This window comes from Dendropsophus ebraccatus, chromosome 3 (genome assembly GCF_027789765.1).
Source record: "Dendropsophus ebraccatus isolate aDenEbr1 chromosome 3, aDenEbr1.pat, whole genome shotgun sequence".
Classification (NCBI taxonomy): domain Eukaryota; kingdom Metazoa; phylum Chordata; class Amphibia; order Anura; family Hylidae; genus Dendropsophus; species Dendropsophus ebraccatus.
Genome location: NC_091456.1, coordinates 92,786,460 through 92,858,548, shown reverse-complemented (window position 1 = coordinate 92,858,548; position 72,089 = coordinate 92,786,460). Strand labels below are relative to the sequence as shown.

Here is a 72,089-nt window from a genome sequence, read left to right as displayed (position 1 = left end):
AACTACTGTGGGCCTAACTGGAATTTGTTATTCTTGATGTTCTCTGGAGTGGTTAAGGATTGTCTCCGCTGGGATAACAGTGCTTTGTAATAACTCCATAGAGCATTGGTTGTTTTTTTTTTGTTTTTTTTCCTGCAATGTAAAATGAATGATAAAATCAACTGCTTATCATCTGGTTATTTACTTATCTATGATACCACCTCAACATTCAAACATGTGCTCCACCTTTTCCTCCTGTATATGTAAGTTTAAAGTAAACTGGCCCAGTGATTACATCTTTCTCTGTGGATTCCTCCAATTGCAAAAAGACATGCTGCTATAGAGAAGTATGCGCCACAAGTCTATCTGATGTTCACATACAGAAAAGGCAAGATCTACCATTATGCTTTTCATTCCTTTGGGATCCTCTCCTCACTTTGGCTGAAAAAACTTATAGAAGCTTTTACAGAACTGCCTTAGGAAGTAGTCTCAAAAAGCCCTGTATTTTGCTCCCAATGTTGGCGTTCTGCTTACATGCAGTATTCGATCACAGTATACCATTTTACATTGTTCACTCTTTGTAGTATTCAAACCACCTTCTAGGTGTTATTTGCATTTTCCCTTTATTGCATTCAATAATCAAACACACAAGGAGAAAAAAAATGAATTATAAAACTGAAGTCCTCAGCAGTTTTGACCTATGATACCACAGTTACTTTTCCGTAGAGCCTAGACTGAAAGTTGTTTTACGTTTTAAAGTGTGAAAAACCTTTATATATCTGTAAAATTATGGCTAGATAAGACACCACTATAAAATCACAATATTCTTTCCTCTGTTTTCAGATAACAGGTAAAAACTTTCACCTCTCCAGAGTATTGTAGAACATGTTCAATAAGAAAAAAAGTCCACTAAAATCAAATATCTATGGGTTGAATGAAAGGACTATGGCACTTCAGCAAGAGCTGCAGCATCATTGTTGTTCATCTAGGTGCTTGTTGAAGCCCCTTCATTAAGCTGATCAGTGGAGGTGCCAGGATTTGGTCCCCGTTTAAATGGCTATGAACTATCCTAAAGTTTTTATCCGGCTTTATAAAGATGATGGCTAGTCCTCGAAATACGTCAATAATAGTTTGGACAGGGTCCGACCCCTAGCACTCCCACTGATTGAAGCAGGTGGGGTGCTCATGTTAGAGCCACAGAGTTTTCAGTGTTTACTAGCACTGATACCTGCTAAGTATTGCAGCATTGTCTGATTCAAGGAAATCAGTTAATGCACCAATATTGATGGTATGATGAATTGTAAACACTATAGAGACTCGGACTCTTTAAACAAGTCCCACAGCCCCTTCAAATAGCCAGGAGTTGGACGCCTAGTCCATCAGACTGTGGCCAGTACCTGATATATGTGCTGAACAACATTATGATACAGTAAGTTTTGATACAGTTGGATGTAAGTCATGTAAGAGTACACATGGCCTCTTCTGGTCACTCTGACTGCTCCCAGTCCAGCATGACTGCACACATAAATGCTGGCTTTTGGACTTGCTTTCGGGTTGTTAATCAAGCCTAGAGAGAGAAGGATGCTGACACTGTATCCAGAAGCTGTGGCCTCTATACTTACATCACTAGTTATCAGGTATTAGCATAAGGCGCGAGTGCTGATATGTTTATCATGCTGTTTTATTTTTTAGTACATGCAACATTGCATGAAATGCATCAGAATGCTTTTCAGCTTCTCTATCAGATACCAGCTTGTGGGGCAGTAGGGACATTGTTAATTTCCTTTAAAAGCTCATAGCTGTTAGGTTATATAGCTGTTTGGTCAAGGAAGCACATGGTATCTTTCATATATAGGTAGGTAACATAGAAAAATGCTTCTATTATTTAGTACAAAGAGGCTTTCCCAAGTTCCTAAAGTGCAGCAAAACCTTTACAAAGTGCTGGTAACACCTCCCATACCTGACCCTGCTTAGGACTGCTTGCAGGTAAAAATGAAGTAAGCAGGGGGGAGAGAGGAGATATTCCAGCTTGTAGCAGATCAGGAGCTTGGGGAAAAAGTTTGCACCAGAGAATAAAAGCCTTTTTTTATGTTCTGGAAGTACAGACAGATACTGTATATAAAAGGTACCAGGTGTCTCCTTGACGTAACAACTATACTGGTGTCAGCAGTTTGGAATATGAATTACAGCTGACAGGTTTCCTTTAAGGAACGGTTATATTAAATATATGAAACATTTTACGTTAGTCGCCACTTCATTTTGGTATAGTTCTAATAGCAATGGTTGGAGTGCTATATAGACATATTTGTATAGAGACATTTAGGGGAAGATTTATCAAACTGGTGTAAGGTAGAATTGTCTCAGTTGCCCCTAGCAACCAATCAGATTCCACTTTTCATTCCTCACAGACTCTTTGAAAAATGAAAGGTGGAATCTGATTGGTTGCTAGGGGCAACTGAGACAATTCTACCTTACACCAGTTTGATAAATCTCCCTCATAGTGTATCCATACTGTGTGTGTTTTTATATAATATATAGTATATCCCAGCCAGACCACTGTGCTGGTCAGTAACCTAGAAAACATGCTATCAACAATGGGAGAAAAAGTGCAGCATATCAGCAGAAGGAGACAAGTCTGCTAACATTAACTATGGTAGTGGAGATGGGAATACCCCTTTAAGTATTCAATAGTATTATAAAAAAAAAATATATATATATATTCAAAGCATGTTGACTTTTTTTTGTCCTATAGAATGCAGCAAAGGGTTTGTCTAAAAAATATTTTAAAATCTAAACATGCTGAGGGTGGCAGGGAAAATAAAGAGACACGTGCCATCAATTCCTGACTAGTGCCAATCCCTCTACCCAAAGCTTCCTTGTCTCCATCCCATTCCATAGGAATTGCCTGCACAGCCACTGAGGCCACTATGGGCAGTGATTGTCTGAAAATATTTCACTTATGTTTTGTATTGGAGAACTAAAAGATCTGGGCAGGGGAAAGGCTTAGATTCCTTCCCTTGTCGTATGGCTCAGCTATGAAATCTCAGGGCCTTATTAGATAGCCTGATCATGTCTGTAAATAAAAACGTATCTCTGATAAGATTACACAAGGCACAGCCACATGAAGGATTGCTAGATCGATTCCATTGCCCTTTCCCGCTATAAGCCGTCAGCCGCACATTCCCTATTACACAGGGAGATGTGCAGCCAACGGCTAGCTATTTTGTAGGAGGTCAGACTGACCCGATCAGTCAAAGAATGTACAATCACCTGTCTGGCTAATAATCGCCCTGTGTTATAGCAAGTTTTTCCCATGATGCATCTGACTTTGCAGAGAAAAAAAAGACTTGTTTTATCACTGCAGAAAGTGAAAGAACTTCTGCCCCCTAACTCATTCTGTCCCCTTCGTTGCGTTGATACCTAATAATACGTTTATTCGGGTGCTCTCAGTTTCACTTGACAATCTCTGTCAGTGCCATAGCAAGGCAATATGGAGTGGTGGCCATGTAAGCACACCACCACTCCATTCTCAAGGGGTACTCGGGGAGATCACTAGGGGTTCTGACATTGGATACTTGATAAACTATTTAAAGTGGAACTATCATTTTAAAAGAAATTCGGACGTGTCATAGCGACATGTCAGAAGTGTGTATCAGTGGGGTCCAGGTGCTGAGACCCCCGCCAATCGCTAGAATGAAGGGGCAGACACACGAATCAGCTTGCACTCTGTCCCTTTATTTTTGTTCTAACCAGTAATACGAGCGCTCTGCGTTATAATGGGAGGCTACGGAACTTCCAGTATACGGAACTGTGCACGTTCCATAGGGCTCCCATTACAAATTACACTCGTATAAACTGGCCATAGAAACCAATCACAGCTCCTCTAGCATGTTACCAGAGCTGAAAGCTGAGCTGTGATTGGTTGCTGTCGGCAGATTACATCAGTGTATATATTACAGCCTTTGATAAATCTCCCCCTAAATATATGGGTAGCTAACCTATCTATGATGTGTATTTTGAAAGAAGGCTCTACAGTTACAACAGTAAAAGAAAATCTGTATATTAGAAAATTAATGGGACATCAATAATAACTAACAACTTATAGCTGGTAACCATCAGTTTCTAATAAGAGAACTCAAAACTCCACAAATACACCTGCTCTTGCTGTTATGTTTACATAAAATCTGCTGTAGCAAAGCAGACAAATTCCAGTCTCTCTGTAAGTTAATTGAAGATTATAAAACTGTAGCTATTGCTCTGACTTCTCATTCACTAGTCTGTGGTCAGTTTACATTTTAGAGTATTTGTAGGTATGTTTTATAGCTTTACTAATAGTAAAGTATAGTTTAGTATAGCACCTTTTCTGTTTACTTCAAGTAAATATTAACGGGAATGTAACATCAGGTACATTCGCTTTAAGTCATGGGGAAGTGATGGGGAATCCTTTTTTTGAACCGCAGCACAGTTCCCACACACGTCGCCGGTCTATTACCGGCCACTAGCGGGGTTTTCCTCCCACTGGGGGCAGGCCGGCCCGCCTGCAGTGCTTCAGCCTGGGCCGGTGTCTGGTAACAGAGCAGCGTTGTGTGTGGGAACCCGTCCGCGGCTTCCTCCCGTCGGCGTTCTATTGATACGCTACAATTAAAGCGAATGTACCTGATTGTACATTAGCTTTAAATATCCATAAATGAGCTCAGAAATTTTGGTATTGTATGATATAAGTGTACTAAAGGGCAGAAAAAGCCATTATAACATTTGGGCTATAACCATAAGCTACTTTTTTTGCAGCTTACCTATATTTAAAATGTATTTATAGCACTTCCACAGCTGGTATTGTGTAACGGACTTGACAACTGCCTTACTTTATAGGGGTATTCCACTCAAACATAACTTTTCATATGTTTGCCGCTCATTGTAAGACTAACAATTCCATAATTGTTATTATCTCTTCATTCTCCGTTCCTAGTTCTGAGCTGCCGCTTTCTGCTGAAGACACAAAAAACTGTGTGAGAGCTGTTCTCTCCTTCTCCTCCCCCTCCCTTCCAACATAGCTGATGTAAGCAAGTCCCTGACAGGCTTTATCTGCAACTTTGTATCTTCGTAGTAATGCTAGGAGGGTTAATTTGATATGAACTTGCTGATTAATTCAATGGGGGACATTAAAGGGGTTGTCCGGCGATAAAAAATTATTCACAGAATAACACACATTACAAAGTTATACAACTTTGTAATGTATGTTATGTCTGTGAATGGCCCCCTTCCCCGTGTCCCACCACCCCCACCCGTGTACCCGGAAGTGTGGTGCGCTATACTCACTTGTCACGTGCCGACCACGGTCTCCTATCCTCAGCAGTGACGTCTTCTTCGGGCGGGCGGCGGATCTTCCCGAGTGCCGGCCGCCCTCTGCAGCGTCATCCGAAGCTCAGCCGCGATTGGCTGAGCATAACTGTGCTCAGCCAATCGCGGCTGAGCGGCTGATGACGCGGCCACGTCATTAGCTGCTCAGCTGTGATTGGCTGAGCACAGTTATGCTCAGCCAATCGCGGCTGAGCTTCGGATGACGCTGCAGAGGGCGGCCGGCACTCGGGAAGATCCGCCGCCCGCCCGAAGAAGACGTCACTGCTGAGGATCAGAGACCGTGGTCGGCACGTGACAAGTGAGTATAGCGCACCACACTTCCAGGTACACGGGTGGGGGTGGTGGGACACGGGGAAGGGGGCCATTCACAGACATAACATACATTACAAAGTTGTATAACTTTGTAATGTGTGTTATTCTGTGAATAATTTTTTATCGCCGGACAACCCCTTTAAGGGTCCATTTAAACAGAAAGCATGCCTTCTCAATTCCCCTCCCATCCCTATCCCTGCTTGCTTAATTGACAGCTATAAGCGAAGCTATGCCTCCAATTCTTCCACCTGCACACAGTTTGTATGCACAGTGCAGGAACGAAATTTAGAAGCAGGTCTTGGCTGTGGAAGCTTACAGACAATTAAGCAGGGATAGGGAGGGGGAGCAAGGAGGTGTAGCACCCGACACTTCAGGATCTTAGGGACACTTTGCACCACAGGATAAAAGCCGTTTTCTACATTCTGGAAGAGCAAGTAAATATATGAAGGGTACCGTGTGTCTCCTTGACCTAACAGTGTCAGCAGTTTGGACTCTGAGCTAGCATCTGCTGAGAACTAAGACACTATGGCAGGATTGCTGTTTTAGTGTGGGTTCAGACTGAGGAATTCTCGTGGAAAATGTCAGCGGAATTCCGTCGGCTGTCCGCCCGCACATCTGGGCGCCTTTCTGCCGGCCCCATAGACACCATTCCGGCGTCATGTCATGTCACTTCTTTCAGCGGATCGTGGAATACGCCGGCCCATAGAATGGTATCTATGGAGCCAGCGGAAAAGCGCGTGCCCGTGCTGGCGAACAGCTGACGGAATTCCGCTGACATTTTCTGCGAGAATTCCTCAGTCTGAACCCACCCTTAAAGTGTGTTAACATACAAAGAAGCTAATGTTCTGTTAAATAAAAGACCACGTTTCACATTAATACAGAAAAGTTTTATTTCTTGTATTCCCACATGATAAGGTTGGCACTGCACTATTGATGATAGTGTTTTTGGAAGCTGAACTGTACACATGAATATAGATAGAAGTTTTAGAACAAGGTAATGGTCGACATATTTCCAGTGTTATGATCTGTGAAAGTAAAAAGAATATAATATTATATACCAAAATTGTTTGTAGACTTTTCATGTGAATAGTTTAACAGTAAAAGCCCCAACTTTCCAGACTGCTTTTGAATATGGTATTGATAATTTTATTTTTGATATGCTTTGCATGTAAGGTCTCATGCACACCACATTTTGCCATTATGTTTAAGAAACACATTTGGATATTGTAGGAAGGTATATTGCAGCTTACTTGCAGTATGGTCCATTGATTTTAAAGGGGTTATCCAGTGCTACAAAAAAATGGCCACTTTCCCCCTACTGTTGTCTCCAGTTTGGGTGGGTTTTGAAACTCAGTTCCATTGAAGTAAATGGAGCTTAATTGCAAACTGCACCTGAACTGGAGACAACAGCAGGGGGAAAAGTGGCCATGTTTTTGTAGAGCTGGATAACCCCTTTAACAGACTGAAATATTATACTGGTATATAGTTTCCAAAACGATGTAGACCATTGCTTTTGTGTCCTGTACAAAAAGTATACATTTTGGAAATAGAATAAACACAGTTACTTGTACTTTCTGTGCATTAAATTCAGTGGGTCCACAGCAAGTATGCCATGCTATGCTTCAGCATACCTTTTAGCAAATATTTCAACATTATACCTTGGACATATTGGCAAAACATGACATGGATAAGGCCTAAAGGATGCTCACTTGGGACAATATTGACATCTCAGAGTAGTTTTATGCAATAACCTGCATATATTTTACAGCTGTCTAATAAAGGGAATCTGTTTCTATGTTTACATGCATACAACTTTTACACTCTGCTCTATGTAACAACTGATTGTAAATTGTCTTAGTTTTTTATGTATTGGTCTGTGAATATACTGTATAAAGGACTTCTTTAGCAAAAGCAAATGCTACAGATTGTGGTTTATGTTTTGTTTTATACTAATGAGGTAAAAAGTATTTGTTTTAACCCCTTAATGACATCGGGCGTACGTATACGCCCCCGCAGGGTGGGCTTTAACGCAAATGGGCGTATACGTACGCCCGATGTTTCCCCGATCGCTGTGTGTTCACACACAGCGGTCGGGGAAGATGGCCTGCTATAATGTATAGCAGGCCATCTCTGCTCGTCGGCACGGGGGGTGATTAACCCCTCCCGTGCCGACGATCGCTGCTATATGCTGATCAATACAGATCAGCATATAGCAGCTGAAAACAGCTTTCCGGGTCATCGGTGACCCGGTGGCCCGGAAAGCAATGGCGATTGGTGCTGTCCGAGATAGCACCAATCGCCATTAGTGTCCCCAACAAAGATGGCGCCGATGCCACCCCCACGATCGCCGTGATAGGCCGGCCAGTACCGGCCGGCCCATCACGGCGATCATACTTTAAAAAACAGTGTTGCCGAGTTCTGCACCCCTCAGCTAGGTAGTTGAGAGGTGCAGAACAGGTGTGTGTGGTGCAGGTGTACCATACTCACCTGATCTGGCCGTCCGGAGCGAAGATCTTCAGTCCGCGCCGTCCTCGCGTCTTCTTCGCGTCGCTTCCGGGTTTGTTCGTCCAGCGTCGGAAACCTTCGGAAACACTCGGGTCTTCGTGTTCGGCGAGCCTCAGTAATCTCCGGCAATCTTCTCTCTACTGCCCCCTAGCGGCTGATCAGTGAATATCATTCACTGATCAGTTGCTTTGGGTTAAAAAGATTTTTTTTTTTTACTTTTTTTGCGCCCTAACGCCGCTGAGTACTGATCAGCATCGCACGTAAGTGCGCCACTGATCAGCAACTCCTCCTTTTTGGCGTAGGAGCGTTTTTCCCCCCTATATCCTACCGCCACTGTCTGCTGATAAGTGCCGCACATAAGTGTGGCATTTATCAGCAGCTCCTTTCTTGGCGTAGGGATATTATTTTCTTACTGTCAAAAAAACTTAAAAAACACTACATTACACTACACTACATGAAATAAAGTTTTACAATAAACATTTACATACCCCATATACTAGTCCCCGTATAAAGATGGCCCCCAGGGTGTTTTCGGCGTCGGACGCATATGCTATTATTGCCTCCAACACCGAAACAACCAGAGAGAATGAATGGGGGGATCCTTCTTTCCTCCATTCATCCTCATCATCATCATCATCCAGTGACGTGTCTGGGGGTAGCGTAGCGTACGCTGCCCCGCAGACACGTCTTTTCCGCCAGTACCGTCCCATTAAGAGATCACGGTATGGCGTGAAATTCTACAAACTCTGTGACAGTACCTCAGGGTGCACTTACAGATTTAGGGTAGGTGCATACTGCGGAATGGCGAAGGATAACCCTTTGTGCATTCCGCAGCTGGCACCCGCCGGCGGACTGATGCAGGCGTGCGTCTCCGCCCGTGTCATAGACTCCATCCTGTGCACGGGCGGATTCCGTTGTCCGTCCAAAGAATGAACACGTTCATTCTTTGGACAGAGGGCAGAATCCGCCTGTGCATAGAATGGAGTGTGACACGAGCGGAGACGCACGCCTGCATCAGTCCGCCGGCGGGTGCCAGCTGCGGAATGCACAAAGGGTTATCCTTCGCCATTCCGCAGTGTACATGTACCATGAACCCACTCCCGTCCTCAGAGTTAGTGGGGAGATCGTCCGGGAACTAATCTTCCCACTCCTGAATAAAGGTTACCACCTGTACGGGGATAACTTTTATACCAGCACCCCCTCCTCTGGTCTCTCGCTGCCCGAGCTACTGTAGCTTGCGGCACAATCCGAAAATATCAGAAGTAGTAATAAAGCCATAATATTTAGCAGCCATGGAGCGGACCCAGCGCTTCTGGATATGAAAGACCCCGTACCGCACCAGGACAACATTTTCCAGGGACAACATTTTCCAGGTGACGTCCCCCACACTGGAAAACAGGAGACCCCAGAAAAAGTGCAGACTGTGGCGTAACAGGGGGATCAGGAAGGACACCATTTTCCTGTGTGACACCTGTCCTGATCCCCCCGGCCTCTGCATACTGGATCGCTCCAAGGCGTACCACATGTCATCGGAGTTCTACATATCTAAATTGTCCCTTATTCCTATTTCAGGGGTCACGTTGATTCAGGGATTATTCTGATCGCCATTATGGAGTCAGGAAGGAATTTTTCCCCTATGATGAGGCTACTGTCGTCTGCCTTACGAGGGTTTTTTGCCTTCCTCTGGATCAACACAGGTTGAGTTTGATGGACACCTGTCATTTCCAACCTTATAAACTAATAATTGGCCTAATACCCCCAAATAAATTAGAATTGTCCCTTTTCCCCAGCTAAGTAGGTATGGCCGCCATTCCCATTAGAGGATGCCATGATGCAATTACAGAGCCTCTGTGCTGCCGGGACAGAAGAAAACCCCCACAAGTGACCCCATTCTGGAAACTACACCCCATAAGGAATCTAACAAGGGGGGCAGCGGGGATATGGCCCCCTGGTGACGGCCACATTTGGGACGTGAAAATAAAAAAAAATTATTTTTTATTTTCACGGCACATATTCTACATATGTGTATATCACCAGTGGGGTCCATATGCTCACTGCACCCCTCGTTAGATTCCTTATGGGGTGTAGTTTCCATAATGGGGTCACTTGTGGGGGGTTTCTACTGTCCTGGCAGCACAGGAGCTTTGTAAATGCGACATGGCCTCCATCCTCCATTCCAGCCTCTAAATGGCGCTCTGTCCCTTTGGTGGCTTGCCCTGTGCCAATATGGCACATTATGTCCACATGTGGGGTATTTTCGTACTCAGGGGAAGCTACCCTACACGTTTTGTGTTCACTTTCTTTTTTAACCCCTTGTGGAAAAGGAAAAAATCAAGGCTAGACCAACATTTAGTGTAAAAAATGTTAAATTTTTACACTAAATCATTGATCTTGTCTTGATTTTTTTCATTTTCACAAGGGGTTAAAAGAGAAAAAAACACACAAAATGTGTAGAGCAATTCCCCCTGAGTCCGTAAATACCCCACATGTGGACATAAAGCGCCATGTGGGTGCAGGGCAAGCCTCCGAAGGGAAGGAGCGCCATTTGGATTTTGGAGGCTGGATTTGGCCAGAATGGATGATGAACGCCATGTCGCATTTACAGAGCCCTCGTGCTGCCAAAACACTGGAAACCCCCCACAAGTGACCCCATTCTGGAAACTACACCCCTCAAGGAATCAATCAAGGGGTGCAGTGAGGATATGGACCCATTGATGACGGCCACATTTGTGCCGAGAAAGTGAAAAAATAAATATTTTCCCTTTCACGTCACATTGTTCCACATTTGTGCCCGTCACCAGTGGGGTCCATATGCTCATTGCACCCCTTGTTAGATTCCTTGAGGGGTGTAGTTTCTAAAATGGGGTCACTTGTGGGGGGTTTCCAGTGTCTTGGCAGCACAAGGGGTCTGTAAATGCGACATGACCCTTGAAATCCATTCCAGTAAAATCCAGCTTGCAAAGGCCAATTGGCGCTCCTTCCCTTTGGAGGCTCGTCCTGCGCCCGCTTGGCACTTTATGTCCACATGTGGGGTATTTCTGTACTCGGGAGAAACTGCGCTACACGTTTGGTGTTTTTTTTTTTTTCTTTTATCCCCTTGTAAAAATGAAAAATGAAGGCTAGAACAACATTTTAGTGTAAAAAATAGAATTTTTCCTTTTTTACACCACATTGTTCTGAAAATCTGTGAAGCACCTGTGGGGTCCAAATGCTCACCGCACCCCTTGTTACATTCCTTGAGGGGCCTAGTTTTCTAAATGGTGTCCCTTTAGGGGTGTTTTTAATGTTTTGGCACCCCAGAGCCTCTGCCAACCTGAAGTGGTACGGTCAAAAATAACCAAATATAACGGAGGCGTTGAAATTCACTGGGCGCTCCTTTATATCTGAGGCTTGTGGTTGCGTCAAATAGCGCAATAGGGCCACATATGGGGTATTTCTATAAACTGCAGAAACGGGGCAATCAATATTGGGGTGCATTTCTCTGGTAATAAGTTTATAATTATGAAAGATATTGGATTACAATAAAATCTCTGCACAGAAAATAAAATATTTCTAATTTCTTACATACTTAGCTTTTATTTCTGTGACTCCCCTAAAGGGTTAAAACACTTTCTGGATGTGCTTTTGCAGAGATTGGGGGGTGCAGTTTCTGAAATGGGGTGCTTTGTGGGGCTTTCTAACATACAGGCCCCTCAAATACACTTTAAACCTGAACAGGTCCCTGAAAATATCTGATTTTGAAATTTTACAGAAAATTTGGAAAATTGCTGCTAATGTTTTAAGCTTTCTATTGTCTAAAAAAAATGAAATATAGTTTAATAAATGCTGCCACCATAAAGTAGACATGTTGCTAATGCTATTTAATATATAATTTATGTGGCATAACCATTTTCTGTATAAGCAGGAAGGTTTCAAAGTTGGAAAAATGCATTTTTTCAAAATTTTTCACATTATTTTGGTGTTTTTCATAAAGATTCGTTATGAGTATCGACGCCATTTTACTAGAAATGTGAAGTACAATATGTCACGAGAAAACAATCTCAGAATCAGCCAGATAAATAAAAGCATCCCGAAGTTATTAATGACTAAAGTGACACAGGTCATATTCATAAAATTTGTCTCTGTCCTTAAGGCCATTTCAGGCTCTGTCCTTAAGGGGTTAAAACCTGTTTTGTTTTCATCTAGTCTGTCCGATTAGAAAAACATGGCTGAGGTTTTGCAGCTCAATTCCATTTAAAGGGGTTATCCAGCGCTACAAAAACATGGCCACTTTCCCCCTACTGTTGTCTCCAGTTTGGGTGGGGTTTTGAAACTCAGTTCCATTGAAGTAAATGGAGCTTAATTGCAAACCGCACCTGAACTGAAGACAACAGTAGGGGGAAAAACGGCCATGTTTTTGTAGCGCTGGATAACCCCTTTAAGTGAATGAAGCTAAATTACAATATCACACACAACCTGCGGACATGGGTGGGGTTGTTCTTGCAAGAAAGTAGCTATGTTTATTCTAATGCTGGATAACCCCTTTAGGGTATAAACCCACACACCGTATACGCAGCAGATATGCAACAAATACGCAGCAGATTTGTTGGTACAGATTTGATGCTGTGTTCAGTTATTTAGATCTAATCTGCTGCGAGTTTGCTGCGTATCGCAGCAGTAAATACGCTGCATATACGGTGTGTGGGTTTATACCCTTAACCCCTTAGCGACCCATGACGTATCTGATACGTCATGGTGCCGCAGGGGGTGTTCAGAGCGGGGTCCCGCCCGGACCCCGCTCTGAACGGCACCGATCCCGGCTGCAATCTGCAGCCGGGCAGTGCCTCTATTAGCCGGCGCGGGTCCCGTAGCCGCGCCGGCTAATTAAGCCCTTCAATGCAGCTGTCAAACCTGACAGCTGCATTGAAGTGCTTTCCTCCGTGCATCCCTGGTGTCTAGTGGCACGGATCTCCCCCCCGCGATGCGATCGCGGGGGGGAGATCCGTTCTTCTGCCCGTGCCGGGCCTCAGCGTCGGAATGACGCTGATCCCGGCTCGGCAATAGATTGCTGTGGCCTGCAGCAGGCCATAGCAATCTATGACCGATCTCATGGATCTTTGCTGTGTATATACACAGCATTGATCTCTATGAGAGATCAGTGCTATGTATATACAAGCCCCCCAGGGGGGCTTCTAGTGTATGTAAAAAAAAAAAGTAGAAAAGTGTTTTTATTAATAAAAAATCCCCTCCCCTAATAAAAGTCCAAATCACCCCCCTTTTCCCATTTTATAAATATAAATTAATAAATAAATAAATTAATAAACATATTTAGTATCACCGCACACGTAATCGCCCGAACTATTAATTAATCACATTCCTGATCTCGCACGGTAAACGGCGTAAGCGCTAAAAAATCCCAAAGTGCAAAATTGCGCATTTTTGGTCGCATCAAATCCAGAAAAAATGTAATAAAAAGCGATCAAAAAGTCGTATATGCGCAATCAAGGTACCGGTAGAAAGAACGCATCATGGCGCAAAAACTGACACCTCACACAGCCCCATAGACCAAAGGATAAAAGCGCTATAAGCCTGGGAATGGAGCGATTTTAAGTGACATATATTTGTTAACAATGGTTTGAATTTTTTACAGGCCATCCGATACAATATAAGTTATACATGTTATATATCATAGTAATCGTAACGACTTGAGGAACATGCATAACAAGTCAGTTTTACCATAGGGCGAACGGCGTAAATGCAAAACTCCCCGAAATCAAAACAAATTCGTTTTTTTTTGACAGCGCAAATGATTTTTTTCCGGTTTCACAACATATTTTATGGAAAAATTATGCCTGTAATTGCAAAGTACAATTGGTTTCGCAAAAAATAAGCACTCATATAAGTCTCTAGGTGAAAAAATGCAAGCGCTATGGACTTTTAAACATAAAATGGAAAAATCACATACAACAAGAAAAAGATCCCATTACGGATCAAAGAAATGCAGGGACAAACATAGATCAATATATCAAACAGAATTTTTTATTTAGGCAATTCATATGAATAAAATACAATATATCACATTATCATGAAAAGAAAAAACACACAAAGGAATAAAACACGACCAAACAGATGGAAAAACATACAGGTGGTGAGGGGAGATATACACATACTTTATAGGATCATATATTGCACATGCTATTCAGGATATATGTAATTGAGGGAATGCAGGCAGCCTCCACTAGATGGCGCACTGAATGTAATTATATACAACACTAGATAATGTATAACCTGGCAGAAGCCCTGGAAAGTACGGGAGATACACAAATAAGTGTCTCCCACACAGAAAATAAACTAATGTCTAAAATTTATAAGTAATGGAGGATGGCTGCATTCAATATAGTCCCATATAGTGAGTGGGACTATATTGAATGCAGCCATCCTCCATTACTTATAAATTTTAGACATTAGTTTATTTTCTGTGTGGGAGACACTTATTTGTGTATCTCCCGTACTTTCCAGGGCTTCTGCCAGGTTATACATTATCTAGTGTTGTATATAATTACATTCAGTGCGCCATCTAGTGGAGGCTGCCTGCATTCCCTCAATTACATATATCCTGAATAGCATGTGCAATATATGATCCTATAAAGTATGTGTATATCTCCCCTCACCACCTGTATGTTTTTCCATCTGTTTGGTCGTGTTTTATTCCTTTTGTGTGTTTTTTCTTTTCATGATAATGTGATATATTGTATTTTATTCATATGAATTGCCTAAATAAAAAATTCTGTTTGATATATTGATCTATGTTTGTCCCTGCATTTCTTTGATCCGTAATGGGATCTTTTTCTTGTTGTATGTGATGCTTTTGGTGCATTTTGGGACTAGTTATTATATTTTTTGGGCGTTTTCTTTTATTTTGGATTAATAAAATGGAAAAAGCAAAAGCGCAAAAACGAAAATTGGCTTTGACCTTAAGGGGTTAAAGCGACTCTGTGCCCACAATCTGAAACCGCTTGTACCTTTGGATAGCTGCTTTTAATCCAAGATCTGTCCTGGGGTCCATTCGGCAGGTGATGGAGTTATTGTCCTAAAAAACAACTTTTAAACTTGCAGCTGTGGCAAACGGGAGTATCTATGCCCTAACTTTGCACCACCCCTCCATCCCTCCTCCCCACCCTCTTCATCATTAGGAATGCCACTGGAACTTTTTTTTCCATGCTGAACATTGCACAGGTGCTTAACGATCCAGCCCATGTTCAGTATTTACACAGCTGACGAATAGGAGACAATCTGCCTGGATCATTCCTAATGATGAAGAGGGTGGGGAGGAGGGACAGAGGGGTGGTGCAAAGTTAGGGCACAGATACTCCCGTTTGGCACGGGCTGCAAGTTTAAAAGTTCTTTTTTGGACAATAACTGCATCACCTGCAGAACGGACCACAGGACAGATCTTGGATTAAAAGCAGCTATCTAGTATCTCTGATGTGTCCTTGCATGTATGGGATTTGGCCCTAACTATATATCTTGGATAAAACTTCTGTACTCAGAGCCATCGGCTCGTATTTGGGTCAATGGTTTGCTTTCTGAGTCATTCCCCTTGAAACGAGGCACGAGACAGGGGTGTCCCCATAACCCTTCCTTTTCGCTCTGTCGATTGAGCCATTGGACTGTCTGGTCAGAGCCTCAGATGACATAATCAGATTTAGACACAGTGATATGGAGGACCGCATTGCGTTATACGCCAATGATATGTTTTTATTCCTTGGTGATGTTCACCGATCTATGTCCCCTGCCATCAATCTAATAGTCACGTTCAGGAAATTCTCGGGTTTATTGATCAAGTGGGACAAATCGGCGATTCTGCCCTTGGATCTCATGCCGCAACAACTTTTAGTAAATGGTGTCTCCGTCCCCATTGTGACCCAATTCCACTACCCTGGTATTCAGATAGTTCCTGATCTTACCAAATATCTCTCTTAATTTGCTACCATTGTTGACAAAATCTGTGCAGAAGGTTAAAGCCTGGCGCAAACTTCCCCTTTCGGTGGCAGGGAGGGCCAATTTAATTAAGGTGATTTTAATGCCACAGCTCCTATATATTCTGCATAATGCTCCTCTATGGATACCAACGGTACACTTTAGGCGTATACAATCGTTATTTAGGGAACTTATCTGGGACGGGAAGGTGTCTAAAATTAGATTAGACACACTGCAGCGGGGAAAAAGACTAGAGGTCTCGCTGTTCCAAACACGTATCTTTACTACCTTGCCGCCCAATTCAAACAGCTTAGGGGATGGGGTGGATCGGATTATATGGCCCCCACAGGACTGATGTTTAAACATGTTTCTGAAGGGAGAGTCCCAGTATACCTGCTGAAAATTGCATCCCAGACCAGGCCTCAAGATGCACCGATTCTTTTGCCCATATTACGTAAGGTGTGGACGCAGATCAAAATATTTTTAGAGTGTGGCCCATACACGAAATATACCCCACTGTGGCACAACAATAGTTTCCCTCACCTGCAGGGGCTGGAAGGAGTCCAATTTTGGGAGCAGAGGGGACTGTGTACTCTTTTGCAGCTCTTTTAGGGGGGTGTCTTCAAATCATTCGTTCAGTTACAAACAGACTTCGACATACCACACTCTGCTTTCTTTAGATATTTACAACTGCGACATGCTATGGAAACGCAGTTTGGACGATCTATCCCTGACATTACATCTCACCCCCTCCTGGATACAGTACTGACCGCACAGGACTCTAAGGGTCTTATCTCTCTTATTTATAAAGACCTGTTGGTTTCTTATATGACAGACAGGCCTCTGACGATCAAGGAACATTGGGAGACAGACATAGACCCCATAACGGACGATAAGAGGTGCACTACCAAAATTCGCCATATCTGAGACGCACAGGCTCTCCCAGCTGTTTCTTGTTCATAGAGTCTATAGGACGCCTCTCTTACTTTTTTTTTTTTTTTTTTTTTTTTTTATTTCAAATAAAAAGATACACAGTGGTATTCGGGCACATTCACATCTTGTGCCCAAACTACCGTTCCAAACATAGTCAGATATGTAGTACAATTTCCCAAACAAGTTCAACGGAAGAAAACCCCCCTAACCCTCCCCCACCCCTTCCACAGATGCAGCTAGTGAAACTAATCGCTGGTATGTAATACAATGTATATGTTACACCTGGTTGCCTGTAATCCTTAGCCGACCCAACGTTCCAGCCAATTCGGCTGTAAGGTACCATTTTGTGCCGGTGAACGGCTGCATTAACTCCCTGATCTCTTGGTTAGAGAGAAATTTCACAATAAAAGTCTTCCACTTCTTAAAAAAGCGTTTGGCGTTTGTTTCTTTTACCCTCTCGCATTCTATTCTCTCCAGGAATAGGAAGTGTTTCATCTGGGCCACCACTTCCGATACAGTAGGGAGAGAGGGTTGCAGCCATTGTTGTAATATACATCTCTTGGCAGCCAAAATGAAAGCGTGCAGAGCCAAGGACACCTTCACTGACTCTGGAGCAGAGTGGAACAAGAGCAGTTGTGCCGATAAAGGCAGCCTCACCTGCCATCTCGTCTGAAGGAGCGCCAGAACCCGTGCCCAAAATCGTTGGGTGTATTGGCACGTCCAAATGCCATGCAGAAAATCAGTGGAGGGCAGTTGGCATTTTGGACATGCCAATATGCGATCTGGTGCCAGGGGATGAGGGGGTATATTAAAGCCGTAGATCGCCCTGTGCATGAGCTTGAACTGTGTTTCACGCCATCGCTCGCTGGGGACCGCCTTGCGTACTATCGCCCAGCCGTCTAGTATTTTTTTGGGCAGATCTTCGTCTCCAATTGTGATGGCCCATTTAGAGAACAGTGAGGAGTTAATGGAGTCGTTCGATCGAGATCCCAGTTTATAATACAAGTAGGATAAAGAGGGATTAGTGGGGGGATCGTTAATCATTGCGTCCATCTCCGTGAGTTTAGTTAAAGACGATAAATCCCGCAGTCGTGAGGTTAGGAACCCCATTACCTGGGAGTATGCCAAAAAGTGGGATGGAGGCAATGAGTAACGTGTACACAGTTCGGGGAATGTGAGAAATCTGTTAACCTGATGATGAAACATCTGGCTTAACGACACAATACCCGCTTTCCTCCAGAGCTCAAACATTGGGTTCATCCTTCCTTGGGTAAACTCGGGGTGCCTCCATAGCGTGAGATACCTAGATAACAGTTGCGGCAGACCATATAGTTTGCGCACAATCTTCCAAGTTGCTATAGTATCCCTCAATAGTAGAGAGTGTTTGACATCTGGTGGAAGAGCCGGGTATTTAGTGTGCAGCAGCGCCGCCAGAGACCAGGGGGCAGCCAACTCCGCTTCCAAGGGTACATTGGAGTAAAAATTAGAACCTTGCAACCAATCTATACAGTGTCGCAACAGACAGGCAAGGTTATATTTCCGTAGATCTGGGAAATTTATACCCCCTCTCGCTCTTGGAAGCTGTAACTTAGCTAAAGCAATCCGGGGGCGCTTACCTGACCATATGTATCTCGAGAAAGCAGACTGAATCCTCACGACGTCCTGGTGACGTAGCAGTAAGGGTATCGTTTGGAGGTGGTATAGAAGTTTGGAGAAACTGAGCATTCTGATTAAATGGCATTTTCCCAGAAAGGAGAGCGGGAGCCTCTCCCACGCCCTAAGTTCATTAATGAGTTTCGTGAACAGTGGGGGATAATTTAAGAGGTAGAGCGACTCCGGGGTGCGCCCAATGAAAATCCCTAGATATTTTATTGGTTTAGAGGTGACTTTTATCGGCGTGTCGTGAGGCAGCTGGGTACGCAGGGATTGGGGGCCAGACAGATCCATCAGTTCACTCTTAGCCAGGTTAATTTTAAACCCAGAGATAGAGCCAAACGTCTCCAACATCTGGTAAATGACCGGCAGGTCCTGTTGTGGGGAGGACAAGAACAGCATAATGTCGTCGGCAAACGCCGTTACCTTCAGTTCCCCCTGACCCACTTTTATTCCCCGTATTGCACTACCCAGCAACCATCTCAGGAAGGGCTCCAGCGCAATGTTAAACAACAGGGGTGACAAGGGGCACCCTTGTCTGGTGCCTCTCCGGAGATGGAAGGGAGCCGATAGAAACCCCGCGGTATGAATCCGCGCTCGTGGCTCAGCATAAAGCCCCGCCAAGAACGTCCTGAAGGCTCCCTCGAATTTCATGTGGTCTAGCACCGCTCCCAACCATCCCCAGCCCACGCTGTCAAAAGCTTTCTCTGCGTCAAGTGAGAGGAGGGCTGGGGATGGGTGGGAACCCGGGCGCCGCCTCACAGCGTCCAGCACCGCCACCACCCGCCTAATGTTGGCCACCGCCGATCTCCCCTGAACAAAGCCAACCTGGAGGGGAGTTATGAGCTTGGGCAGGAAGGAAGATAGCCTGTCCGCCATTAGCTTAGATACCAGTTTTAGATCGACGTTGATCAGGGAGATCGGACGGTATGCCGCTGGTGAAGCTGGGTCCTTCCCCTGCTTTGGAAGTACTTTGATATGGGCTGTGTTGACCTCAGTTGGGATTGCCCCCTCCCCCGTTAGATATCCATTAAACAATATTGTTAGGTGAGGAGTGATTTGCTCTCTGAGCAGCTTAAAAAATTCGCCAGAGTAGCCATCAGGGCCCGGGGCTTTCCCATTCGGCAAATGTTTTATGGCCGCAGCGACTTCCTGTTCGGTGAAAGGGGAGTTAAGCAGTGACCTGTCTTCCGATGATAAGCGGGGAAGCCCAATCAGATGCCAGGGAAACAGCTCGGCAGACCGCTCATCATCCTTTTTAGCGTATAGTTGTGTGTAGAAGTCACACAGGATGCTGTTTATTTGGGCAGGATGGGACTTCAGGGACCCAGCGGGGTCACGGAGTTGGGTTATGGTAGTCATGGGCCTTTGCCCCTTCGCTAAATTCGCCAATAATTTGCCTGACTTGTTTCCAAAGCGAAACAGTCTTGCTTCTTGTCTGGACAAAAAAAGTTTTTCTCGGCTCTCAGCCCAGAACTCATATTCAGTCTTGGCCTGCCGCCATTCCTGTTTATGTGCAGCTGAGGGTACGGTTTGAAATGTGGTATAGGCCCGCCTCAAGGCCTGGCTCCTTGTCTCCAATTGGGAGTTGATTTCCCTTTTCTTTTTAGCCATGTAGGAAATGATCTGGCCTCTAAGGACCGCCTTCGCCGCACTCCAAAACAGCTGGGCATTGTCTACATGTGCCTGATTGTTGGCTCTATATTCAAGCCACCAACCTCTCACGAGTTCCTGGAAAGTTTCATCTAATGCCAGCTGTGTTGGGAAGCGCCAGAGGAAGTCCGAACCCTTCAATTGGGTATCTTTCACCTCCATCAACACCGGCGCGTGGTCCGATATGACCAAGTCACCGATGTCAACGGAGGTTATGCGAGACAGCAGAGGCTGGGACACTAAAAGGAAATCTATCCGCGACCAAGATTGGTGAGCCCAGGAAAAGTGGGTGAAATCTCTACCTTCCGGGTGCCGGTCCCTCCACAGGTCGGAGAGGCCCGTCGCCGCCAAAAAGATAGGCAGAGGCGTTGATCTCCCACCTGTGGGAGGAGGAACACCCGCCTGGGATCTCCTGTCCTCAGCCGGGTTCCCCACTACATTCAGGTCTCCCCCCACTATTTTTAACGGGGCGGTATCAGACAGGATAATATCTCTCAACTCTTCAAGAAATTCTTTTTGTCCGCTATTTGGGGCATAAGCACTATAAATACTGATTGGGGAAGATTGGCCTTGTAATGTTATATGGACCCACCTACCCCCATTGTCCTGAGAGATGGTAGCGACCTGTGTGGCCAAGCGCCTATGAATGAGTATGAGCGTGCCAGCTTTGCCTCGGAGCGACGGGGAGCCCACCACCTTGCCAACCCATAGGCGTTGCATGCGGATGAAGTCTGCTTCCTCGAGATGCGTTTCCTGCAATAAAGCAATGTCAGTATTTAGGCGTTTCAGGTGTCTCAATATCATTAAGCGTTTTTGCGGGGATTTCAACCCCTTAACATTCCAAGTTGTAACACGCATAAAGCAAAGTATTTCTCTAGCTCATCTGAATTCCCGCATCTGTGGATACCCACCCTGCCCTCCCACCCCCCCTCTAACTGTATTCCAACACAACAAAACAAACCCAAGCCCAAGCTTAAACTCGAAAGCAAACATTTTGTAAGTGACTTCCTTTTTTCCACCATGGTGGGCAAAGATCCCACATAGAGCCCATGAAGGTAACTCAACATATATGCCAGAGGCCACATCCGGTCAGCCAGACCCAGATGTGCTCCAACCAAAAAAAAAAGGAAAAAAAAAAGATGAACAGAAGGAGAAATGCAAGAGGAACAACATACATACAGCACCCCAATGAAGAGTCTCACTGCAAGGTAAGAAAGGGTTACGGCAGCACAATATCATAGTGTCAGTCAATTGGGTTGCGCTTAAATAGGGTCATCCCCCAGTAGGTCCCTCCAGGTGTGCTATGGCGCCAGGGGCCGCCGAAGCAGCTATGGTGGTGGGGCATCTCAGTGCCTCCCCAAAAAGATAGACTGGAACATTCAGGGCTTCCCGCCCCTGTCACCAAGCACACCAAGAAGGCAGTTGCAGGTAGGCATCAAAGCCCGGGTCCCTCGGTGGCTAATGGCAATGAGTTGCCTCGCTATCCCGCCTCCGTAGATCGCTTAACAGGCGAGTCCCCCCCCCTTGGCTTTCTGCGTGGTTGCTCAGTATGCTCAGTAGGATCAGCCGTGTACAGAGGATCTGCATGGGGGGAAGAGTCCCGCTGTCCCTGAGACGGGCTTCCGTGCCGCGTATCTCCCCGATGTGGAGAAGAAGCACCCTCTCGAGCGGGAGAAGGAGGACCAAAGCCTAAAGTCCTCGCGGCCACCTGAGGATCTTGAAAAGTCATGGTGATACCATCCGGATGGAAGACCTTCAACGTTGCCGGGTACACTAGGGCAAATTTCAGTTGTTTGCCATGCAGCAGGGAGCACAGCGGGGAAAAGGTCTTTCTTTTCCTGGAGACTTCAGCTGAATAGTCTGCAAAGATTAGAAGCTTGTGTCCTCTATATTGCAGGGGTCGGTTCAGTTGCTTGAAGGCCCTTAGGATGGCAGCCTTATCCGTATAATCCAAGTATCTCACTATCACCTGACGTGGGCGAGGGGTGGTAATATTGCGGGCGGGAGAAGCCTCACCAGACGGGCGCAGGTCAGGTCCAACACGGTGGGCCCTTTCGACTTTACACAATTCCATGATGCCCAATAGAGCTGGGATATCAGATTCACAGAAACCGCGTAGGTCTTTCTGGGCTACAGCCTCCGGGACCCCCACTATACGCAGGTTATTCCTGCGAGACCTATTCTCCAGGTCCTCCACTCTGTCCCACAATTTTTTGTTTTCCTGCTGGAGCTCCTGGAGACCCGCAAAGGAAGAATCCATGTCATGCTCTATGGAGAGCAATCTCTGATCCAAATCCGCTATATGCTCACTGTGCTGTGCCACTGTATTTTGTAGCTGTTGGAATGAGCGTGCCACCGTATTGGCTAAGGTTTCTTGAATATCGGGGGCCAGTCGCTTAGCCACTTCCTCAGCCAGGCGTTTGTAATCTAAGGAAGAGTCCTGTGATAAGGCATCATCAGCATGGAGCTCAACAGGATGTGCGGTGCTCAGAGTCTCATGGAGGCTAGAGTTGGAGACAGAGTCATCCCGAGTAGGGTCAAGTAGCGGAGGCGCCTGCTTGGACGCCTTGGTCACCTTTCCTTTAGATTTAGTGACCATTTTGACCAGGTATTGGTCCATCAAGTTCAGAGATATGGCAATGCAGGCTGGTACTCAGCGAGGTGCTGTAATGCAAGTTCACAAATATGGCAATGCAGGCCGTTGCACAACAAGGTGTTGTATTGCAAATGCAGAGATATGACAATGTAGGCTGCCGCACAACAGGTGTTGTAAGTTCGGAGCCAGGGCAATGCAGGTTGTTGCACAGCAAGGCGTCTCAGCGCAAGTTCAGAGATATGGCAATGCAGGCTGTTGCACAACAAGGTGTTCTAGTGCGAGTTCAGAGGTATGGCAATGCAGGCTGTTGCACAACAAGGTGTTCTAGTGCGAGTTCAGAGGTATGGCACTGCAGGCTGTTGCACAACAAGGTGTTCTAGTGCGAGTTCAGAGGTATGGCAATGCAGGCTGTTGCATAGTAAGACGTTTTAGTGTAAGGTCAGAGATATGGCAATACACTTTGTTGCACAGCGAGACGTCTCAGCACCAGTTCAGGGATGTGGCAGTGCAGGCTGGTGTACAGCAAGGTGGTGTGTGAAAAGCTGGCAGACTATTATGGCCAGCGGCTCTCTCCCCCTACAGAAGATCGGGTCAGCAGGGTTTATAGGCAGCCTCTGTCCTCCCCAAAGCAGCAGCTGGAGAGGGGAATCCCCTGCACCCCCAGTACCTGCAGAGCAGATGTCCGCCTCTGTGATGCCTCCCGGTAGGTCCGTGCAGTATACTACTTGCGTCCCGGCGTGGAGTCTGGCTACCGGAGTGACTTAGGGAGCCGGCCTGACAAGATGGTGCGGCCTAACTTCCGGGTGCTCGTGTCCAAGATGGCGGACCCCTCCGGAGGCTTCCCGGCCCGTCCTCATCCGTCCCCACCACGCCACGGCCTGTCACTCTCGCGGTCTCGCCCCGTCCCAGGTCAGTGGTCTCACCGGAGAGGGTAGTGCGGGGGCTGACGTGCGGGTCTTCCGGAACTCACCGCGGCCAGTGATGGCGTCGTGGTACCGCCGGAGGGCCGCGCGTGTTCTGACGGCTACCTCCGAGCTCGGTACCGTCAATATAGGTGCCGAAAGGTTGCCCCTGCGGCTCAGAGTATGGTCCCGGTGCTTGTGCCTGTGAGGATTGTCGTTGAAGGGGGAGATGCTGCCGGATTACGGGGTGATGCTGCGGAGCTCCCTCTTCACAGGTCCTCACATGGTGGCGCCGGAACCGGAAGTCCCCCTCTCTTACTTTTTAAGATTGGAGTTCGAACTGACTCAAAGTGTCCTTGATGTGGACTTGAGGAATCAGGTATGGAGTTAGCTATCTGTAGAGTTCTTTATCAAGCACACAAACTAATAGCTAAACATTGGATACAACCTACTGCACCTACTGTGACAGAACTGATTGCTAAAATTAACCATATTGTCTGCCTGGAGAGGGGTCTACAAGAAAAGAAAAGCTATGAGAAAGTTTGAGTCCATCTGGGGCCCTTGGATTGATGCTTCTGGTATCCCTTCTAGACTCCTCCCGAGGTCCCCGATGGAGGCCTTTCTTTTGCTAGCAGAACAGAATGCGAACGTGGCTAGGGGCCATGGGAACGCTGTTTAATACTAATAGATCTCCTATGCTTCTCTCTTCCCCCTTCCTCCCCCCTGACCCCTTTTTCTGTCTTCATGATCCCCTATGCTGCTCCCCCTTCTCTTTCTTTCTGTACGTTGTTGTTTGTCTGCGGAAACCTGAACATGGCTGGGGGACACCCCCCCTTTGATATGTTGCTACCTCTAGTCTTTAGGACTGGTAATGTGTACACAACTCACCTGAAATATGTTTTTGGCTACCTCAATAACTTTGCACTAATTATGATACTTTGTGTTTGGGGTGTTGGGAAAAGGGTGGGGGGTGAGATACATGGGGTGGGGGTGGGACGGGAGGGGCGAAAACAAAGCACTTTTTGTGTTTGTAAAGAAAAAACCTTTCTTTAATAAAAAAAGATCTGATTTAAAAAAAAAAAAAAAAAAAAAAAGCAGCATCTGACGGTACAAGCGGTTTGGGGGGGTCAGATTGTGGGTACAGAATCGCTTTAATATACACTGCTTGCCAAACATTTATTAGAAATCAGAAATAATAATAAATATTACACCCCACCCAATTGGCAAGCTGGGCACAGAATCTTAAATAGTTGCATATTTTCTTTGTAAATCGGGGCTTTGCGCAAAAATGTTCAACTTTTCAATGGTCTGTGTATCACAGAGAAGGGTACATCTAAAATATAACTTTTAATAAATGCATTAAAAACATACAATCAACCTAAACCTAAAAATCAAGTGTAACTTCAGTAATAGGGAAACCACTCAAACATATTACGCTGCGATGCAGGACTAACGCCCGTACTCCACCTTATTCTGATAACCCTATTACGCCCTGTGGTGACAGTAGGCCGACTCTCCCTCCTCGCACAAGGTGTAGATGGGGCACCCGTCCTAACAAGAGCAACCACTGCCCCGAACTACCCCTTTCAGTTTACCCTATTATACAACAAATCACCCTTACAAAAAGTCCAGCTCCTAGGAGCAGCAGGGGGTAGTTAAAAATGTATTTTAGTTTCTTTTAATAAACTTTTTTTTTTATTTCCCTTTATGAGGGGCATTTTAGGCCCCCAGTCACCATGACAACCCAGTCTTGTCTCAGGGCAATAATGAGGTAACAGAGGGAGTCCCGTGTCATTGTTAAGGTGCCCCAATGCTGTGGTCACTATTAACCATGGCAGGAAAAAGCAGTAAGGATCAGCATCATCTCTAGTCCTGGCCATTAAAGCAGACTGGCAGCTGTTGGTTACAGCTGACACCCACTGGTGATACCTGCACCATCTTCATGTTGGTTTAGTATGGTGGTTTGCAGGGCTGACTTGTGAACCGTGACATACTAATATGTTATAGGGCTGGAAGGGTTATCGGTATATAATGGTGAAAGTTTTAATATATATATATATATATATATATATGTGTATATATGTATATAATGTAAGGATTTGGATGTTAGACCACCTTAAACCACCCAATTTATATACAGCTGTCCTATTACTGCTTGTAGGTTGATATTACTGAAAATTGGTAGATTCTTTCTCTCCACAACCTGTAACAATCATTAATCATCTGAATATCTACGGTTTTAGGCTAAGAGAGAATAGAAAAACACCATAGGGTGATACCATAAAACAAAAAATTGACAAAGGAGGCACAAATGGTTATGCTCACCTTTAGGTGTTGTACAGAGAATACAACACCTTGTAGCGCTATCAGTGGAGATAGTTAGAGTAGCCGTAGCAGCCAGTCCAAATGAACAGTCTTGGATCTTGAGCCACGAGATCCAGGGCTCCAGATAAGTAGAAGTGTGTTACAGCCTCAGAGCTTACCAGGGTGAGGTATGGAGGACTTCGGATTCGGATTCGGTGCTGAATTGAATGCTGTTCAGCGCCGAATCAAGTCTTCCATACCTCACCCCCAGTAAGCTTTGAGGCTGAATATCTACGAGGAATATTAGAATTCCATCTAGCCTATTAGCAGTATACAACTGGTTGTAGGGTCTCCAACCTGTGCGTCTCCATTGTATTGTCATACTACAACTCCCAGCATGTCCTAACAGTTGTGACTTTTATTAAGAGATTAGAGTAATGAGGGGCAACCGCCATACATTTTTGGATTTAAAAATTTGAAGTTAGAAAAATGAACACTTCCTACATGGTTTTATTGAATTGTTCACACAACTTTGCCTACCAAATGCATAAATTAGAATTGCCATATTTATTAGATTTATCATAAAGATGTATTAGAGACCACTCATACAGTAATGGCCTGGCACAGTTCTCCTATTCCAAGTAGTGCTGGAGCTCGACTGTCTCAGCTGGGCGTCTACTTTTTGAGAAATGGAAATTGGCTTACAAGTAACTTGGTTTGAGAGTGCTTTGCAGGACAAGCTAAGAATTTTTTAAAACTTGTAACTCGGTAAATGAGCAAGATTTCTTAATGCGCGCCCCCCCTGTGTCCCCATCCTGATACTGTACTGGGTGGATAGCCCTCTCACTTTAACCCACTGCTACCTGATCATCTCTGCCATCTGTATGCTATGTGTATTGGTGGATTGTTTCCTTGGCAACCCCTGGGCTGTGACCAGCTTTCTGGTTTTATATAAGCACAAGCCTCCGTTTTTGCGGATTCATAATCACAAAAGAATAATGTGGACCGTGTCCTCCTTTTTTTAGTCCACAAAGCACTTAGGGTTATGTGAAGTAAGCCTAAGTCTATAGAGATCATTTCAGATCCAGTCCTGGAGGCATGTCTAAAGACAACAACCAATGCACTATAAAAACCCCAGAGGAGTATAATTTGTCCTGTAGGACTGCTATGTCAATGGGAAAATAGAAAAGTTACACCTGACGATTAAAAAAATAACTAAGAAAATGTGTGTTGCCATTAAGGGGTTAAGGCAAGAAGATTGCCATTTAGTGAGCTATAGGTGGTTTCACAATGATGGTGCACACTGTTGGAAAATGTTTTATGACATCACAGATCCAGTCCAATGAAGCTGACAAGGGCAGGCACTCAGGAGCTCTATCCTGGAACACAGGGCTGTCCTCCGCAAACAGCTTGTAAACAGCCAGGAAAGAGAAGAAACCATGAAGACTCTTATCACCTCCCTCATGATTTTCTGCATACTAACAGCAGGTATTGTTCTGACCAATAGGATGTAAGGATTTATTTGAATGACTGGAATATTATGTTGTTTAATTGCATGAAACCTTTATATGGCTCCCCATTACCCAGTTTACAGTTATTTCATGTATGTTCATAGCCAAACATGATTACTGTCACCAATATCTCTCATTGTATATGATTTGCATCCATCACTAGTCTTCAGGATGCTTGTATTACTCTCATATTTTATGTATTTTGTATCTTTAGAAAACTGTGATGGGCTTAAATAATCACAAAGTATAGGCAGATGTTCAGTCAGAAGTCAGTGTCATGCAGTTTTCTCCCAACATATAAACCCCTCAAGCCTCTTTACATTATTAGCTAATAAAGTGTTTAAAAACTGTTTATGATATGTATCATATGTATCATGCATCTATTTCGGTTTTCCATTTATATCAAAGACTGCATGTGCAAATGTAAAGGTGATGGCCAGGATTTAAAAAAAAAAAAAAAAAAAAAAAAGGCCTATATTTTTCAGAAACCTTTCCATAGTTTCCTTCATTCTCTTGATTAGTGGGGTTCCTGCCATCGTATCCGTTCATACAAGTTTTCTATGAAGAGGTTATCCTCTCATTTATTACCTGCATTGCTTTTCAATAATATTATTCCAATGTTTGTGTGACATAGTAATGATGGACACAGAGACGTAGGAACACAGTGTTGTGCTAAATACTTTTTGTTTCTTTTTCTGCTTCTTTTTTATTTTTAATTCAAAGGGAACCTGTCCACTAGATAAAGCTGCCCTAAAAGTGGGGCACATTATTTGGTGACAGGTCCCCCAATCATGATGAACTATGCTTAGCAATAAAGCACTACTGCATTTTAGAAAAAAGATGGTTGACAGGTTTCGTCCTGTCTTTGTGAAGTAAAAGACTTGTCAATCCTAGTAGGCCAGTAGGGAGCCAACCAGCAGACATTTCTCCTTCAGCCTAGCACAGGGACCCTTTAAAGGGGTTATCCAGCGCTACAAAAACATGGCCACTTTCCCCTTACTGTTGTCTCCAGTTTGGGTGGGGTTTTGAAACTCAGTTCCATTGAAGTAAATGGAACTTAATTGCAAACTGCACCTGAACTGGAGACAACAGTAGGGGGAAAAGTGGCCATGTTTTTGTAGTGCTGGATAACCCCTTTAAATATCAAAAGATAAAACAAGGGAGAACAGTCCTGTGATAGTGGTGCCTTTATGGAGTTATGTTGTGAATATACTCAAATACATGCTACAGTATCTAACTTGCAACATAGATCTGCAGAATAGTTTATAATATGATATTTTAATTTATTTTACAGCATTTTGGCCAAAAGCAGAAGGTGCAAGTGTGGTAAGCATAATCTTGCTACAATATTACATATAGAAAAAAGAGTCCACAGTGTTTTTTTTATATTGCAGAATATAATATTTAACACTATTCAAAAGTGTGTGGTCTATGATATGGGCACCTTTAATAAATGTTAAGAAATTACTTACTACTTATGTTACTATAGGAGTCACGGAGCCCTTCCGTTCCCAGTTTAGGCTCCAGATTTACAGCACTTTAGTTATTTGCATGGCACGGAATAGTGTTTGATGGAGAAGTTTAAAGGAGGGGTGCAGTATACTGGGTATTCTCCTCACCGGAGGAGTTGGCACAGCAATAAAGGCACACATACAGTACTCACTAATGTTTAACTTACAAGAGGTACTGGTGCTTGGTGGTTATTAGAACATATGGGCAAGGCACAGCACTTTTGAAGGTTCTTACTTAGAGGCACAGTCTTATTTATATACTGTTACAGGTATTACACTGATGATGCTGGTTACCCTTGGGCAGCCTTATTTAGGCAGATGGTTTCCTACAGATAGTAGCATGTAGGTAGTACAGCATCACAGGTGGTCACAGGTGTATAAGCAATTAGCTTCTGGTTACACAAGATACACTGGGGGGGATTTATCAAACATGGTGTAAATGAAACTGGCTCAGTTGCCCCTAGCAACCAATCAGATTCCACCTTTCATTCCTCATAGTCTCTTTGGAAAATGAAAGGTGGAATCTGATTGGTTGCTAGGGGCAACTGAGCCAGTTTCACTTTACACCATGTTTGATAAATCTCCCCCATTGTGTCAACTTTTTTTTTTAGGCCCTGCCTCAGAATGCAGAATGCACTCCACACTGCAGTACCACACTGCAGTCTACTAATCCTCAGCTTCCTCCTCACAGGTCTGCGCTGGATCCGGAGAGGTAAGTGCATGTTGTTATGTTCAGCCATCTTCTGCTTGGCTCTTTTGAAAAAAAATGTCCGACCCCGGACTTCACCTTTAATTAGCAAACTGAATAGAAGCTGGGATGCCCCTTCAATCTACACATGAGCACCATGATGCACAGGGTAGGAATTCCCCAGTCCTGGCATATTTTTTACTGCAGACCATCATACATATAAAACAGTCTAAGGGTGGGTTTACACATAGCGGAATCGCATCGGATTTCACACTGCAAAATCCGATGCGATTCCTGGATTTCATCCCACTGCGAGTATGTAAACGCCGCCCCCCCTTAACCTGCTACGGCCCGGTGAATACTTTACCGGTCCATGCTCTGGCCTGCTTCTGTTGTTCCCTGGCGTCCTGCTCAGCCAATCGGTGGCTGCGGCGGGACAGCACACTGATTGGCTGAGCGAGACATCAGGATGCCGGGAGCCCCAGAAGCAAGCCGGAGCGCGGAGCGGTAAAGTATTCACCAGGCTGTGGCAGGTTAAGGGGGACGGCATTTACATACATTTACATCGCAAGATGAAAATTCCACTGCAAATATGTACACTTATTGAAACTGACAGTACAGGAATCACAGAGGATTTCACTGTGAACTCGCAGCGAAATCCGCTGCAATTCCCTTCTGTGTGAACCCACCCTAAAGCACAATACGCCGCACTACCACCCACATTATTTCGATTTTCCCCTGGTTTGCTGCCGCTTTCTGGTACAGAGACGTTACTTGGCAGGCCTTCTCAGCCATTCAGTGGCAGAGGCACTCTGCCTCCTGTGCTTCAGTGCCTGGGAATAGACCGTCATCGTGCAGGCAGAACCACAGTTCAAAAAGTTCAAAGGGACTGGCATCCCCGACACCGGTCTACTCTCTTAAGAAACGTTAAGCTTTGTACCTGATGGTACATTCGCTTTAAGTAATCTGAACAATGTACAGTTCATTTTCCAAGCGTAAAAGTATTTTGGCTCAAACTGTATAGCACAGAAAACCATAAACTAGGGTGCACTTCACAACACATACATTCAGAAAATTACTAGCATGTTTATACTAGCTCACTACATTCAAACTATTGGAAGTCAATAGGGCCTTTGATGTACCTGCTTGTATATTTGACAGCATGCTGACGTGTCTTGTAACAATTGTGGTTCGCATTAGTGGTATTGTTTGTCGTACATTGAAGTAAAAGTGTATCAGTATAGCTCAGAACATTTAGGACCCCCAAGAACGAGTGAAGTTTGATGTAGCTGCTTGGAACGGAAGCGACCTTCTCTAATTTCAGCAAACTTTTTATTTCTACAAGCAGCACCACCACTTATGTCTTCAGGTTGTGTGTGGCATTGCAGCTCAGTTCCATTGAAGTGAAGTTGTAACACCTCACACAATATGCGGACAGGTGTGGTGGTGTTTCTGGAAGAGAACTGCCATGTTTTCCTAATCCAGGATAACCCCTTTAAGTAAAAGAAGCATCTCATAGTAGTATATCAGGGCATGGTAATTTGAGGTGATAAACATTAAAAATGTATACCTAAATGTACAATGCGGGCCGTTCGGCTCCTATCAAACCGCTGGCTATGTAAAGTTTTCTCTTTTTTTGTTTACCAAATTTGAAGGTTGTCTCTGTACATTTTTTTCATAACGATCAGCGTTTAAACGGTACGAAAATTCGTTTTGCGATCGCCTAAGCCTATCTCACACATTGGTTAAATCGGCGAACGACTGTTTACACGGAACGATCTGCCAATTTTTTGCGAACGACGATTTGAGAACTTGTTGTAAGATCAAAATAAACGATTTCTCGTTCGTCGTTTGATCGTTCGCTGCGTTTACACGTACGTTCGAATTTGATCGTTATCGCGCAAATTCGCATGATAATCGTTACGTGTAAACGCAGCATTACGGGATGTAAGACATAGGCTGGTATTATTATTATTATTATTATTATTATTATTATCATCATCAATATTGTAGCTATTATTATGTTATTTAATCATACTGGGCATTCAAAAAGGTGACCATGCAGTCAATGCAGTAGTATAACCTGACAGTCCACATGAAGGCATTTTTAGCTACATATTTTTTTTCTTCTTACATTGCAGCAAAGGTCATAAGTTTAATTAAACACACTGTAGTACTGTATTCTCTGCTTTACTTGGTTGTGGATTCTAGTTTCCATTGTTGAGGCAGGGTGCACCTCATTCCCACACTGTGCTTACCTATTCTCTGACCCCTACATCTATTATGCTGTTGCTATCTGAGAGCACCAGCTGCTTTTACATCTATTAGGTTGCAATTGTAAAGTACTTCCAATTTGTAATCCCAGCAGAGGTGGCATTCTTCAGCCCTCTACCTTGAAACAAGAATTTAGCAGGCACGCATGGTTTGCTTTTGGCAGTCACTTAATACAGTGATTTTAACTTTGTGATATATATATTTTTTTTTTAACAAAAATGCGCAGTAAATCTTTTCAGAAATGTATGAAAGGTCTGATCTAGAGCATTTCTAAATATATTATATTATATACAGGGTCAAACGTTTCTGGACACCCTTTTATTTCAGAAACTAAAGGGAAATAACAAATCAAAAGACCCAGCATGTAATGGGTAAAGGGGCTATAGTAGAACAGGAAGGCAGAACTCCGCTGTTTGCTGGTGCTCATGGCAGGAGAATCCAGAATAAATGTAATAAGGAATCCCAGCATCACCACCTCAGTTATTGCTGTTTATTTAGTGTAGCATGTCAGCATACATGGCCAGGACATGTTTTGGCCCACTGGGCAGTGTAACTTTCTGTTGCTGTCTCTGCCAGATATCAGCAGTACATCCATATTGTAAACCCATATGTAAATTCAAGTAATGGTTAAGATAAAATTCTTGCATAGGTTAAACAGTAAAATTGGGAATCTGCATGTCCTTGAATCTATGCAGATTTTTTTTTCATTTGTGTGGCAATTCCATTTACAACATTGTGGTATTGTTGATGCAAACATGGCAAAGAAAAAGTCTTAAAGCATGTGAGCTTGCCCTTACAAGTTTCTAGTAATTTTCAGTCATGTTTTACAATATGCCTATAATAGTAAAAACATTTTTATGTTAAATGAAGGATTTACAGTGACCATGTATTATTATTATTATTATTATTATTATTATTATTCAGATAACAGCTTGCCGAGAATCAATGGCATACTTAAAGTATAGCATGTGTTTGTTTTTGTTTTTTTTTACTTATCATGAGTATAAAGTCAAAAGACAGAACAAACTGAATAGATGTTGATCATTTTGACACAATTTTGCTTCAGACACAAATGTGCAGTATAGCAGTTTACCCAGCAGGTGGTGGTAAAGGGCTTCAAATACATGTTATCCTTCTTGCACTGCACACCATGAATAGCCCAAAAAGGAATATCTGGTGTTACAAATATTTTTTAAAAGTAGTCAGACTGGCTTAAAAAAACCACAAATCCTCCCATAACTTTCAAAGCACCTGATCGTGATTATTGGAAAACTGCTTGTAGAAAATGGTCCATCAAGGTTTAGGGCCATATTGCACAGTCCGACATAAGCTGTAAGCGAGTGCTGATCTGCTAGGTCAGAATTCGTTTACTGAGCCTATTACACAGCTTGATGATCGTGCAGCAAGGGCTGTACAGACATTGTTGGCGATGTCCGTGCAGCCCTTGCTGTGTATATACAAAATATGGCCATGTGCACACGCTGTAAGAGACCGTCCGTTCCGTAACCCGACTGGGTCACAGAACGGACGGTCTCTGAAAAGATCATCCCGGCCGGCACTGCAGTACTGGCTGGATGATCTTTTCGGCCGCAGGGTTCTGATGCGGGCGTATCAGTGCGCGCCCACATCAGAACTCCCCCCAGCACACTATGGAGTGTGCTTTGACAGGGTCTATGGGTATACCCTCCGGTCGGGATTCCATAGACTGAGAGGTAAGGTATATTTTTGTTTACAACGGCCGTGATTTTATGAACATATATGTTGTGTGAACATAGCCTAATAATGTAATACGCACACTGAGTGTCCCAAGTGTGGGCATTGGCTTCAGCCCCTCAGCGCATGTGTGCTCCTCCCCTGGTTTATGGCACCTGTGCAAACAATGAAGAGAGGAGGCGCACGGCCTGTGATATCATTGGTAAACTGCCAGGACGGCATGTATGGCCTCTGACAGCATTGGTGCATGCACAAACATGCAGGCTGACGCACGAGCGTGTAGGTGGCCAATCTGCGCAGAATATTCATGGAGGAGGAGGACGGAGTGGTGAGGCGCGCCAGAGTGTGGACCATATCGCAACGGATTTCACGCATAATAAAATCCACTGCAATACTGATTTCTATTAAAACCTACGCCACTCCATTCTGCTGCGAGAATATTGTGCTTGAGACTTGTCAAAATTAGATACTTATAATACCATGTTGACCTGTCCTTGTTCCACTAGTGCGCTCCCAAATGCCTTTCTAGGTCCCAGGTCAGTGACAGTCCACTCAGCCAATCACTGTCTGCAGCAGGACAGCGCAGTGATTGGCTAGGCAGGCTGTTTGTGTGGGCATCTGGAGAACCATGCAAGAGCGTGCCAGTGGAACGCAAACAGGTAAGCATAGTGTCAGGAGTGAAGTAATGAATTTTTACAGGTCTATAGCACAATATTCCCAAAGGGGAATTGAAATCTGCTGCAGCAATGGAAATAAGTGTTGCAGCGGATTTCACTGCAAGAAACACTGCAATACGCTGTAAATGCAGTACGTGTAAATCCACCCTAAGGCTATGTTCACAGTGCGTATGAATCCGTCCGTAGTGCGAACCGCGAATATACGCACGTAGTTTTGAGGTTAATGCGTTCGCTTGAAAGTATACGATATACGCCCGCACAGTGCACACTACGTATGAGCTTACGGCCGGATCGTATACGGCGCCGTGAAAAATGAACAAGACCATTGTTTGAGGACGGAAATGTTGAAACTCACGGCCGTGGATTTCCATGCGGTCCCGTACAAAGTACTTATTTCAGCCAAATTGAACTTGATTTTTCGATCCAAAACGTTCTGTGTGGTTTAAGGGGCTGGGCGAAGATTTCCAAGTAAATGACCTGTTTCAGATCGCTTCGAAACAAGCTAGGGAAGCATAACTGTACTACAGGCGTATGTTCGCGGTGCGTACGGTCCTGTGCGCATGTCTATTTTTCCCACGCCTGTAGTTTCAGCCGCACATGTACAGCGGCGTACGATCTACGGACGGATTCATACGCAGTGTGAACATAGCCTAAAAGTAGCGTGCATACAATTTTGCACTTAACTAAATGTGAAGCTGTATTTTAGCCTGGGCACTTCTATTTGACTAATCCATTTTTGCACTATAAGGCTATGCTCACACAACAGAACAAGAATGGCCGTTGTTCTAAATTAAACCAATAGCTGTTGTTTTCATTGTGAAATGTGTTGCATTAACTCTTTAAGGACCCTTTTAACCCTTTTTTCCTCCTTGTGCTTAAAAGGCCATAGCACTTGCATTTTTCCACCTAGAAACCCACATGAGCCCTTACTTTTTGCGCTACTAATTGTACTTCACAATGGCAGGCTGAATTTTTTCATAAAGTACACTGGAAAACCAGAGAAAAAATAAACGTATGGTGAAATTGAAAAAAAAAAACCTGCATTTTGTTTATTTGGGGGGTATTTGTTTTTACGCCGTTCGCCCTGGGGTAAAACTGACTTGTTATATATGTTTCTCAAGTCGTTATGATTAAAACGATATATAACATGTATAACTTATATATTATGTGATGGCCTGTAAAAAATTCAAACCATTGTTAACAAATATATGTTCCTTAAAATCCCTCTATTGCCAGGCTTATAGCGCTTTTATCCTTTGGTCTATGGGGCTGTATGAGGTGTCATTTTTTGCGCCATGATGTGTTCTTTCTATCGGTACCTTGATTGCGCATATACGACTTTTTGATCGTTTTTTATTAAAATTTTTCTGGATTTGATGCGACCAAAAATGCGCAATTTTGCACTTTGGGATTTTTTTGTGCTTACGCCGTTTACCGTGCGAGATCGGGAATGGGATTAATTAATAGTTTGGGCGATTACGCACGCGGAAATAGCAAATATGTTTATTTATTTATTTGTTTACATTTATTTATTAATGGGTAAAGGGGGGTGATTCAGATTTTTATTAGGGGAGGGGTCTTTTGATTGAAAAACATCACTTTTTTTTTTTTACTTTTACACTTATACTAGAAGCTCCCCTGGGGGACTTCTAGTATAAGTGCACTGATCTCTCATTGAGATCTATGCTGCATAGATATGCAGCATAGATCAATGAGATCGGCACCCGTTTGCTTTCGGCTGCGCCATTTTGGCGGAGACCCCGGCCGGCACCAGAAATGGAGATTGCTCCTCCGGGACAACGTCCCGGGGGGGGCGATCTCCGCCACTAGACACCAGGGAACGGCTGCATACGGTAATCGGATGCAGCTGTCAACTTTGACAGCTGCATCTGATTAACTGATTAGCGGGCACGACGATCGCACCGTGCCTGCTAATAGCCGCAGTCCCGGGCTACATGCGGCACCCGGGATCGCGCGGCCCCGTTCTGAATGCTCTTACCGACAACAGGGCGTAAATATAAGCCCTTTGTCATTAAGGAGTTAGTCAATGTAAACAACTGCCGTTGTTCACACAAGTTATTGAATATCGGTGGTTATTTGATACAACCTTCAAGATAATGAGCATGTCAATTATTTCTGGCCATTCTGCATTGATTTCAATGCAATTGTTGCTGCAAACAGCAACCATTGTTTGGCACTCAATACACCGGCCATTGTTTTGAGTGCCAAACAACATCCATTGTTTGTGTGTTATGTGAACATAGCCTAAAAATTTTTAAATTTGCTCATGTTTTTGCACAAGAAAAAAAATATGCACAAAATTCACGGTTTTCCGCATAAAAGATAGATTTCACTGCAAAAAAAAAAAGTGCTAAAAGATAAAAGGCAATTTAGACTGAATGTTAACAAACAAAACCCCCAAAGCCTCTATGAGGAACTACTGGCAATTAACTAATCTATGTAAGTCTGCTTGCTGTTATCCCTTGGAAGGGAAATCTTCTGCAAAAACTTGGTATAAATATAAACCTTTAAATAAATGCATCATATCATTATCTTTTTTGATATCTTATATTATCTCATTCCAGCCAAAATGCTACTTATATGATCACATACCAGGCTGCACAAGAGATTTTAAACCTGTTTGTGGAACAGATGGAAAAACATACTCCAATGAGTGTATGCTGTGCTCCTCCAACAGGTAAGTGTTAATCCCTATCTAATTATTGCTGGATACTAAAATGGATAGAATATAGGATCTGAATACATACATGTCTGTTATAATGAGATTACGCCATAAAAAGGGGTTAGATTCGGGACAAAAGGTGCAAATTTTGTGCAAGCAGCCATGCTCACTTAATGGGTGGGTAGGATATATGGCCTCTTACCAATGGGTGGGTAGGATATATGGCCTCTTACCACACCAGATTTACTATGATTTACACTTATTTACAGGGCACAGTAGGAGGCTACACCCCTGCCCACTTTTGCTCAATTAATCTAATGAAGGGCCATAGGGGTGGGGATTTAGTAAAACCGGTGTACAGATATGCTGGTCTTAATACATCTCCCCCAATATATCTCCTTCAGTGATAGGCATATATTGGATTGGACATATAGACGGGCTCATAATGTCTACAGAGCCCAACTCTTTTTTTTTCTTACACAGAGCAGAGACAGGACACGCTGCAGTGCTGTCCTCTCCACAGGTCTGAACAATCAGATCCAGACTGATGTCTCTCAGACATGTCAAAAGTTTTTACAAACTACAATGACACTTTAAGAAATGTATGTCCCTTTTTAAATACAGAAAAGCCTATTAAGCATGAAAGAAAAAAAATGTTGGTTTATGTGCATGCTTGCTACACCTTTTATATGTTAATATGTGGGAAAGTATGAAGGCCTTGTGGGGAGTGTTTTAGTCCTACCTTTTCTGTGGATCCATCCGTTGCCCCAACTGCAGGTGTGATGATCTGGGGAGCCAACATATATGGCAGTCATTCACCCCTCGTAGTGATACGAGGGACGCTAACAGCTCAGTGATACGTACAGTCTATCCTGTAGCCACATGGGTTGTCTCTCATGGATAATGCTCACCTGCACACAGTGAGGGACTCACAGGAATGTCTCCCCCAGACTGCAATGCTTTCCTGGCATGCCCAGTCACCAGATTTATCGTCAATTGAACGTTTAAAGGACCATTAAAAAGAAATGAAACTGGCCACTAAAGACAGTAAAAATAAACCTGTAGTATATACATATACACTACTCACAAAAAGTTAGAGATATTTGGCTTGCAGGTAAAATATATAAAAACTTAAAAAGTTGACCCTACAGTGATATTATAGCATGAGAGTAGGGAATTTAGGCAGAAGCAAGCGAGGGGATTTTATTTCCTCATCTCAATTTATTGAAAAAAAAGTCAACAGTGGCGGGTATCCCCCAACAAAAATGTCAATGTCTCAATAACTTGTCTTGTGCTCTTAGGCATCATTTAGGACCATGGACGTACATTTACGCCCCCCGCTGCCTGGGCCTTAAGGCAGGAGAGCGTAAATGTATGCCCTGCGGTGGTCCTGGGCTATGGAGCGGGCTCACCAGCTGAGCTCGCCCCATAGCGGGTGAGGACCGGCTGCTGTCTGCAGCCAGGCCCTCACCCTCAATGGCTGGCGACCGCGATCTCGCAGCTGCCTGCCATTAACCCCTTAAACGCTGCGATCATGCCGCGACCGCAGCGTTTTAGTGTCTGCAGGGGTCCCGATCGCACTGCCTGACTGGCGGAGGTCTAATGCTTACCTCTGTGCAGCCTGATCTTCTGATAGAGTGCCACAGGCAGGCTCTATCAGAAGATTGCAGATTACACTGATCCCTGCTATGCTATTGCATAGAAGTGATCAGTGTGTTCAATCTAATGTAGTAATGTAAAAGTCCCCTAAGGGGACTTAAAAAAGTGTAAAAACAAACAAACAAAAATCAATAAAAGTTTTAAAAAATGTCCCAAAGCCCCTCCGTCACAAAAAGTGAAAATCACCCCCCTTCCCATTTTATACATAAAACACATAAAAATAATAAAGTTAATTAACATGTAATTTACCGGGCATTTTTAAACACATCTATTTATTTATTTTATTACACTTGCTCCTGTCACTTACACTTAAACACTGACGCGATCGCGGTGTTCAAGGGGTTAATGGCGGGCTGCCGCGCAATCGCGGCGGCCCGCCATTGAGGGTGAGGGCCTGGCTGCTGATAGTAGCCGATCCTCACCCGCTATAAAGCGAGCTCAGCTCCTGAGCTTGCTTCATAGTGCGGCCCCCCAGCAAGGGAGTACATTTACGCCCTCCTGCATTAAGGCCCAGGCAGCGGGGGCGTAAATTTACGGCCTTGGTTACTTGTCACAATGAAGAGCAGTTCAGAAAGGCATACAACGGGCAAAGATTGCATTGCCCTGGTTACAACTCACAGTGTTTATATTAATTAGAATAGGGCTCATGCACCAAACTCAGCCGCTCCTGGCACTAACTTGTTATCTAACTCAGTATCACTAAAACTTTTGTTATTAGAAAAACAAAGTGCATGTTACAGTGCAGCTAGCCAAACACAAAAACACGGTTCTTCAATAGTGCTGACGACATTATCAATAAAGAAAGAGCTAATGAAAAGGCTATTGTACATCTGCCCCCTTAGAACATACAGATGAACAGCTTCCTTCATATGCTGACAGCTGATTGGCCAAGCTGCTCCAAAGTTCCAGACTTAAGACGAATTCAGCAGCAGTAAAAAAAAAAAAAAACATATGAAATGTCCTTTACTGAATAAGTATGTTTTGGCATGTGGAAGGAAACCAGAGTACCCTGAGGAAACCCACACATAAAACAAAGAACATACAACTCCAGAGAAAAATATATATATATATTTTTAAATCAACTGATTTTAGAAATTTAGACAGATTTACATATTACTTCTATTTACAAATTTCAAGCCTTCCAGTACAGTAATTATCATCTGCTGTATATCCTGCAGGAAGTGGTATATTCTTTCCAGTCTGAAACAGTGCTCTTTGCTGCCACCTCTGTTCGAGACAGGAACTGTCTGGAGCAGGAGAGGTTTTCTATGGGATTTGCCACTGCTCTGGACAGTCTCTGTCACCGACAGAGGTGGCAGCAGAGAGCACAGTTTTAGACTGGAAATAATACACCATTTCCTGCAGGACATACAGCAGCTGATAAGTACTGAAAGGCTGGAGTTTTTAAATAAAAAAGTCATTTACAAATCTAATTAACTTTCTGATACCAGATAATTTAAAAACATTTTACTCCTTTAATGCATCCTTAATCTAAATCTGCACTTAAAAGAACACATTTATTGCACTTCTTTCATTCATGTACAATACCCATTTGTTACAATGCAGATTCCTTAGTTGCTGGAAAGCCTAGCGTAATCAGATATTTTCACATACAGTAAGCACTGTGGCCACAACCTATGATGGGTCATAGGAAGCCTGTGCCTGTCTTGCACATTTACATATCCTACATCTGAATATATTAGCCAAACTTAAAGGCAATCTGTCCTCTACTGGGCCTTTCCTGAGGTGCTGACAGTGTGCTGTAGCTGGCAGTCCCCTAGTGAGCATGGTGCCTTTTGGTAATTTTCCGTGCAGTCGATTGTGCACAATCTCACGTCTCCTACTGTACTGAAGAGGCAAAGAGGACTTGTTCGTGCCACAATCTGGCATACATTTCCCCTCCTTCCCCCTCCCTCTTCTTCATGAATAATCAGTGCTGCCCGGCCTCCTGCTCACTCAGCTGTCAGCCAGTGTCTCTGATTGCAGATCAGTCCTCTGTAGGCAGTTTATGTCTGAAAGAAACACTCTAAATGTGTTGGAACTGTGGTCTAGGACTAACTCACCTGTCTAGAGACCTGACAGCAGTTCATTCTCTGGTTCAAATCCCCTGATGGAAATAAAATGGAGGTCTTTATTTATTTATTATTATTTTTTTCTCATTATTCTATCATTTATAAGGCTATGTTCACACACAGTATTCTTCTTTAGTATTTTGGTCAGTATTTTGCAACCAAAACAAGGAGTGGATTGAAAACATAGCAAGGCTATAGAAACACTGTTGAAAGTGAGCAGATGACCGTCATTTAATGGTAAATATCAGCCATTGTTTTAAAATAACAGTAACTATTTGCTGCCATCCACTCAATTTTAACAGCATGTGAACATAGCCTTTCTGTGAACATAGACACTGGCAGCATTGATTATTCATGAAGAGGGAGGAGGAAGGAATGGTGAGGTGTGCCAGAGTGCAGCACAAACAACTCCTCTTTGCCTCTTCATTACAGTAGGAGACGTGAGATTGTGTATAATCCACTGCATGGAAAATTACCATAAGGCACCATGCTCACTAGGGGGACTGCCAGCTACAGAACACTGTCAGCACCTTAGGTAGGGCCACGGAGCTGACAGATTCCCTTTAAAGCGACTCTGTACCCACAATCTGACCCCCCCCCCCCAAACCACTTGTACCTTCGGATAGCTGATTTTAATCCAAGATCTGTCCTGGGGTCCGTTCGGCAGGGGATGCAGTTATTGTCATAAAAACAACTTTTAATCAGGCAGTGCTGTGTCTAACGGCCGGGGCTTACATTTGTATATGCATTAGGCTGGCACACCTTCTCCGTCCCTCCTCCCCACCCTCCTCATCATTAGGAATGCTCCAGGCAGATTGCTTCCTATTCCCCACCTGTGTGTATAATGAACATGGGCTGGATCATTAATACACCTGTGCAAAGCTCAAACAGCAGTAAATGTTCCTGGATCATTCCTAATGATGAGGAAGGTGGGGAGGAAGGACAGAGAGGTTGTGCCAGCCTAATGCATATACAAATGTAAGCCCCGGCCGTTGGACACAGCGCTGCAGGATTAAAAGTTGTTTTTAGGACAATAACTGCATCCCCTGCCGAACGGACCCCAGGTCAGATCTTGGATTAAAAGCAGCTATCGGAAGGGACAAGTGGTTTGGGGGGGGGGACAGATTGTGGGTACAGAGTCGCTTTAAGGCTTTGTGAATACAAGCAATTATTACAGCAAGGCAGTAGGAACAAATAATTCATATCTATTTACACCATCACTATTTTGGATTGGAGTGTGATATGGTTGTTTCCTCAGTCTAGTGGACTCAGGCTGCCCATTGAGCTTTTTCGATCCTGCTTAGCACATATATATATATATATATATATATATATATATATATACATATATAGATACATACATACATATAAGTCCATATAGGTGTGATGACCTTGAATTTTATGATTCGCTCTAAAGGCTTTTGCAAATCTAATTCAGTCTTTCATTTTCAGAAAACCATTGCTGCTGCAAAAATGATAATGTGCTACGACAACATAATATTGACTTAACAAGTACCCAAACAATTACTTAATGCTATGTTGGTAGCGTTGTATTCAAGTGGGTAGTGTTTCTGGTCTTGGCAGTGCTTGGTGACACTATCAATATTTATGAGTACTTAATGACAAGTCAATATGATACTGGCTCTAAATCGGTAACATTGTGCAACTTATTTGTTTTCTCCACAGAGACAATGGTCTGAAAGTTCAAGTTAAATGGAAAGGCGAATGCTGATAATAAGCTCACATTAAATCTTGAAGAGCTTAACAAGATGACTTCTTTTGGAGCAACAATTTCTTTGCACAACATTTAAATGAAGTGAAAAATAAATCCTGTGCAAAACCAATGTACAATACAAAGGTGAAAGTATTTATATATTGTAAATCATTTCAAAACCTTTAATGGCCTTATAATAGTATGCTATATATAGAATTAGTATGTTCACTTACCTATTTCTTTGAGGCTAGTGCTGGATTGTGCAACAGCTGGATTGCAATGCTGCCCTGCAAAATCACAAGTTATGACTGTAATTATGTCCACAAAGAAGAAACAAAGTAGCGGCACTCATGGGTCAAAAGATATGGTTCTTTTGAACGTTGAGGGCTTCTACTTGTTTTCTCTTTTTGGACACTTTTGAAGTCTTTTATATTTTTTTTATTTTCTTTTTGTGATTTACATTTTTATTAATTTTCAAACTTTACAAAAATTTACATTAATAAGGTATATACCTTATACTCATGATACGAAGCAAACACATGAACAATTATAAGCAATACTCTAAGTCCCTAAGCCTTTTATATTTTAAGCACCACTGTAGAGGTCCACGAGTGCTCTGACTCTTAGGGTACAAACACACACACCGTATATGCAGCAGATAAGCAGCAAATACGCAGCAGATCTGCAGCAGATTTGATGGTGCAGATGTGATGCTGTGTTCAGTTATTTAGATCTAATCTGCTGCGTGTTTGTTGCGTATTTGCTGCGTATTTGCTGCGTATCGCATATACCCTGACTCATTTTCAACATGACTGCAGTTTTTTTTTTAGTGTGTGATGAGTGTTTCAAATATTAAATCATAAGTGCCTGGCAGCCAAAATAGTTATGTGACAGCAAATCACAGACAAAATAACACACATTATTTGGACCCCATATAGTTACCAAATAGCCCTAGTTTAAGTTAGTTGTTAGCAGCCTTTTAAGAAAAACTTCTTCCTTGTTAAAGCATATTGTAAGCATATTGCCTGTAGGAGAAACATCACTCACAAAACCATCTGCTGAAGTCGATTGCTCACCAAGCACATAATCATGTCTGCTGTATTATCCAATTGGCCTAAAGGTCCCCATACACCTGAATGATCGTTTGGCTGTCAGGTATCTCTCCCACCTGCCACCTTTCTGCCCCCTACACTGAAATGTTCTGAGCGCTCTGACCGCGGTTTATCTGCCTAAAAAGTCAGATGGTGATTTTCTATCACGACCAACCCCTATCACCACTAACATCGTCTGTTGGTGGTCGTTCGGGAGAGACCCATACAACATAGATTGGTGAGCGGCAGGTACGGCTAACTAAAGTCTAAGGTGTATGGGTACCTTAACACTAACATGGGTTCCAAAATCTCCCTTACAAATTAATTAAATGTTAGCTGGGTTCACACCATATTTGCGCTCCACATCATTACATCTTTAGGCTACGTTCACACTGCGTATATTTCAGTCAGTATATGTATATTTCAGTCAGTATATTTCAGTCAGTATTGCAACCAAAACCAGGAGTGGATTAAAAACACAGAAAGGATCTGTTCACACAATGTTGAAATTGAGTGGATGGCCGCCATATAACAGTAAATAACGGCCATTATTTCAATATAACAGCCGTTGTTCTAAAATAACAGCAAATATTTGCCATTAAATGGCGGCCATCCACTCAATTTCAACATTGTGTGAACAGAGCATTTCTGTGTTTTTAATCCACTCCTGGTTTTGGTTGCAATACTGACTGAAATATACTGACTGAAATATACATGTACTGACTGAAATATACGTAGTGTGAACCCAGCCTCAGGCTAAGTTCACACAACATAAGTTTTCATTAAACAATGGCCATTGTTGCAGGTTTGCACCAACGGCCCTTATTTAATGAAGTGGCCGATCGCATTAAAGTGTATGGAATCCCGGCCATAATGTATACACACTGTATACACTCCAGCTGGAATTCCATTCGGCCACACAGAAAACTGACATGTCCGACTCCGGCCACACTTTACATTGTCTGCTTTGGTCAATTGGAATGCGGGCACACCTGAATGTGCCCACATTCCAGTTAAAAGGAAATTAAGTTCTTCCGGTTGAACTTCACAGACATCGGCAATTCTGTGACACGGCTGTGTCACAGAACGGCTGCTGTCATACACTGTGTGAACTTGGCCTTATACTGGCAAAAAGTCTGTGGAACAGGAGTTATAGAAAACTGGGTAGGTATTTCTTTGTTTTTCTTATTATGGGCCCTATTCCACCAACAGATCTGACGACAGATTATCTGCCAAAGATTTGAAGCCAAACCCAGGAACAGACTATAAACAGAGAACAGGTCATTAAGGAAAGACTGGATTTCTCCTCTTTTTAAATCAACTCCTGGTTTTGGCTTCAAATCTTTGGCAGATCTGATGGTGGAATAAGGCCTGGCCTGAGTAAAAACATACTGCGTGTCAAGGCTGAACCTTTTTTTTTTAATAGCCTGCCTGAGCCCTTTAAAAAAAGAACAAAAACCCTTTGTTGGTGGACAACTCCTATACAATAATAGTAGATAATATATATTCCGCCTTCACAGCTTTGTGTAAATGCCTAATTGTCAGTGGAAATTCAGTGTGATTAACAACAATCCTACCAGAAGATCACTACTCTTCTTTATGACTGCTATGTGTTAAATTGTATTTATTAGACACCTGACAAGTCTTTAACTGCAGTTGACAGACACGACTTAAGCAAGAAGAATATTTTAACCAAATGCTGAGCACACTTAATAAAGTCTGATTGAGAATCCTGATTTTCCTTTATATTGAATTGGAAATTCTTATGCTGCGTTTACACGTAACGATTATCGTGCGAATTTGCGCGATAACGGTCGAATTGGAACGATAATCGTACGTGTAAACGCATCGAACGACGCACGATAAATCGTACATCGTGATCTTTCATCAGGTCAGCAAATTGTCGTTCATCGTACGCAAAAAAATCGCAAATCGTTCCGTGTGAACAGTTGTTCGCCGATTTAACCAATGTGTGAGATAGGCTTAAACGATCGCAAAACGATCGCAGTGCGAATTTTCGTACGATATATCGTACCGTCTAAACGCTGATCGTTATAAAAAAAAAATCGTAAATCCGACATCGCTAATCGTACGATCGGGCCAATAATCGTTACGTGTAAACGCAGCATTATTGTTGCCTTTTCCCTCAAATGATTTGAAGGCACGCTAAAATGCCTATATGCTTATGTCACCAGATCCCATGCTTGTTACTTATCAAACATTCTGGAGTAGTGCCCACAGAAGTCTTTATCTCTAACTAAATGCCAACAGCAAGAATGTGGTGTGGGAAATTGGTGTCACTTTTACAATCTGTGCCAAGGAGCACTGAGGCTGTTCTCATTATCCATGGTCACCTTTTTCAGATTATTTACTGTATGTAAGCTACCTGTCCTTTGTATGACCTTGGTGTTATTTAGCGTCTTTCTTTCTTTGTAGTTTTGTATATTTAGGCTATGTTCACACTGCGTATGAATCCGTCCGTAGTGCGAACCGCGAATATACGCACATAGTTTTGAGGTTGATGCGTTCGCTTGAAAGTATAAGATATACGCCCGCACAGTGCACACTACAAATGAGCTTACGGCCGGATCGTATACGGCGCCGTGAAAAATGAACAAGACCATTGTTTGAGGACGGAAATGTTGAAACTCACGGCTGTGGATTTCCATGCGGTCCCGTACAAAGTACTTATTTCAGCTAAATTGAACTTGATTTTTCGATCCAAAAGGTTCTGTGTGGTTTATGGGGCTGGGCGAAGATTTCCAAGTAAATGACCTGCCTCAGATCGCTTCGAAACAAGCTAGGGAAGCATGACTGTACTGCGGGCGTATGTTCGCGGTGCGTACGCATCCGGCCACATGTCAATTTTTCGCACGCCCGTAGTTTCAGCCACACATGTACGGCATGTACGATCTACGGACGGATTCGTACGCAGTGTGAACATAGCCTTAGACTGCGTTATTTTGAGCTGTGAGAATGAGGAAGTTTTTCTGAAATAACCATTAGATTTGGCATAGTTCTCTTAAATAGTTTTATGATAATAGTAATACCCATAATTCTGCATGCTTTCTTAAGAGCATAACATAAAATCACACTTCATCTCCTACTTCAGAGATGTGAACTTGGATGTGTAAATGAGTTTCCATTAGAGATGAGCGAACCGGGTTCGAGTTCGAGTCGATCCGAACCCGATTGTTCGCCATTTGATTAGCTGGGGCTGCTGAACTTGGATAAAGCTCTAAGGTTGTCTGGAAAACATGGATACAGCCAATGACTATATCCATGTTTTCCACATAGCCTTAGGGCTTTATCAAAGTTCAGCAGCCACTGCTAATCAAATGCCGAAAGTTCGGGTTCGGATTGACTCGAGCATGCTTGAGGTTCGCCCATCTCTAGTTTTCATATGTCTTTATGGTAAAGTTTAAAGTGTTACTGTTATTGAAATATATTTTTTGTAAAATGTTTATAAGTCTATGGATCCCACCTCCTGCAGATCTAACGGGGAGCTGAGGACTGAAGTGCCCTTCTCCTTGGTATAACAATTTCAAACCTCAACCAATCAAAATCCCTTGCCTGTGCAGTGTCAAAAGTATATTTTGGGATTAGTTTCATAATTATGTACACTTACATCAATCTGGTTTTACTAATAAATATAAGAAATTCAGTTTTCATTCCTAACTATAACAGGATGTCAATGATATAGCGTGACCATGCCATTATTCTGGTTATCTACCATGTTTCATTAGCAGGAAAAAATATTGGTATCCTCCCACCAACACAGGAGGAGCATTGCATAAGTGGGGGACACAAGGACTCCTCTTTGAGGCCACCCTGAGCTGGTGGTAACATTTCCAGTCAAAGATAAAGAAATTATGGGTAAAGAGAAATTCAACCAGTTTAGAAATCAAAGTATTTTGTAAATGAAAACAATTTCCCATAGATGAGAGGAAATAGTCCACTGTTTTGGGGCCTTCCCTAAGTTGAATCACAAGTGAAGGCTGTAACAAATTCTCATAGTACTCTGTCAACATATATGCTGGAATTTTGCATAATCGAGTCTACCCCAGATATGTGCCTCCCTTTTAAGGGATTATAACCCTTATGGATTTTAAAGAACCCGTAGAAAGTAGCAGACTGGGGTGTCCTTGGCACCATAAAATGATGTTCATCTGATAAAATAACCCTCACATAGATACATTCTTGAAAAATCAGATAAAACTGGGTAACACTTGTGTGAAGAAATTGATACCAGCACTGCTTTGACATAACTTGCTCTGGTGAATAGTACTAATGAGTATGGGCTTATAATTTTAACTAGATCACTGGTTGGTGCTCACTACGACTTAAGTACTGTACAAAATCCAACATGTAGGAAATAGATGAGAGCACTCACCATTTAGTCTGACCTTCTTTATTTCTTTACATGCATGTTAAAACCTTTTGGACATACTGGGCAACATTAGAGACGCCATGCACCTGAGGAGCAAGGTTACTGCTGTTTCACATGCATGCGCGCTTCAATAAAGGATACTGGACTGATTAATGCTGGGTTTACACGGAACGATTATCGTGCGAATTTGCACGATAACGATCGAATTCGAATGATAATCGTACGTGTAAACGCAGCAAACGATCGAACGACGAGCGAGAAATCGTTCATTTTGATCTTTTAACTTGTTCTTAAATCGTCGTTCGTAAAAAAATCGCAGATCGTTACGTGTAAACAGTCGTTTACTGATTTTACCTATGTGTGAGATAGGCTTAAGCGATCGCAAAACGATCGGAAAATGAATTTTCTGTACGATATATCGTTCCATCTAAACGCTGATCGTTATAAAAGAAAAATCGTTACTTAGAAATCGTTAATCGTACAATTGTCGAATTATCGCTCTGTGTAAACCCAGCATAACAAGTGCTGATCCGGCTTTAATTGTTTGGACTTACCGTGGCCTCAGTGGAGAAGTGGATCATGTTCATAAGTCATCCAAGGAACGATGTCACTTGAAGGGTATGCCTGTCCCAGATGGCCTCTGCTGGGTGTCTCTGTATTTCCCAATTGCTTCATTCCTCGGTTTGGCCGTGAATGACCAGGAGCTGGAAGCGGTGATATCGGAGCGATTAATAGAGTTGTGCTTATCGTTTGCACAATTCATCCAGGTGAGTGTATACTTGTTCACCTTATCCTCACTCCCTTTGTTTTACACGTATTACTGCACTAGAAGGTGCCCCTTCTCTCCTTTCTCTTTCCTGGAACAAGAAATAGGAGATAATAAAAGGGGGTCTTGTCTCCTATTCGATAGGGGTTCATCAGGAGACCCTATCCATCAGGACAGTCATATTATTGTCGCAAGGACACATCAGTTAGCATGCGTAGTGGTAGCAGTCTCCATACATGACATGCTTCATGTCGAGTACTTCTCTCAGTTGATAACATAACACGATTGCATCAGAAGTCAGCTTGTTCGAGCCTACACATACTAATGAGAGAATACACACGTAGCAAAACCTTGGCAATTCTCCTTAGGATGTGTTCACACGTACAGGAGCGGCAGCAGATTTAATGGTACAGATATCAATGTAACTAAATAACTGAACACTGCATTAATTCTGTGCCATCAAATCTGCTGTGGATCCTGTACATATGAACACAACCTTAACTATTTCTTCTCCTTTCATCCTATTCTGTCATAAACCCATGTCCAACTGTAAAGGTCCTATTATTCTTGGCAATTAAAGGTTTTAAATGGCCCTGTATAATAGGGCGATATCAGAAAGCAAACAAAATATACTTAAATAAGAGTCATGTAAGTAAAAATATCCTGACATGCAAAAAAATGTCTTTTGGCTGCACATCTTCCCCATTTATTAGGATTTCCTGACATACACCTTTGAGAGATGTCTCCAACATATGCCATTGTATGGGTGATACAGTTGTATAGATTTCCCATAAGATTTGCCTATCTTATGTAAAAATATGTAGTAACAGTAAAAAGAGCTGTGTTTCACAAACAACATAATGTACCCAGACCATGTATTATGCTCAGGAATGCTGATCTTGCTGCAGACAGTGACCAGTCTACTAGGGATAAGGGCAATGAAGCAATTCAATTTAAACAGCTGTTATAGTCTTTGCTCCCAACAGTTTAAGGCAATGCCAGCAAAAAACTGTGCAACAGAGAGACTGAGGATGTTCTTTAACACTGGCGAATAGTGACAATAATCTGTTCCCTTCCTCACAGCAACTTTGTACTAAAGGGGTACTCCAGTGGGGGGGCACTTTTTTACTGGGATTGGGGAGGAGGTGGCCAAAGAAAAAGACGTCCACTCACCTCCCTGGTTGCAGCGGTGGGTCCCGCATCGCGGCGCTCCAGTGCCCGATTCCCGGCCGCTTCCGGGTGTCTGACACGGGCCCGAGACGTGATGTCAGCCACTCAGTGAAGGAGGCGGGATCTGAGCGGACTTCAAACGGATCCCGCCTCCTTAACTGAGTGGCTGAGCGGACCTGAGACGTCTTGGGCCCGCGACAGACACCCGGAAGCGGCCAGGGACCGGGCATCGGAGCGCCGCAATGCGAGCCCCGCCGCTCGAACCGGGGAGGTGAGTGGACGTCTTTTTCCTCAGCCACCTCCTCTCCTGTCCCAGTAAAAAAGTGCCCCCCCACTGGAGTACGCCTTAAGGCTATGTTCACACTATGTATTTTTATGACAATAGCGGCTGTTGGTGCCGATTAAAACAACGTCAATTCTTGTCATAAAAATATTAACATCATAAAAATCAATTGAAGGCCTGTTTACTGCTCTGCTTCAGGTACTGCTCTGTTAGGGTGGGTTCAGACTACGGAATTCTCGCAGATAAATTCCACCGAATTCCGTTGCCTGTGCGTCCTCAAGGCCGCGTGCCTCTCTGCCCATGCTATAGACACCATTCTATGCATGGGCGGATTCCACATTCTGCCAAAAGAATTGACATGTCAATTCTTTTGGCGGATAGAGGAATCAGCCGTCCCATAGAATGGTGTCTATGGAGCCGGCGGAAAGGCGCACAGCCGTGAGCGCACACAGGCAGCGGAATTTATCAGAGAGAATTCCGTAGTCTGAACCCATCCTTATAGGTACAAAGAAAGGGCAGGCAGAACAAGAAGTCAACCAGCTAACCACCATGATTTCAGAGAAGCAGGTGTCATTTTGACAACTGTATGACCCAGTAAAATGCAGTCAGTTTGTTATTGTTAAGGATATATAATCTAGAGTGAACTAATAGGATATATAAGAAAAAGAAAAGGGAATGGCGCCTCATAGAGTGACACATGACTGGGCCAAAAAACGTAAGAGCAGTTCAATAGGTGCACGCTTACCTGATTCAGTTGTGCATAACCACAACTGTTTATTACACACTTCTATAGATGGGAAGATCTTTAGCTGCAGCTAGGGTATCGCTCAGCTGTATCAGTCAACAAGATCCAATGCACAAAAAAGCAAGCAAATGCAGATAAGCGCCACCCTCATAAGTAAAAGGATTTATTCAGAAGTCCATAAAAATAATGCGTTCTGAGGTCTATTTTTTTTCCTCAAGTTACAGGACATGAAAGGATAATGCTGTGTCCACTGTTCAGCGTTCATTGCTCGGTGAAAACACCAAGCTCAATACTGGTAAATCTGTTGTGGGGCACAGGGATTTATGTAAAACAAGTATAAGTTCCCCAGTCTTGATAGTAAGATGATTATGTGCTGTTCACAAAACACTATGTAACATACAATTTGGTATCATTATAAGTCATTATGAAATAACAGAGGTTATTTGGGCTCAAATTTACGGCCTTTCTAAAAAAAGAAGGTGTATGAACATAGCCTAAATGTAAGGAAATAATATTGATTCAATTAATTAACAATTATATACAGTAGCTTTACCCCAAAATGGCAGTAAAAGAATGTACTACTTGTCCTGCACATAAAATGAGAAGGCCTCATACATCTATGCTGCTATAAAATGCTGTGACCGCTGGAATGCCAAGATACAAAAATGTTCTTCAGGTCTTTAAAGCGTTTAGGGGTAATTAAAAATTTGCTGGGAAAATATAATAACTCTATGTCACAAAACTCAATATATCTTTTCATACTCGGGAGATTTATTTTTCCCAATTTAAAGGGGAGGGAAATGGCCGCAAATATTAACAGATTGTGTTCTCTTGTACATTCTTTCCCTTACTTTCAGTCTATGCTGTAAAAATAAGTTAAATATTTTCTCTGTAAAAAGTTGCCTATTCCATAGGTGGCGGCCCTTCTAATTAGTTGCAGTCATGTAACTATTGAGACAAAGGAAATCATTGATATTAACCCCAACCGCAGAGTTTTCCTTGTGTTCCTTGAACGTGCATTCCTGACACACCCTTACCCTGCCTCATGAATCTGTAGATTCAAGGAGTCTAAAAAAAAAAAAAAATCTTTGTTTATTGATGAAGATCTGGACTCTTGTTGGCATTTCTCTTAATAAATACATTCTCTGCATTGGCTATGGACATGTTGGTACAAATACTGATAATCATAAGCGAAATGTGTTTTTCTGCTCATATAAAGTTTACAGAAATTCACCAAAATAAGGCTACACCTTATTTCACTACACCTTTAGAGACCATATCTGGAACAGGGGCATATATCCCCCATAGGCCCCCATATTATTGAACAAAAGTAATAATACCACACAATGTTATTTTCTGTGTCCCACTGTATAGGAAGGGGCAGAAAACTACTGCCAATGTATACCTGCCTGCAGGGGCGGTCTTGGCATTTCAGGGGCCCCAAGCGAAGTTATGTCTGGGCCCCCCCCCACGCACTCCACAACAATAGACCGCTGTGTGCTGCCCCCAGTAGTATATACCCCTTGTGCGCAGCCGCCAGTAGTATATACCCCTTGTATGCTTCCCCTCAGTAGTATATACCCCTTGTGTGCTTCCCCCAGTAGTGTATAGACGCCTGTGTGTTCCCCTAGTTATATATAGCCCCCCGTGTGCTCCCCCAAAAGTATAGAGACACCCTGTGTGCTGTCCCAGTTGTATGTAAACCCCCTGTGTGCTGTCCCCAGTCGTATATACCCTGTGTGCTGCCCCCAGTTACATATACCCCCTGTGTGCTCCCCCACTAGTATATAGACCCCCTGTGTGCTCCCCCACTTGTATATAGCTCCCCTGTGTGCTCCCTCAGTGGTATATAGCCCCCCTGTGTGCTCCCCCACTTGGATATAGACCTCCTGTGTGCTCCCCCACTTGGATATAGACCCCTGTGTGCTCCTCCAGTAGTATATAAACCCCCTGTGTGGTTCCCCCAGTAGTATATAGACCCCCTGTGTGCTCCACCAGTATTATATAGATCCCTGTGTGCTCCCCCAGTAGTATATAGACCACTGTGTGCTCCTCCAGCAGTATATAGACCCCTTGTTTGCTGCCCCCAGTTATATATAGACCCCCTGTGTACTCCACCAGTTATATATAGACCCCCTGTGTGCTCCCCATTATATATAGACCCCCTGTGTGCTGCCCCCAATAGTATATAGACCCCCTGTGTGCCCCACCAGTAGTATATAGACCTCTGTGTGCTCCTCCAGTAGTATATAGACCCCCTGTGTGCTGCACCAGTAGTATATAGACCCCTGTGTGCCCCCCCCAGTTATATATAGACCCCCTGTGTGCTGCCTCAGCAGTATTTAGACCCCCCTGTGTGCCCCACCAGTAGTATATAGACTCCTGTGTGTTCCCCCAGTAGTATATAGACCCCCTGTGTGCCCCACCAGTAGTATATAGACCCCTGTGTGTTCCCCCAGTAGTATATAGACCCCCTGTGTGCCCCACCAGTAGTATATAGACCCCTGTGTGTTCCCCCAGTAGTATATAGACCCCCTGTGTGCTACCCCAGTAGTATATAGACCCCCTGTGTGCTACCCCAGTAGTATATAGCCCCCTGTGTGCTCCCCCAGTAGTATATAGCCCCCCTGTGTGCTCCCCCACTTGGATATAGACCTCCTGTGTGCTCCCCCAGTTATATATAGACCCCATTCTGCTGCCCCAAGTAGTATATAGACCCCCTGTGTGCTGACTCGAGTAGTATATAGGCCCCTCTGTGAAGCCCCAGTAGTCTATAGCCCCCCTGTGTACTCCCCCAGTTATATATAGCCCCACTGTGTGCTCCCCCCATTTATATAGACCCCCGCTGTGCGCTCCCCCAGTTACACAGGCCCCTGTGTGCTCCCCCTCCCATAAAGTATATAACACAATAAAACAAACACTTATATTCACCTGGGTCCGGGCGTCTCCTCTTCTCTTCACTCTTGTGGCCGCAAGGGTTTTCCCTGCGGTCACAAGAGGCCGCGCTCCCCTTGTCCTGGCGCCGATGCTCCAGTGATGTCACTGAAGCACCGACACCACAAGGACAGAGCGGCCACTTGTGACCGCAGGGAAAACACTTCCTGCGGCCACAAGAGTGACTGACAGGAAGGGAGCCAATGGCTCCTTCCCTGTCAGTGCTGCTGCATGTAACTGTGAGCGCACATTACGAGTGCTCATAGTTACAGTTCAGATCACAGCAGCGAGCGGGGCAGCGGCCCTGTCTAGTGGTCTTAAGCACAAGAGAAGAGCGCGGAGTGGGGGCCCCCCCTGGATGTTGGGGGCTCCAAGCGATTGCTTGGGGGTGCTTGGTGCCAAAGACCGCTACTGCCTGCCTAGCAGATCCCAAAAGGGCTTGGTATCAGTCTTGGGTGCTATGCAGATTCTAGACTATCTGACAAAAATAATACATTATGGGGCAGATTTATCAATTGGTGTGAAGTAAAACTGGCCCAGTTGCCCCTAGCAACCAATTAGATTCCACCTTCCATTCCTCACAGATTCTTTGAAAAATGAAAGGTGGAATCTGATTGGTTGCTAGGGGCAACTGAGCCAGCTTCACTTAACACCAGTTTGATAAATCTCCCTCTATGATTTGAGCTATGTTAACATTAGGAAAAGGCACAAATTCTGTGGCATAGGTCAGCTTGCTAGCAAACTAATAGATTCCACACCACAACATAATTTGGGAGTTTCAAAGACTACAGCCAGCGTCGGACTGGGCCATCCTCCGGTAGACCCCGGTCCCTGCGCTGATGCGGCGCACTGACTGTCGGGTGGCAGGACCCCCCGACAGTTAAACAGTGTTGCCGCGCCCCCCCTCCCCCCCCCAATCTCTCTTGTGACCGCAAGCAGAGTCCTGCTTGTGGTCACAAGAGGCAAACCGGCCCCCAGCTTATGCTGCATTCCTTGGAAGGGGTGGAGGGCCTGCAACCGGCCGTCGCACGCATCAGGAAGCTCTGTGGAACTTCCGATACAGGAAACGCATGTTAGAGACGTTCCCTGTACCAGAAGTACCGGCCCTGGCACACACTGATCTTCCCGATGTGTGTGCAGGCCTGGGCCATGTAGTGGAGAGAAGACAACCGACTGGGGAGCGAGGGAGTTGTGTTTGGGGAGTTGTGTTGGGGGCATCTATAAGGGGATAACGGGGCAATCTATCAGGGGGATAGCGGGGGGCGATCTATAAGGGGGATTTCAGGGGGCATCTATAAGGAAGATAACAGAGGGGCCATCTATAAGGGGGACAACACAGGGGGGCATCTATAGGGGGGGTAACAGGAGGCCATCTATAAGGGGGACAACACAGAGGGGCATCTATGGGGGGGGTAACAGGAGGCCATCTATAAGGGGGACAACACAGGGGGGCCCATCTATAAGGTGGCTACACAGAAGGGGGCATATACTATAAGGGGGCAAAACGGGGTCAATACAGATGTTCAGTTTGTAGAGAGATGAGGATGGTGCCAGAGTGAGGAGCCTAATATGTTTGTCTGGCAGATTCTGTGGATTCGTGGCTCAGAGAAGTTCTCATAATGGCCCTGGGCAAATGGAGAAGAAAATGAAAAGGAACAACTCTGATCAGAGATGATGTCCCCTGTGAGTCACTCGATGTAACTGCACTGTAATGTATATGGTGTATACAACCTGTGTAGAGCTGGAGCTGCCTTTATATGACTGGATGAGGTGATATTGATCTTTGAACAGAGAATTTTATTCAGTATCAGTGGTGGTGTATTAGTCAGTATGTGGTGGTATTATTTGTTACTTGTTATCTGGTACTGTGTTTTATTGGTTTTAGTATACAGGATTTGGTCAAAAACAAGTATGGGGGTAATATGTTATGTATGGTGATAATATTTCCTTCCTATATACTGGTATTATTGGTAATAACGGTCTTGATATATATCAATGGCATTGCTTGGTCATTAGTAACTGCACTGTAATCACTTATATAGTGTGCAGCGCCTGTGTACCATTGGTGTCTAAATGGGTCAGTGTATGGTTTACGCTAGTGTACTGACACAGCCCCGCGGTCACTACAGTACACTAGTGCCATCATAATTAATCCTGATACTGGGAGCTCCCTGGTCCAGTCCACAGAACAGTGTGATGGAACGGTGATAATATGGTAGGGGTAGATGCTTTTGTTCTATCCCCTATTAGTGATGTTCTGGGGTCACTTCCCTACACTGAGCCCCCACAGATCTATGTCTAGATCCTCTGATAACTGCCGCTGTAGACAAATGTATTGCTGGACCTTCAGGGCCGATGGTTGTGACCCACAGATTGCAGCCACCAGGAGCCTATGCACACAGTGATTTATTAAATAGTTGTCCACTCAGAAACTACAACTCCTAGCATAGCCTGATAGCTGTATAAATGTAGGGAGTTCTGAGATTTGTCTCAGATACAGATGAATCCAGGGAAGGGCCGGGTCAGTATGTCGGATCTCACTGGTTCTTTATTGGTGGGCCCCAAGGATCATTTCCGCTAGTGGGCCCTAGGTACCCCAGTCCGACAATGACTACAGCTATTTTAATAAAAGCCCAGAAAAGAGCCCTAGCAGAGCCACGGGTAGGCATACCTGCACACAATTCACAAAAAAACATTTACACAGACTAGATAAGCTGATCAATGCAGAGTAGCATGTAGGTTGACTTTAGTACTCTACTTGATACAGCGGTAGTTTAACCCAAAAAATTACTTTCAGATCAACCGGTGCCACAAAGTGCCAGAGGTTTGTAATTTACTACTATTAAAAAAGTCTCCAGTACCTATCAGCTGCTCACAGGAACTGGTGAATTCTTTTTAGTCTGACACAATGCTCTCTGATGCCACCTCTGTCCTTGTCAGGAACCATCCTGAGTGGTAGCAAATCCCCATAGAAAACCTCTACAGATTGGAAAGGATACCACTTTCTGCACGGCATACGGCAGCTTATAAGTTTTTTTAATAGAAGTAAATTAAAATTCTCTGGGTTTTTCTGCCACCAGTTGATTTGAAAGGAATTTTTCTTAGGGTTTGCATGATAATGAAACCTATTTTCACCATCCCACAACAGGCCCAACTCTTTTAGCTGGTGTACCAGCTGTACTCATCTTTTGCCCAACCAATCCTCCTGTTACCCAATCCTTTTTTGCTGGGGTTGAGGAACCCTTTTTTCAAAATACAGTGGTACCTTGGTTTAAGAGTAACTTGGATTGAGAGCGTTTTGCAAGAAGAGCTCAAAGTTTTTTCAGAATTGTAAATTAGTTTTAAAGCATTGCTTTGGTTTAAGAGCTCCCTGTGCTGGATAGGAGGGAGAGTGGTGGAGGGGCATGGTCTGCACAGTAGGGTCTACAGCCCTGTACTCTGACCCAGGAAGTCTCCTTCACCTCCCAAATCATAGCAGATCCACTTCAGGCTGGGTCTTACATCAGGGGACAGGACTGTGGAGGTAATCTCTTCATAGCTGTAACACCTCTCTACCCAGACAGAGAGTGCTGCTATACAGTGCCCACATCTGCCCTCCCCATTCCTTCATGGTCCCTGCAGTCTCTGTCAGCCCTTGTGATTCCCATCCTCTCCGTTACTGTACAGCAGGGATGGGGAACCTTTGGCCCTCCAGATGTTGTGAAACTACAATTCCCATCATGCCCGGGCAGTGGTTGGCTCTAGGATCTAGGGGCCAATTTTACATGGTCTATGGCCACAATTTCTCCTGGTCTGGAGGTGCTGAGTCATTTGAGCACCAGACCTTTTAATTCGATGGATGGCATGCCAGGGTTTTGTTTTGCTAAATCCCGGAGTCTATCTTGTGTGGACCTGGAATCTACACAAATTTGTCCATGATGATGCGCTCTGCATCTGCAGGTGTGAAGATGACTAGCTGGCGTACAGCTCTGAATGCAGCGTGTAGTGCAAGTGCACAGTCTCTGAGAGTCTCACCTGGCTTCTGACGCCTGTCATAGCTGGTCTAGGAGGATGTCCACCTGTTGCTCAGGAGACCAGGAGTGAAATTTTAATGATCTGTGAAACTTCTCACTGAAATGGGCCAGGGTCCTTGGGGTACCCCAGTAAAATGGTAGATTGGTAGGGCGTAGGAAGATGGAAGCAGGGTGAGGTACCATATCAGGGGCTGAGGAGGATGCAGCATCGGAGGCTGCCAGAGATGCAGGGGAAGCTGACGATGCAGCCGGGGGTGTGGAGGCACCCACAACTTGCTGGTCATCACTGTCCGAGGCAGAAATAGTGGATTTCGCAGTGGCCCTAGAGTGGAAACTTCAGAGGAAGGATTCCGGTGATTACTCCTGCTGTTTCTGGGCTGGGTGCACTGCTGGGTGGACTTAAGGCTGCAGATGAAATTAGCAAGATGGCACTGTTGGCACTTCCGGTGGATTCTCTTGTACTTCCTGGTTCTGCCGCTAAGTGGCGCTGGTGCGTTGGTGGGCTTTTGGCAAAATTTTCCTGCGGTTACTTTGGCGGGCTTTCCAGGAGTTATGGCGTAGTCAGTAATCACAGAACACAGTCGCGTAATGAATAAAGATGGCTCCCCCACTTTTATATACACAGTCATTTTCTTCTTTGGAGCACTTATCTTCAGGGCAATAGGGGTTTTGGTGGCTAACAGTTTACAACTTGCTTCAGCAATAAGGAGCACACAGTTCTTGGCAACCTTTGCTTGGTAAATTACACACCATACACAGTTCTTTAGGACAGCAGTTATAGTCAACAACAAGGTTTGAATCCTGTTTGTGATGCCACTTCTGTATACCACTTCTGGTGGTAGTACACCCCCGATGTGGAGGCGACACAGCCGGTCACTTGCCAGATGGCGAGGTGTGGCGCCAGTTCTATGGTGGTTGGCCGAGATACAGCCGGGCCCAATGATGTTATATCGTGACGCCAGTGTCGGTTGGGTACACAGGTATGATGGCACACCTGCTTTTAGTTTAGAGGACCGGTTCCAGAGGGTTGACAGTGACCTGCCGGGTTGTTGCGGGGTCCCTTGATTTGTTGTCACGGTGGTCCGGAGTGGAATGATGACCCACCCAGACTATTGGCACTGCCACCCACAGAAAGGGAAGATAACTGTCAGGACAGGGAGGTAGGGACAAGATGAGACAGTGTCCCTACCTACTTGCGTCAATTGGTCCTAGGCAGCCGTGGACAACCACAAAGACATTCCCTGTACTGAATAAGTGAAACACAGAACAAGACAGACAGACAAACACAATAAAGGGAAGTCAACAAGCCAAGTCACAACCAAACGGGCAGCGCAGTACAAAATCGAAGATCAAACAGATAGTCAAAGGTCAGACGGGAGGTAAGGTAATGAGTCAAGCAATGAGAGGAATTAGGAACAGGGATCGCTGGAGTAGACAGGGGGAGCTGGGATCAGGGTATGAACCTTAATAGCCAGCAGGGAGAAACTGGCTCTGCTTTCATTTATGAGGATCAAGAGCCCAGTCCGGATCCCCATTGGATTGGCACTCTGATCCTCAAGGTTCCGGACAGGCAGAGGCATCTGTCAGTCAAACCACACTGCTTGGCTGCAGCAATCAAGGCTAGCAGTGAGCAGTGTAACTCCTGCATTGCCAGGAGGCTGAAAAGCAAGCGGGTTTGTCACACACAAAAAAAAAACAGGCCCAGTTTACACCAGGCTCACTGCACATTTCTGACAATTACCAGCTGTCTCTATTACACGGAGCAATAATCAGCCGAAACGGCCTGATTTAGCCGATTATCGCTCCATGGAATAGGGCCCTAAGGCCAGTTTTCCAGTTTCCCCCCAAACCACTGGTACCGTTCTTTAAATGAAGTGATTTCCTTTCTGGATGTGTTTTTTAAAAATTTCCTGGTGCCATCTTTAGGGTGAAAAATCATCTTTTAGTCTGCAGCAGCAGTGTCAATATAGCGGGGCCTAGAACATGTGTGCCCTAGTCCTTCAACGCTTCTGGGGTCTTTCTCTCTGCCTTCTGTTTTCTAGTAATGCCCCTGGGCTGGATCTCTGCTCTACAACTCTGGTTACAACTGTGCGCATGCGCTGTATTGATTCTGAGCAGCGCAGGCGCAGTGACGCAGCCTGGAACACTTCACTGCATCTGCGTCCAGGGGAGGCGGATCTCTTGAATATCCAGGGTACAACAGCACCCCTTTCTGGGACTAAGTGTGCAAGGTGTGGACTCCATAGACTGGATTTGTTTTATTCAGCACATCCCACAGGTGCAGGATAAGAATTGGAGAATTAGGGCCACTGCCATTAGGGAATACTGTAGGCATGAATGGGTGGACTTCTGCAAAAATGTTTACGTTGGTGGCATGTGTCAAAGTAACATTCAAATAAGTGCCACCAGATTTTCCACCAGAACATTGCTCATACCATCATGCCTGCTTATCTTCTTCCTGTGCACTTGATGACATCTCTTCTCCAGGAAAGCAACATACATGCACCCAGCCATCAACATCATGTATTAGGGCCGTATTAATAGCTGATATCTGATCACTTAGGCCGCGTTACCACATTTACTTTTCATCACCACATGCAGCCGAAACCAGATCCTCATGTAGTAACCAATAGGCACATGGCCAATAATCCTGGTAACCAGGCCTGTATTTAGAGTTCATGCTGCCCTAGGCACTATGCATGCTGAGGCGCCCACCTCTCCCCCGGGGCGCCCTAACGTCCCAGCACCCCACCCCCCACTCGGCACGGGCAGGTTACATGCATGGTGTATACCCTTGCACAGCTGGAAGGCCGGCACCCCAGCACCCAGTACCTGGTACTACTGAGCGGCACCCCCCGGCTTTCAGTAGTACTGGGTGCTGGGATGCCGCTCTGCTTGATACCCGCTCTTCTCATCAAACAGACGTGAAGGAGGAAGGAAGGAGGCCGGGGACGTCTTAATTCGGGGACCGCTTCTGTCCAGTGTCAGACTGGGGCACCTGGGGCCCACCAGAGGAAATGATCCTTGGGGCCCACCAATAAAGAATCAGTGAGACACGACATGCTGACCCCATCCTTTCCTGGATTCATATGTATCTGTGATCTGTGACAAATCCCTCCATTTATACAGCTCTCAGGGTATGCTGGGAGTTGTAGTCTCTGAGAGGACAACCCTATAATAAATCACTGTGTGCATAGTCTCCTGGTGGCTGCAAACTGTGGGGGACAACCATCAGCCCTGAAGGTCCAGCAATACATCTGTCTACACTGTACTACAACTCCCAGCATATCCTGAGGGCTGCAGACTGCCAGTAAATGCTGGGAGTTGTAGTGCCTGTAACGGTTTTAGTTGGGTCCTATACATTGGATGCTTTGTGGCATATAAGAATACATAGATCTGTGGGGGCTCAGTGTAGGGAAGTGACCCCAGAACCTCACTAATAGGGATAGGGGTAGATGTTTTTGTTCTATCCCGTATTAGTGATGTTCTGGGGTCACTTCCCTACACTGAGCCCCCACAGATCTATGTATTATTATATGCCACAAAGCATCCAGTGTATGGGACCCAACTACAACAGCTGCAGGCACTACAACTCCCAGCATTTACTGACAGTCTGCAGCCCTCGGGATATGCTGGGAGTTAAAGTGCCTTCAGCTGTTTTAGTTGGCTTCTAGTTTAAGGCTATGTTCACACTATGTATGTGTGCGGCTGTATTTTTTATGCGGCTGTAAATGTGCGGCTGAAACTACGGCCGTGGGAAAAAATAGACATGCGGCTGAAAACATACGGTCATTTACTTGGAAATCTGGTTCAACTAAAAATAACAAATAAAATCTTAAGAAAGTGATGCAAACACCTCTGGAATGCATCTGGGAAAGCAGGGAACACAGTTTACATGAATTGCTATTACCGGGGTTTGCGATCCTCTGCAGTATGCCGATGCCAATGCCTCTCATGGTTAATATATTGAATTAATAAAACACATTTTCGTTGTAATAAAGTCCCTTTCATTGTTCAATAATTAAATTTAAACGATTCCATCATTTTGTAATTAAATATACTGTTAAAATAAATATATATAAATAAATGTATATTTATATATATATTTATTTTTTTACAGTATATTTAATTGCACAATGATGGATTCGTTAGAATTAAATTATTGACCAACGAAACTGATTTTATTTCAACGAAAATGTGTTTTATTAATTAAATATTAATTAGTACAGGAAGCTCCATAAGCCGTTAATTCATATTGCCGGCAATAGAGCATTCTGTACTAATCATCACTTTACTTTAATTAAAACATCAAATGTTTCTTCTAATTATGTTATCACAATAGCATTATTAGAACAAACATTTTGAATTATATGTGCGCTCAGCTGATTAGCTGATCGGCTGAGCGCACATATAAAGAGCCGGTCCGCAGTACAGTGACTTCATTGTGCTGCGGACCAGCGAAGAGACAACATCAGGGTGAGTATACAGATCTCCCCACCCCCTCCCCTGCACCCCTCCCAGCAAGGAAGGGGGGTCACTTAACCCCTTCCTTGCTGGGATGGGTGCAGTCTGACATCAGTCTGTCCCCCAAGGGGTTAAGGGGGATGCAATACATCCTCCCTTAACCCCTTGGGGGCCAGACTGTAAGCAGCGATCTGTAAAGATGCTGCATACTGTAAGGTGCACAACACCGCTCACAATGATGGGTGTTGTGCTCCTGTTTGTGTGTTTTATGTGTGTTTCTCCCTTTTTGTTTTTCAGATATCGGTATCCTGTGGATTACGTGGACTACGTCGATGACCAGCGGTTGTTTTTTTTTGTTTTTTTTTTATAAAATGGTCAATGAGGGGTGTGGGGGTGTTTTTATTTGAATAAAATTTTTTTTTAACTTGTGTCTTGTCTTTATTTCTTTACTTTATAGACTTAGTAGTGGAAGCCGTCTAATAGACGGAATCCATTAGTAAGTCGGGGCCTAGTGTTAGCCGGTATAAAATGGCTAACACTAACCCCCCATTATTACCCCAGTACCCAATGCCACCAGGGGTACTGGGAAGAGCCGGGTGCCAGTGGTCCCGGAGCATCAAAATTGGCGCTCCTGGACCGGGCGGCAGCAGGCTGGTAAGATTTAGGCTGGGGAGGGCCTAAACCAATGGCTCTTCCCACCCTGGTGTTACCAGGCTGCTGTCGTTTGGTTTTTAACCCGGCTGGTTATAAAAATAGGGGGGACCCTATGCGTTTTTTTTTTTATAAATAAATAAAAAAAACGCATAGGGTCCCCCCTATGTTTATAACCAGCCGGGTTAAAAACCAAACGACAGCAGCCTGGTAACACCAGGGTGGGAAGAGCCATTGTTTTAGGCCCTCCCCAGCTTAAATCTTACCAGCCTGCTGCCGCCCGATCCAGGAGCGCCAATTTTGATGCTCCGGGACCACTGGCACCCGGCTCTTCCCAGTACCCCTGGTGGCATTGGGTACTGGGGTAATAATGGGGGGTTAGTGTTAGCCATTTTATACCGGCTAACACTAGGCCCCGACTTAGTAATGGATTCCGTCTATTAGACGGCTTCCACTACTAAGTCTATAAAGTAAAGAAATAAAGACAAGACACAAGTAAAAAATTTTTTTTATTCAAATAAAAACACCCCCACACCCCTCATTGACCATTTTATAAAAAAAAAAAACAACCGCTGGTCATCGACGTAGTCCACGGAATCCGACGTAATCCCCAGGATACCGATATCTGAAAAACAAAAAGGGAGAAACACACAAAAAACACACAAACAGGAGCACAACACCCATCATTGTGAGCGGTGTTGTGCTCCTTACAGTATGCAGCATCTTTACAGATCGCTGCTTACAGGGGATGTATTGTATCCCCCTTAACCCCTTGGGGGCCAGACTGATGTCAGACTGCACCCATCCCAGCAAGGAAGGGGTTAAGTGACCCCCCTTCCTTGCTGGGAGGGGTGCAGTGCTGGGGAGGGGGTGGGGAGAGCTCTATACTCACCCCGATGTGTCCTCTTCGCTGGTCCGCAGCACAATGAAGTCACTGTGCTGCGGACCCGCTAATTATACGTGCGCTCAGCCGATCAGCCAATCAGCTGAGCGCACATATAATTCAAAATGTTTCTTCTAATAATGCTATTGTGATAACATAATTAGAAGAAACATTTGATATTTTAATTAAAGTAAAGTGATGATTAGTACAGAATGCTCTATTGCCGGCAATATGAATTAACGGCTTATGGAGCTTCCTGTACTAATTAATATTTAATTAATAAATCACATTTTCGTTGAAATAAAATCAGTTTCGTTGTTCAATAATTTAATTTAAATGAATCCATCATTGTGCAATTAAATATACTGTCAAAAAATAAATATATATATATATATATAAATATACATTTATTTATATATATATTTATTTTAACAGTATATTTAATTGCACAATGATGGATTCGTTAGAATTAAATTATTGAACAACGAAAGGGACTTTATTACAAAGAAAATGTGTTTTATTAATTTAATATATTAACTATTAGAGGCATCGACATTCGGCATCATTGCCGGCTATTTTTGAAGTACTCTGTACGGACCGCCTGTCAATCCTCGGCCGCATGTCCAGCCGCAAACAATGGTCTTGTTCATTTTTTACGGGTCCGTTTACGATAGGGCCGTAGATTCAGACATAGTGTGCACTGTGCAGCCGTATATCCTATACTTTCCAGCGTACGCATGAACCGGAAAAATCCGGCCGATGATTTACCGCCCGCAATACAGACGCACAGATACAGAGTGTGAACCTAGCCTAAGGGTCTGTTCACACGTGCAGACTCGCTGCATATTTATTGCTGTGAGTTTCTCGCACATAAATCCACAGCGATACTGATTGCTATCAAGTCAATGTATGTGTATTCTCGCTGCGTGTTTGGTGCGATTTTTACATGCGAGTTTTGATTTTCACATGATTTTCACAGGCAAGTTCAACACCACAAAAAACGCAGCTACTTTCATGCAAGTTCTGTGCGAGTTTAACGCAGCGAGTCTGTACGTGTGAACAGACCCTAAAAGTTTGCACTAGTGTACTGTAGTGACCGCGGGGCTGTGTCAGTACTCTACTGCAAACCATACACTGACCCATTTAGACCCCAATGGTACACAGGCTCTGCACACTATAGAAGTGATTACAGTGCAGTTACTAATGTCTCACAGGGGACGTCTTTTCGAATTGTCGTCGCTCAGTTTTTGCTTTCTTCTCCATCTGGCGCAGCATCATGAAGACTCCGACCACAACTCATCTGCAGGTGGGCAGCTGAGGGTGACTGGGGAAGGGAGGCAGCTGGGGGTGACAGGGGGAGAAGCTGGGGGTGACAGGGGAAGAAGCTGGGGGGCAGGGGAAACAGCTGGGGGTGACTGGGGAAGGGAGGCAGCTGGGGGTGGCAGGGGGAAAAGCTGGGGTGACAGGGACAGGGGGAGCAGGAACAGCTGGGGTGACAGGAGCAAGGGGAGCAGGGACAGCTGGGACGACAGGGGGAGGGAAAGAAGCTGGGGGACAGGGGGAGCAGCTGGGGCAACAGGGGGAGCAGCTGGGGTGACAGGGGGAGGGGAAGAAGCTGGGGGACAGGGGGAGCAGCTGGGGCAACAGGGGGAGCAGTTGGGGTGACGGGGGAGCAGCTGGGGTGACAGGGGGAGGGGAAGAAGCTGGGGGACAGGGGGAGCAGCTGGGGCGACGGGGAGCAGCTGGGGTGATAGGGGGAGGGGGAGCAGATGTGGGGGAGATGGGGAAGCAGATGGAGGAGCAGAGGGGGGGCAGATGGGGAAGCAGATGGGGGGCAGATGGGAAGAGCAGATGCTGGAGCAGATGGGGGGGCAGATGGGAAGAGCAGATGCGGGAGCAGATGGGGGGGCAGATGGGGGGCAGATAGAGAAACAGGAAAAACGGGGGGGGGGGGCTAGAGAGGGAGCGGTCAGGGGACAGGGGGAGCATCCGGGGGGCAGGGGAACACACGGGCGGCAGGGGGAGCATCCGGGGGGCAGGGGAACACATGGGCAGCAGGGGGAGCATCCGAGGGGCAGGAAGTGCAGCCAGGGAGCAGGGGAAACACAAGGGCGGCAGGGTGAAAGGCAGGCTGGGCAGGTCCCCCCAATGCAGGGCCAGCGTGAGCTTCCGGCACAGACAACCTGTCACGCAGGCCAGAAGCTCACAGCTGCAGCCCCGCAGTGCCCGAACTCCTCTTCTGCTTGTGAAATCATCGCGCTGGCGCCGAGCAGAAGAGGAGTTCGGGCACTGCGGGGCTGCAGCTTCCGGCTTGTCTGTGCCGGAAGCTCACGCCGGCACTTGAAGCTGCACCCCGGCACCCAATCCCCCCCGGGCGCGTACGGTAGCAGCAGCGGCAGTGGCGGAGGGGGATAAGAAAAAAGAATTTAAATAAATTTTAAAAAATGTGTCCTGCGGGTGCTGCCCTCCCCCTCCCTCCCAATTGCTCGGCAGTATACGAAGGTCGCCTGGGTTTTCGTTCTCAAACAACTGTATTAAATGTTGTGTTTTCAAGAACTTACTACAAATTTCTATTTGAGGATGTTTTTTCTGAAAATAAGAAGTGAAATGAACTTTACAATAGAAACCAGGCCTGGTCACATTTTCTAAAACGCTCTTAAAAAATTGAAATGCAAATACAAGAAAACAGTTCCTTTTATATATAAAATGGTGCCATTAAGGACTACATCACTATCACCCAGTGTGAACCCTCCCTAATATTTTAATGTGCAAGTCTTAGAAAGAAAGGATGTGATAAATCTTATTGAGCGTTAAACATTTCAATTACAGGTTGTCCTGGCATATTATGTGAGTTTATCACAGGAGCATAGTAATAACATCACATACACACTTTGGAGACGTTCTGTTTGTTTTTCCACTTTTACTAAATACTAATTTGCGCAGGACCTTGACTCCCTTGTTTTAAGGCTAATTTCACAGTAAATACTATAAATTTGCTTAAATCTTGTTTTTTTCCATGTACACATCTTATTGGAAAATCAGCAAAGTGTGAAATTAACCTAAAGATAGTTATACAGTGTAGCATAGAGCACCTTGTCAAACTAGAAAGAATACACCACTTCCTGCACAAAATACAGCAGCTGATAAGTACTGCAAGGCTTGATATTTTTAAATAGAGATAATTTACAAATCTGTATAACTTTGAAATACCAGCTGATGTAAAGAAAAAAATTAATTGGATGAGCAAGCAAGAACTTTAGTTTTTATATGTTATTGTGTGCACAGGGCCTAACTCTGATATGACACATGATAAAATTTGATATCCAGTACACTGAACACCTTTCATTGTGTCATATGCACTTATACCACTCCTTGTATTTTACGCTAAAGCACATGTAATTAGAATAAAGTAATAATAATGATCTTTATCATGTCACTGAAATTATATTTCGACATGAATTACTAGTTTGTTGTGTAGAGCATGATAAATTAGACAATACTAGTTCTGGAGTCTTGTCATAGGTGTGTCTGTTAGTTCAGGCAAATGTATGATTCTTGGAAGGTTTTACCGCACTATGTTATGGTTGATGGCTGTCAAAGGTTTGCTTACAATGCTGAGACAAAAGGAAAGATTATGAGTATTCTACTCCTTTACAAGCCTACAACACAACAGGGTGGAGCAGTTGCGCAGAAAACTATAGTCCTCCATTAGTGACCCAGCAGTCATTATTTTTAATATCACTGCATTCCTTAAATAAAAAGAGCAAAATTGCTGTTTCAGTCATTCTATGCACATTCCATAAAAGACACAGACGTATGCTGGTTCTACACTGGGCAGGGTTTGTTGTGATGGGGGGGGGGGGGTACTGCCACTGCAGTCTTTGTGCCAAAGTCAGAAGTGGATTCAAATGAAATGGAAAATATAAAGGGAGGACTTGTACTTCTCTTTCCTGTTGGATCCACTTCTGGTTTGGGCAGAAAAACTGCAATAGCAGTTTCCCAAACAACTGCCATGTGTGAAACCAACCCCGCTCTGAACCGCCGTGATTCCAGCTGCTTACTGCAGCATGGGACCGTGGCTATTAGCGGGTGCCGCCGATCAGCCGCACCCGCTAATTAGGACAGTTAGATGCAGCTGTCAAACATGACAGCTGCATCTAACTGTCCTTTTCAGTGCCTTCCCTGGTGTCTAGTGGGCAGATCTCCCCCTCGTGATGCGGGGGGAAGATCCGGTGTACTGAGCCGGCCGGGGCTCAGCGTCGGAATGACGCTGATCCTGGCTTGGCACTCCATAGATATGGTCTGCTGCAGACCATTATAATAGAGCACCTATCTAATGGGTCAGTGCTCTATTATATGCACAGCATTGATCTCAATGGGAGATCAGTGCTGTGTATATAGAAGTCCCACGGGGGGCTTTTAATTACTGTTAATAAAATCATTAGTCATTGGCTGTATCCATGTTTTCCAGACAACCTTAGAGCTTTATCCAAGTTCAGCAGCCCCAGCTTATCAAATGCCGAAAGTTTGGGTTCGGATGGACTGGTACCCGAACCCGGTTCGCTCATCTCTAGCTATAAGCATGGTAATAGAGCAATTTACAAGTTACATATTGTTGTAATCATAACAACTTGAGGAACATAAATAACTTGTTAGTTTTACCATAGGGTGCATGGTCTAAATACAACCCCCCCCAAATAAGAAATATTGCCTTTTATTTTCAGTTTCACCGCCCATATAAATTCTGGTTTTGCAGCATATTTTATGCAAAAATTAAGTCTGCCATTGCAAAGTAAAATAAGTGGCGCAAAAAATAAGGGCTCATGTGGATCTGTAGGTGAAAAAATGCAAGTGCTGTGGCCTTTTAAACACGAGGAGGAAAAAACGAAAATGCTAAAATGAAAATTAGCCCGGGAGGGAAGGGGTTAAAGGAGTACTCTTATAAGAATATTGTATTTGAATAAAATCACTCCAAGATATATAACTTTCTAATATAGTGTTATCACTAGTAGTCCTGGCTTCAGTGGGCTTTTGTAGGCTTCACCCACGACAGGAAATAAAAAATAGACTACAAACTTCAGAAAGGCATCATCCTATGATGTCACAGAAGGCTTGGCTTGATCTTGTCTCTGAGTTCTAGTCCTACTCCTTGAGTGATGTCACCACCTCTGAATAGCTTTATTGGGACATTAACCCCTTAAGGGCCATGCCAATTTTTATTTTTGTACTTTAGTTTTTTACTCCTTGTGTTTAAAAGGCCATAGCAGTTGCATTTGTTCACCCACAGACCTACTGAGCCAAAGACATAAATAGTACTTTGCAATGACAGACTTAATTTTTCCAAAAAGTATGCTGCAAAACCAGAAAAAAAAATATTTGCACAAATAAATTGAAAAAAAAGAGCATTTTATTTTTTAATTTCAGGAGGTTTCATGTTTACGACGTTCGCCCTGTGATAAAACTGACATGTTATTTATGTTCTTCAAGTCAGTATGATTACAACAATAGGTAGTTTATATAACTTTTATTGTATCTGACAGCTTTTTAAAAATTAAAACCTTGTTAAAAAAAAAACTAAATGTGTTTAAAATTGCTCTATTACCATCCTTATAACTCTTTTACTTTTTGGTCTATGTTATTTTTGGTGCCATGATCTTGCTTGCGTATTTGCGACTTTTTGATCACTTTTTATTAAATTTTTTCTGGATGTGATGTGACCAAAAATCACCAATTTTGCACTTTTTGCGCATTTTTTGGCGCTTACGCCACTTACCATGTGAGATAAGAGATATGATAATTTATTAGTTCCACATGTAGGGATAGCAAATATGTATTCTTTATTTACTTATTTCTATTTATAAAATGGGGAAAGGGGTGATTTAAAACTTTTAATATGGGAAGTGTTTTTCCTAATTTACATTGAAAATGTTTTATTTTATTTTTAAAACTTTTTAGTTTAATTTGTAGTCCCCTAGAGACTTCTATGAGCAATGCACTGATTGGTCATAGAGATCAATGCAGTACATACAGTATGTACTGCATTAATCCCCACAATCAGTGCTCGATTACTAAGCACTGCTAAAGCCCATAGTAAAGTATTGCCGAGCTGGAATCAGTGCCATTACGTCGCGGAGGACAGACAAGACAAAAAGCACAGATCCCCCCTCCATGAAGCAGATTGACGCTAGCTTACAACCATAATCGGGCCAGGTAATATGGTCCTAATGCTGAATAACTTGCAGGTGCTGCAACTACATTAATAGCGTGCAGTGAAATTAGATGTTTTGGACAGGAAACTAGCAGGAGTAGGCAGGATGGGAGGCCTGTGATAAAGAACTGAAGGAAAGTGATGTCTTGTGTGATTTATAGTCCTGAACAACTACTCAACCAGGAAGTACAACCACAAATTACAGAACTAAGACCCCCAAAACAAAATTTATTTTTGGTAGGTTAAGGACCGAAACGACAGGCTATACAACAGCTTGCTGGGAAAAAAACTAATTTTATGTGGGCATGAGAACCTGATCATAGGATAGTTACCTGCCACCCCATACACAAAATTATAGTCTAGCTCACCACTTCTCCAGCTAGCCCTAGCTCTCTGACTTTAAAAGCACTGGCACACACTTTTTAATTTTTTTCTATCAACATAGCCATATGAGCGCTTATGGGACAAGTTGTACTTTCTACTGGTACCATTTTGAAATATGCATAACATTTTTTTTACCATTTTTTGGAGGCAGATTAAAAAAATAGCAATCCTAGCAGGATTTTTTAAACTTATTTTTCATATTTTTAAAAAAAATTTGTTCACTGTGTTCATTGTGCAGGACAAACCCATTGGCATGAGAGATCATGTTACCCACAAGCCAAAGTACAGTATACTCCATCTGACCATGGCATGTAAAGGGTTAATAAAGCTGAGTGATTGTTATACTCATAAGGGAGACCCATACCACCTAATTTTAGGCCTGCCATGAAAGGACTAGAATAGGTACCCTTAATGACTGCCTTAAAAAGGCGTACTGGCGGTCCTTGAGAGGTTAAGTACTTGTAAGCTTCCAAGGGCAGATCAGACTTGTTTTTGTTGCACATCCTACAGATGCTCAATTAAATTGAGATCTGGAAGGCTAAGGGTGCTATCACATGGGCCCGATCAATACTGACGGCCCGATCAATACTGTAAATGAGCGTCGATCTGGTAGATCAGCATTCGTTTTCTGAGCCAATTACACATCCCTGTAAACATGTAAACAGTTTGTTGAATTGTCAGCCATCGGCCGCGCATTGCTATTGCACGTATCGATGCACGCCCGGCATAGGTTAGGGGGAGGTACAGTATATGGCAGGCAGCGAGCTGCACTGTATCTGCAGACATCCCCGTCCTCCCTTACCGTCCTGTCCCGACATCTGCTTGAAAACCTAGGAAGCAGGAGGTCTGTCAGAGCAGGAGGAACGTCATTTAAGGTGAACCAAGCACTGGAAACTATCGGCCCTGGTTCCATAGTGAACCCCCCCTACCCCCCACCCCTTCCCTGTCTCTTTCAGCTCAGCCATAGGGAGATAGCAGAGAGCAGGACTTAGACAGACGCTCTCTTCCATCCGGCCGGGTCGGGGGAGGAGACGCTGTGGCTCAAGAGCTGCTGGATGTGTGTGTAGGGCGGGAGAAAGTTATTAGAGCAGCCGGGGCTCATCCGGAAGCCCCTGTTGCTCTGCTAACAGCTCAGCTACAGAACTGCAGCTTACTGGAGCTGGAGCCTGAGAGGCCCCCAGCAGCCCAGAACGATTTCTTGTTCGTCGCTTGATTGTTTGCTGTGTTTACACAAGCTGATTATCACTCAAATGTGATTGTTGTCGCGAAAATTCGAATGATAATCCCTCCATGTAAACGCTCCATTACTGCATCATTTCATTGCAGTAATTAATCATTTCATTGCTGTCCAGTCATCCTCCATTGTGTTAATGCTATGAAACTCCAACCTATGTGAAAATACCCTGGGTCAAATCTTGAATGGTCATCTAGATGATAAAAGAAAACATGTT

General features: G+C 44.1%; 2 protein-coding genes across 5 annotated transcripts in view; both read left to right on the top strand.

The window, feature by feature from the left end:
- RNF170 (ring finger protein 170) overlaps positions 1 to 2,318 on the top strand; it is a 13,468-nt gene extending 11,150 nt beyond the window's left edge. For all 4 annotated transcript variants that reach the window (XM_069962210.1, XM_069962212.1, XM_069962211.1 and 1 more), the window contains exon 7: positions 1 to 2,318. This exon is cut by the window's left edge and continues 335 nt beyond it. The gene's annotated coding sequence lies outside the window, so the exon portion shown is untranslated.
- A 23,364-nt stretch (positions 2,319 to 25,682) lies between these two features.
- Positions 25,683 to 43,005, top strand: SPINK2 (serine peptidase inhibitor Kazal type 2). Its single transcript, XM_069962214.1, has 5 exons — positions 25,683 to 25,697; positions 27,487 to 27,642; positions 28,960 to 28,991; positions 37,114 to 37,226; positions 42,629 to 43,005. Exons 2-5 carry the CDS (start codon positions 27,594 to 27,596, stop codon positions 42,672 to 42,674), a joined length of 240 nt encoding a protein of 79 aa, XP_069818315.1. The 5' UTR covers positions 25,683 to 25,697; positions 27,487 to 27,593; the 3' UTR covers positions 42,675 to 43,005.
- The last annotated feature ends 29,084 nt before the right edge of the window (positions 43,006 to 72,089 follow it).

Coding starts and splice junctions, on each gene's coding strand:
- SPINK2 (XM_069962214.1), top strand. CDS start 27,594: ATGAAGACTCTTATCACCTCCCTCATGATTTTCTGCATACTAACAGCA. Junction 27,643..28,959: donor TTTCTGCATACTAACAGCAG/GTATTGTTCTGA, acceptor TTTATTTTACAG/CATTTTGGCCAAAAGCAGAA. Junction 28,992..37,113: donor AAGCAGAAGGTGCAAGTGTG/GTAAGCATAATC, acceptor ATCTCATTCCAG/CCAAAATGCTACTTATATGA.